This window comes from Clarias gariepinus, chromosome 3 (genome assembly GCF_024256425.1).
Source record: "Clarias gariepinus isolate MV-2021 ecotype Netherlands chromosome 3, CGAR_prim_01v2, whole genome shotgun sequence".
Classification (NCBI taxonomy): Eukaryota; Metazoa; Chordata; class Actinopteri; order Siluriformes; family Clariidae; genus Clarias; species Clarias gariepinus.
This window is the reverse complement of record NC_071102.1, coordinates 18,488,086-18,559,815: the sequence shown is the minus strand read 5'-3', so window position 1 is coordinate 18,559,815 and position 71,730 is coordinate 18,488,086. Positions and strand designations below refer to the sequence as shown.

At 38.5% G+C, this 71,730-nt stretch overlaps 4 protein-coding genes across 7 annotated transcripts in view; 2 read left to right on the top strand and 2 right to left on the bottom strand.

Moving 5' to 3' along the window:
* snx10a (sorting nexin 10a) overlaps positions 1–2,750 on the bottom strand; it is an 8,031-nt gene extending 5,281 nt beyond the window's left edge. Inside the window, exons 1-2 of the mRNA XM_053493151.1 lie at positions 2,661–2,750; positions 729–780 (exon numbers count right to left, since the gene is read on the bottom strand). Of these exons, the coding sequence (XP_053349126.1) occupies positions 729–780; positions 2,661–2,671 (63 nt within the window). The 5' untranslated portion in view covers positions 2,672–2,750. The remainder of the gene's footprint in view (positions 1–728; positions 781–2,660) is intronic.
* A 10,963-nt stretch (positions 2,751–13,713) lies between these two features.
* On the bottom strand, positions 13,714–40,431 carry LOC128518473 (uncharacterized). Of its 3 annotated transcripts, XM_053491600.1 has the most exons (58): positions 40,280–40,431; positions 40,005–40,096; positions 39,682–39,880; positions 39,490–39,603; positions 39,286–39,393; positions 37,264–37,352; positions 36,983–37,181; positions 36,748–36,861; positions 36,541–36,654; positions 36,357–36,445; positions 35,519–35,717; positions 35,282–35,395; positions 35,073–35,174; positions 34,905–34,993; positions 34,600–34,798; positions 34,407–34,520; positions 31,593–31,703; positions 31,387–31,475; positions 31,094–31,292; positions 30,890–31,003; positions 30,712–30,810; positions 30,537–30,625; positions 30,411–30,447; positions 30,227–30,328; positions 29,997–30,085; positions 29,861–29,897; positions 29,644–29,757; positions 27,423–27,511; positions 27,054–27,252; positions 26,852–26,965; positions 26,674–26,772; positions 26,396–26,484; positions 26,242–26,278; positions 26,020–26,133; positions 23,778–23,866; positions 23,410–23,608; positions 23,215–23,328; positions 23,037–23,135; positions 22,860–22,948; positions 22,712–22,748; positions 19,433–19,521; positions 19,288–19,324; positions 19,084–19,185; positions 18,799–18,887; positions 18,671–18,707; positions 18,417–18,530; positions 18,162–18,250; positions 17,778–17,976; positions 17,574–17,687; positions 17,334–17,423; positions 16,209–16,297; positions 15,934–16,117; positions 15,733–15,846; positions 15,496–15,609; positions 15,220–15,308; positions 14,884–15,082; positions 14,401–14,514; positions 13,714–14,251 (listed from the first exon to the last, which is right to left on the bottom strand). In XM_053491600.1, exons 1-58 carry the CDS (start codon positions 40,367–40,369, stop codon positions 14,138–14,140), a joined length of 6,450 nt encoding a protein of 2,149 aa, XP_053347575.1. In that variant the 5' UTR covers positions 40,370–40,431; the 3' UTR covers positions 13,714–14,137. The 3 variants fall into 3 exon arrangements, with proteins under 3 accessions (XP_053347575.1, XP_053347576.1, XP_053347577.1); XM_053491601.1 differs by lacking the exons at positions 26,242–26,278; positions 26,396–26,484; positions 26,674–26,772; ... (2 more) ...; positions 27,423–27,511; positions 29,644–29,757; XM_053491602.1 differs by lacking the exons at positions 26,674–26,772; positions 26,852–26,965; positions 27,054–27,252; ... (5 more) ...; positions 30,411–30,447; positions 30,537–30,625.
* An 11,910-nt stretch (positions 40,432–52,341) lies between these two features.
* On the top strand, positions 52,342–59,439 carry nfe2l3 (nfe2 like bZIP transcription factor 3). The gene is made up of 4 exons (XM_053492906.1): positions 52,342–53,069; positions 53,888–53,995; positions 54,127–54,213; positions 56,249–59,439. Exons 1-4 carry the CDS (start codon positions 52,677–52,679, stop codon positions 57,440–57,442), a joined length of 1,782 nt encoding a protein of 593 aa, XP_053348881.1. The 5' UTR covers positions 52,342–52,676; the 3' UTR covers positions 57,443–59,439.
* A 1,188-nt stretch (positions 59,440–60,627) lies between these two features.
* Positions 60,628–65,428, top strand: cbx3a (chromobox homolog 3a (HP1 gamma homolog, Drosophila)). 2 transcript variants are annotated; one of them, XM_053491377.1, is made up of 5 exons: positions 60,628–60,762; positions 62,093–62,232; positions 63,364–63,532; positions 63,608–63,702; positions 64,429–65,428. In XM_053491377.1, the coding sequence occupies exons 2-5, from the start codon at positions 62,099–62,101 to the stop codon at positions 64,553–64,555; spliced, it is 525 nt and encodes a 174-aa protein (XP_053347352.1). In that variant the 5' UTR covers positions 60,628–60,762; positions 62,093–62,098; the 3' UTR covers positions 64,556–65,428. The 2 variants fall into 2 exon arrangements, with proteins under 2 accessions (XP_053347352.1, XP_053347351.1); XM_053491376.1 differs by lacking the exon at positions 60,628–60,762 and adding an exon at positions 61,522–61,644.
* Positions 65,429–71,730: the final 6,302 nt, after the last annotated feature.

Below are 71,730 nucleotides of genomic sequence, written 5' to 3'. Positions count from 1 at the left end.
GGTGTCAGATTTCTCCCTTAGTATTTTGCAATCTCATCAAGCATTGATGGGATTACACTAATTAACTACTAAAACATTTTACTGAACTCCCTTTAACACTATCTTTACCAAATAATACATAGGCAGCAGATCATGCAAAGCATGAGTAATAGTACAGCAAATCAATGCAGTACAAACCTAATACTGTAATGCATAGCTTGTTTCTTAAGATGTTAATTATCAGGTATATATTGATTAAAAAAAACAATGGGTTGGATTTAAGGAAAAGAAAACTTTACTTACATAAATCACTTGGCCAAGATATACTGAGAAAAATCTTATGATTTAACATTATAAACTTATGGTTTTAAATATGCAATGCATACATTTTCTACGTCATACCACAATAAACAGACACTTTTACAAAATCTGTGAACCTTAAATTAAGTCATTTTAAATTCTTTCACCCGCGCACAGAACAAACAGACAATGCATAATGTGTGCCTTATCTCTGAAGAAGCAGTCATAACTAAAGCATTCATCAGCCTGCCTATGACTGTAAAACACCACCACATTATTACTGTATAACAAAAAGATATTTGTATGTGATTTTCTAACAGTTTCAGAACAGGAACATAAAAGAACATAATGAAATTTATAAAAATATCATACATTTATGTGTAACTTTTTTACTTAAAAAAAATGAAATAAAAAACATTCAAACTGCCTTTATAAGGATTTAAAAGTACCTTCTTTATGAGACTTCCCATGTCTCTCATGTCCTCCATTTCAGAGATGTCACTGCAAATGACAGAGAAATGCTATTTATTAGGAGAAAGTGTGTGATACAGCAGTAAGCTCTTAGCACAAAGTTTTAATGAGAATTGGGAACATATTAAAGAGGATTAGAATTAAGCTCCTAATACATTGGAGCAGACAGAAAATCTGCATGGTTTTTATTGGTGCTGCAAGGTTGGTTTGAGAAGGACCCTGAACCCATGCTTATCACCCAACTGGAACAATGCTTAAATAGATAATTTCTCAGCTTTAGTAAGTAAGTTAAGTAAGTACATTCATCCTTTATTCGTCACATATACATTACTGCACCGTTAAAAACCTTTATCTTTGCATATCCCAGCTTCTTGTTAGTAGGCTGGGGTGAGACTGCAGGCTCAGCCATTATACAGCACCCTGGAATGTAACAATACAGTATGTCTAAAGACAGTAAAGATATGGCTGTAGTGTAGATCTCCTTTTAAGGTGGATTTAGATCCAGAGTCTGCCTTTTGGTCAGGCAATAAGCTGTGAATTTCATACTGTTAGCATTATGCACACTGTTAAATGACAAGCTGTAGGAATAGTTTGCATTACTGAGATGCAACAGCATTTGGACAAACTGAAAAAACATATTATACTGTATATATTGCTAAGTGTTACTGTTATCTCACAGTGAGGAAATCACCCAATATTCCATGTGATGAAATAACTAAAACTAAATGCCCTACAGTTATTCCCGAACGTAAATCCAGCAAATTAAATCCACAGTCAGCACTTAGTTAACCTTGCACAGCCTTGAAACATTGAAATGAAAGTCTAAGCTTGTTCCTAGGGTCTTGCTTCCACTTTTTGCTGCTAAATTCTTCATGCCATATGAATGCTGCTTTGGCATCCCTTCATCATCATATGATTAATGGCCTGCCTCTCTTCTACTGCCAATCAAGTGTGCATGAATTTTCTTGAAATGCTGAGTCATATAGAGGCACTACTTGTTGGTTCCCACTGGTTGGGTTAATCGGTTTGATACAAATTTTCTGGAAAAAAAAAGTCAAATAGAAATGTCTAGAAAATATTATTGGCAATATTATTAAGACAAATGGTTTAAGCATTTTGAATGTTATGATTTATGCAATGAGCTAATGCATCAATGTTTTAGGGTGAGAATGTTCAAAACGAAACTAGTAGAATACACAATGATCAATACGACATGAACAACAGATAATAATAAGATTAGATAAAAGATAATGAGAGACAGTTGCACATCATCACATGCATGAACATGGTAAAGCATTCGCATTTTGCTCAAAAAATAAGACATTGCTGTTATGATGTGTAGAAACAAGGAAATTAGGTCAAGGTTGTGCAAGTTGTTTCGAGAATTTCAGTTTCTGAGAAACGTACCAAAGCGTAATACTCCACAGTCTTTGGCCAGTTCTGAGCATTCACTGTGTCCTTGCAAACATGTAACTTTATAATCTCATTCTTACAGTATATTCACTTTCAACAGTTATAAAAGATAACTTGTTTTATTCTACTATTCATTGTGATAGTCTTGTTTTCCATAGTTGGGCTATAATTTGCTATATTTCTTCAGGTGCTGGAGTTATATTCTCTGCATCACACTTTTTTATTATTATTAATCATTTCATTTTTTCCCCCCATGATAGTCTCCCAGTTGTTTGTTGGTCACAGTGATTGCAGCTGAACACATTCATTTTTTCATGATTCCTTATATATTTATGTGCATAGTTGTTCTTTGTACACTTTTATTACTTGCATTAAATAATTGTATTATACAGTATAATGCACCTATGTAAATTGATGTAAGAATAAAATGAAGAATGTAGAAAGACAACACTGATTTTTATCACGTCATAAAAAAAACTCTTGCATATGTATCTCACCTTTTCTCCATGTTTGTTTGCTTTCAGTTTTCAACAGGCAGGTCTACGGTGGAAACCAACTTGTGACCAATACAGTAAGAGAAGGCAAAGATTATCTTATATATAACCACCTATGGATACAAAAGTACACATAGGAGGTAGGAGAAAGTAGGAGGAGTTTGTGGCACAAAAGCAACATATCATACATACAGAATTTGAGAAAATGACAGTGATCTTGATTTCCTAACAGAGTAAAAGGGAAACACAAATATTAACTTGTCTGCTGAACTAAGAACACAAACAGTTTTGTTTAATGTAATGAACATATAATATGTATATATTCAGAAATCCACACTCGCTGGGTTGTTTTTTCTACCCAAGCGCTGGGTTGCCTCTGTTGGGTCATTTTTCTGGGTTATTTACAGAGAGTTGGGTAGTTTTTGTGTAACCCAGCTGCTGGGTTGAAGTTTGATTGGCTCCTCCCCCAAAGTTCACCGGTGGATTCAGCGGCTGTCAGTCAGAGCTTCGTGTCTCTCTTCAGCTCCCACACCGCTGATGACGGTTCATTTAAGGGAAAATAACGTTAAATACAAGGTCTGTATACACATGTTCACTCACCAAAGTCACATATGACTGAAATATTATTACTATATGTGAGATTTATTACTGTTACCGTGTTAAGGTTACACTTAAACTTTCAGGCTGGTCTGAGGTAAGATAATTTAGCTGACAGTAGCTGCTATAGTTAGCCAAAGAACCCCACCTGTGTGTGAAAGAAACGGATAAGATGTCTGAGCTTTTTATCTTTCTCTGTAGAATGTTTGCAGGGTGACGAAACTGTAACTGTAGTATTAGCATGACGCTAGCATTTAGTTAACATTAGAACTTTATTAATCTCACTGTTTGAGACAATAAAATGCTGGGGTGTTACAAAACACTGACCCTCTCACAAATATACACACCTGCTAACCCTCCCGTTTTTCACTAGCTAGTAATTTACTCCGCGGTCAAAAGTCGCCCGCGTTTCTCCCGAGTTATAACAATATCTTACACCTTTCCCCCTTTGGCAAGTAGTATGCAAATATGACTGCTGCATGTAAGCTAACCAGGTAGCCCTCTTTAACCAAAGTTGCTTGTGACTCAGGCTAAATTAAATATCAGTCAGCTGTACAGATAACTACTAGATGGAAGTATTAATATTGTGGTGATTGTAATGTGCCAGTATGACCCCAGCTATGACAATGCATCTCCTCGGTAATTAGCTTAAAATCAACACAGACCACAAGATCAACTAGTCTGACTAAAATATCAGCTTTATCCCAAAAGCCATGCTTATTTTATTTTTGGTAGTAGCTGTCTCCATGTTTTTGTTTCAGGTTACCTATACCAGCTTTGTCATTTTTTTTATTTAGTATAAATCCTATTACACATTAAATTGATAGTCTTATTCAGTTTAATCTTTGTTATTTAACCAATTTTTAACTTTTTTTCATTTCTTTCTAAGGTTGGCACCAATATGGTGGAATACCTCCAGCAGGCTGAAGTGTCAAGGCCGTACCCCTACTGTACATCCTGACGTTGGGAGATAATAACCAGCGCTGCTCTCAGGCATTCGTCATTCTGGTGGGACCGGCTCTGGAGCAATGCACACTACTTGGGGCGGTTGATGTGTGCTTCAAGGCATTTTATATTTTTGGCATTAACTATTTAAAGTAGTGTGCACCTGTATAGGACTTTTTGTAATGTTGCTATGAAATAGCAAGGCCTACTTGAAAAGTCATGGACAGTGTTTGTATGTTAAAACGGAACCAGGGCTGGATAGTTTTGTTCTGCAGAAAAGATATCTAATGTCACAGAGAGATCCTGCTCTGTAGAAGCTGCCTTAGCCTATTTGTGTTATTACTCCATTCTGTCGCTGTTGATTATCTGTTCTTGTGCTTTTGAAAAATAAACATTTTTTCTATGAACATTTAATAGGATGTTGTTTATTGCATATATGTATGGTTTGCAAAACTTTTAAGTTTTTTTTTTAATAAACCAGAATATCAAAGTAATTTAACTGTTTAATAGATGTGAGTAGTTTTTTTTTTTTTTTTTTTTTTACAGATTCACTGTAAAACATGAAAATAATAATAACCTATTTGTGAGGTAGAATTAACTCAACATTCCAGTTAAAATGAACCAACATCTGGGTAGAACATTTAACCAATTTATGTGGTAGAATTAACCCAGCATTATAGTTAAATACGACCCAGCATTTGGGTTGAATATTTAACCCATTTTGCTGGGTTAAAAAAATAACCCATTTTGCTGGGTTAAATTAACCCAGCATTTAGTTAGTCCAATAGTTACCCAGCATTTTTTAGGGTGCATAAAAAAAGCCTGTTTACTCTAGTAAAAGGTTATGCAGTAGAGGACCCTCCAGCACTAGTGTTTGTGCGTTTAAGTTGTACAGTGTGTAGGAGAAGAAAATGTGATTCCTGTCTGTGTTCTATAAATTCATCCTACCCATCAGTCTCACCTACCTGCATGAGCGTGTCAAAAATATGTCAAGTTTTGCTGGTTTGTGCCCCACCCATAAATCCATGCTACTACTACCAGCAGTTTTGTAGATTTGATTTGCGTTTTATTGTACATGTTAGTTGCATAAAATAAAGTTCATAAAAGGCATTTAAACATGTTAAGATTATGCAATATCTTGGACCAGTTTGGCAAACTGGAATCTCTTAACCCCATTATAATACCTAAAGCGTAATACCAAAATGTTTATAAGTTTCTGTATGTCCTGTGTTATTATTAGACTTCCAGTCTGGCTTGAACTTACACCCTCAGTCATTACTGGAAATTTTGTGGAACAAAAACAACATCAAGCACTTATTTTTGATTGATCCTTATAGGGAAATATTTGCTAAAAACATGACTGATCTAGAGTAGCGAGGTCCATCATGTGATAAGCCCTCTCTCTCTCTCTACATGGAGGCCAAAGAACAAAGTGACGTAACAAGATACAATGCTGTTCAATAATCAGTCAAGTAAAACACAGGAAAAATGATTGAGATAATCCTTGGAATTGTGTCAGAAATGTAAGGCATGTGATGGCACAGCAGGTAGCATTGTTGCATCCCAGCTCCAGGGTGCCAGGTTAAATCAAGAAACTCAGTATTCCATTTAGTTTTATTTATATAACCTTTTTACAATGGTCATTTAGGCAAAATGACTTTAACATACCATTTATTGAAATGTTCATGAAATGTGTGAGGAAATGTACTGTATAAATGATCAGATCGCAACAGATCTACTGCCATGGAAGGAACTGATATTTTAAAGCAATTCCCTATTAAAAGCAAGGAAACAAAGCAGCGCAAACCAAGTTATTTAAATACACAGATAGTCTTTGGGGGACAAAAGACATCACTGACTAAACTGTTTAATAGACAAAGACAGAAAAGACCTGGAGGTCCTAAAGACAGCTGTAAAATAAATTAAATGTTTTAGGTTTTTTCAGAAACAGAAGGCTCTTGTTACAGATTTAAGGGTGTCAGAAGATGTTGGATGTACTACCTACTTTACCCTTACTGTGTTTAAGCAATATCACAGATATGCAACTAGAGGTCATGCTGTTGTAGTAAATATCAGCATGGCTACGTTGATATTCAGTACGTTTTATGTACGGAAGTGTACGCAACTTCAACATGAAGAATATACGCCACTCTCCTGACAGTCACATGATAGCATCAACAATGGTGCAGCTACTGACATCTTTTAGAGGAAACATAATACTACACATTGCTGCTATAATTCAATATCAGTTTTAAAAAAGGGTATAAATAAAAACTGTTGAAGTGTGTATTAATTTTTTGGGCCCCTTTGTGTATATATTCATGTCTTAAAATACTTTTACTTTCCACTGTATATATACAGTATACACACACACACACACACACACACACACACACTCGCACACACATTACTCATGACATCTATAACCGGTAGTTTTATGATGTAAGGAATACATTGTCTTTACCACAAAAAAAGTGATGCCAGTAAAATTCCAGTGATTCCAGCCAGGAAATTCCTCCATTTGCATATCCGGAACAGAAATATAAGAAATCTTGCACTAAGAACTGAGCCAAGCCCTGACAGGTATTCCTAGCCTCAGTGTGTTTGTCCTCTGCAGAATGGATTTCACAGCTTTGTTTAACTTCTTTCAATGATGTAGTTTGTCTGACATGGCCTAGGGTTTTGACACTTACCCATGTTTACTTGTTATGCTAATACTTGTAGATTTGCTATCACTTTGTTACTCTTCCACTTTCCATGTCCTGAAAAATTGAACTTAGGACACATTTTCATAGTGGTATCTATTTTACATGCTCGAATAGCCAAAAATAATTTTGTAAACAGAAATCGCCACTCGCAAGGCGGATTCAACTGGATTAGCATTAGCATAGCCACCACAGTTTAAAATTTTAGTGGTGACATCAGTGGTGACAGTGGCAAGGAAAAGCTTCCTCAGATGACATACAAAAAAACTAATTTAAAAACCTTGAGAGGACTCTAAAGGGAATCCATTCTTATTTGGGTGATACCAGAGACTATAACCATAAATAAATCCCTTTTATGACGCTGTACTTTAAGTGCATAAGTGCATTTGTATGAGAGAAAATTCATATGAAAAATGGCCACTTGGTTGAAATACTTTTAAATCACGTACAGTTACAAACCATCACATTACATACACAACTGTATTAAATACAATCATTAAACAGACATCTTCAAGGCTTCTGAAATGAACCTCAGTTGTCTCATTTACCTTTAAGCAGACCATATGGGGGCCATGACCAGCAGCACTGAGAGGTCTCAATATGATAAGAACTCCAACCAGAAGTAGGGCATCATGATGGATCACCCAGGTGCGAAGGGCAGAAGAGATCCAGTGATCTCATCGTTGTTAGGGAAGCATGGGAAAGTTAACACAGTCTAGGAAAAATGTAAGAAAATACTAACAACCGCCAACAAACCTGAGTGCAGGTGGCTTTGCGGTCTAAATGTCTGTGATAGAGGGAAGATAGACCCTGGTCTGTCCTGACTATTTTCTTTGTGGCCATGGGTCTGAGACAGTAAAGTTCCTGACCCAGGCAGTGATAAAACTGCACAGGATGCTCTCTATAGTCCCTCTGTAGAATGTCATGATAATAGGAAGAGGAAGACAAGATTTTTTTAGCCTTAGCAGACATTAGAGACACTGCTGGGTCTTCCTAGATATAGAGCTGGTGTTAATGGACTATTAATGGTCCATTATCTCTGTCAAGTCAAGATCAATGAATTTAGTGCTCTTTATGATCTCCACAGAGGAGCTTTCGCTGTTCAGCATATCATATCTGTGTTTTTCTGCAGGAAACAACCATCTCTTTAGATGTGTCCACGTTTTGAGGCAGGTTATTGGTTCTGCATGAGATTGTTACCCCCTGCCCCTCCTTTCTGTGCTCTAATGCATTATTCTTGAGTGGTTGGAACGATGCACAAACTGCAGTGGGTCTGTTGATTGGGGCAGCAGGGTGATTATGTGCTAGAAGTACTTCCTAATATATTTTCATTAGCGTAAGGTAAATTTCACAGTGTTTGTTACATTTGTTTCAATGAACATTACATTGTTACATAATGTATTGTTGTAAAATATGTAAAATATAAAAACTACAGAATGTCAAAGATTTTATTGCTAAATCTTACAAACTTCTAGGATGCTTCTGACATAATTATACACAGCTTTTGCTGTTTTAGAGTTTCTATGTACTGTAACTGCTAAAATCAATGCAGCAGGTTTAATTAACTGATACAGTACATCACAATTAAGACTATTTTTGCACCCTCCTCCAGTTTCTGATTGGCTAATAGTGACCCTCCCGTAGTCTCTGGTAGGCTGTAATTGTGAAAAAATTAAAACACTGCCCTTAACTTGACCAAGTGCAGCTTTGCAGATTGAACAAGGGAAAAGTACAAGTTTTGTGATCGAGAATGTGTTTGAGTTTGTGAGAAAGGGGTTTAAGAATGCAAAAGAGAGATTTTTTTTTTACTCTTTTAATCAGGATTGACTGTTTTGTCACCTGCTCTGAAGCTGGACCCTCTGGTTCTCAGGAGTGTACGCACCTCTGCAGTCATAAGTCAGCATGTGGTGATGGAGACAGGAAAGTCGTTGATGCACCGGCTGATGTACAGTAGCCACTCACTGATATCATGCACTCATCCAACATAGCGGAGTCACCATTTGTTGCAGCCTCATCCCCTTCTGTCCTCTGTACCTGCTGACTCATCCTGGTGCCGAACTGGACTGGATTTCATGTTAGACATCTTCTGTTATGTTGAACTTCCAGCTGCCTAACACAGTATGAGTTTTAAGAGCACTGACTTGCATGGATTTTCATGGTTGAAAATTCTGCTGACAGTAAACAGTCTGTCTTTTTATTAGTGCTTTTAAATGCAATAAATAAAGCAAATTTGTGCTCTAGGAGAATGTGAGCTCATCAGTTCCTCACCTGAAGGTCAAGTGCACTTGGGTTATGGAGAGCAATGATCCGAAACACACCGGCAAGTCCACCTCTGAATGGAAAAAAAATTAAGGTTTTGGAGTGACCTAGTCAAATTCCAGGCTTAAATTCAACTGAGATCCTCAATCAGGCTATTCATGCTCAAAGCCCTTCCAATGTGGCTGAAAAAACCATGTGAAAGAATCATTGCCATTTATTGCAAATGCTTGATTGCAACTGTTGCAGCATAAGAAGTTACAGTATTAGTTTTTGGAGGCAATTACTTTTTCCATAGGGCCAGGTAGGTTTGGACAGCTTTTTTTCCCTTAGTAAATAAAATCAGCATTTTAAAAACTGCATTTTGTATTTACTCAGGTTATCTTTGTTTAATATTAAAACCTCTCTCTCTCTCTCTCCCTCTCTCTCTATATATATATATATATATATATATATATATATATATATATCTGAACCAGAGGATGGTTGCTGTTTGGGCTGAAGATAAGGAGCAAGAAGAGACGGTTGAAGCCTGGAATTTTTCCTTCATCATCGGCATGAGTTTCAGCACAGTCAGACTCTGGAAGTGTAAAGAGACAAAACACATATAAGTTCTACGCTCGAGACCAACTACTGACCATACTGATGTGCAGATGGCCTTTTATAGGCTGTCCATGACCCTGGTGCTGGAAGGTTTCCTTGCATGAACATGGTAAGAGACGCTGGCCTTTATGTATGGTGTATACAGTATTAAGCCAGACTAGGTAAAACAACCCTATCAATATATTGTAGCGTTTTTAAGCCGGAAAGAATGCTGGAGAGACGAGTGAGCTTATTTGCTGCCCAATGCAATGGCTGGGAGTACTTTATTTAGCACACAGCAGGTATGGCATGAGCAGCACCTTCACTCAGGAGCCTACATCCAATTCAGCGTCAGCTTGAACTGGAGCACATTCACACGTCACACCCGCCCTCACACACAACAGGGCCGAAGCCACTGACCAAAACACCTTTCCCCAACATGGTGAACACACCGACATCCCCGCAAGGCATGCTGGTCGTCAGCCGCCGCCCCGCCCACGCCACAATATAGTGTCAAAGAAATGGGAAACACACAAACAGCAAGCCACACACAGGTTAATTTCAGCCTCAGAATCAGAGACCACAAACTCATGCTGCCAATTACCAACACCTCGACTCATGAAGGAGCAGTGTTCTGTCCCATAGATCTAATGATATCTGAGCGAGCAACGCATTGTTATAACTGCAAGAAGTCAGAATTTGTGCCTCAAATGCATTCAATTTATGACTGGCACAAGAGGGGAAATTCACTTACATCAGACATCTCTATAACAGCACACTGTGTTTATGAAGTGAAAAATTATCCATGATCATTTGCTGAAATATAAAACTATGTGCCAACTGCAGAACAGTAGACATTTATACCATGTTTAAACATTACATTACCTAGGAGAAGCATATAGACAATAAAACATTAAGCCTAAAGCAGAAATATCTGACACTTTAGTATTCTAAAGACTAGAAACTAATAACGATCAGTCAAATAAGACCTAAGCCAGAAGAGGGCCTACATTTACATAATCTGTTGCATCAAACATTATGTTTCTTTCTAAGTATTAGGTTTTGAATATGTCAGTTACATCTCCTTTGTATTTAATGTTTTGCATACTATTTACCTCCTGATATTATTACACAACCATCCCTCTACACTATGTATGTTTCTTTTTAAAGGTTCACATGGTAATGTTGTGCATATTCATGCAATCCCATTATTTTAGTTTTTCATTTTAGATTTATTCAACATAAAATGAGATCAGGAATGTGACCTGCATTATGACTGAGCCCTATGACGTTGTGATTAATCTCGTCCTTATGAGTGCAAAAGCAACTGTTCTGCTTAGATAAAGCAACTCTAAAATAGAAATGACAGAATACTTCTATTTAGCTGACAGAAGTATAAGCATTGACCAACAGTAGAGGGGTAGCGCGAGGACTGCTGGCTTTCTACTCAAGAGTTTCAGGCTTCTTTCTTTTGGTCATACTGTCAAATCTAAAACAAGCTTATTTCTCAATTTCACCACAGACATATCTATATGATCAAACTCATGATCTACTGTACAGCCAGGTTCATAAGTATTTTTTAGTTTTGAACTTCACCACAATGTATTTGTAAAAGAATCAAAATGTGGTTAAAGTGTAGACTTTTAGCTTCACATCCCTTCTGCCCTAAAAAAACATGAGGACTGATAGCTCTAGCGCTACAAGATGAGGAAAGATATGTGTTTGCAGAGTGAAACAATTTGTTAATAAACATTTTTTATCTAAATAAATAAAAACATAATCTGTTAATAATAAATTGTGTAGTTGTGTTGTTTTGCTGAATATCAGCAACTGTGACATCTTCAGTAGGGCCTACTCGGGCTGCGCCGTCATGCCTGCGATGGCGTCACAGTTATATTCTAATATATGCTAATAGTCTCTACAACTACCCCGATTCCTACCTTGGGGTCTGTATGCATAAGTTTGCATGTTCTCCCCGTGCCACCACAGTAAAAGCATTAGAGTGACTTCATTAAACGTTTTAGCCAAGTCAGTAATATCCAAGTAAAGTTAACAATTAATGAGACTTTTTTAACCATTTTAGTACGTGCAATCTTTTGTCTATTGAAGTAAGACTGACCATCACCATCTTAAGCGTGTGGAACCAGTTGTAACATGCATAAGAATGAATACAATGGTCACCACTGGCCTCCATGGTCCCTAGATGGACTACAGAGGATCCCAGATGGATGGATGAAATGCATGTACTAGAGATCTTGAAAACAGTTTTAAAGTGTACACCTTTTTTAATTTAAACATAAATATGCATACTGTACACTCCTGCACTGTACTGTGCTCACTACATGATTGTTTACAGACGAGGTTTGCAAATCCCATTTTCTCATGAGACAGAATGTAAGTGCTTTTGATTATATAACTCAGCTTGAGGTAGAATCATTACTTTGCTATTCAAATATCATTGTGCACAGAGCTTTTCAGTGGAAGTCGACAGCCAGTGGCACAAAGCTCATGTGGATAAAGACGTACTGCACAGCAGGCTACCAATTTAAATCTCCTTTTTATCCAAATTGTATATATCTTGGATACTGTATATATATATATAAAGCACTAGTATTACATAAACATCAGCCATGCACTTTATGGGTGGTATAAAAACCATATGCAAGCAAATCCATCCAATTCATATCTCCCAAATTGCAGTAGTCCTATGAGTTTCTCATCAAACATTTCACACTTGTACATTATTATTTGTATCATGAATATTATAGTTGTGCAGGTAAGAATATGCCAAAAGAGATCACTCACAACCCTAGTGCGAAAGCCTATATTCACATTTTTAACAACAGTTTTCAAAATATAATTTATATGTGTAATGCAATTTCAAGACAGTAAATTTAAATTAAGTTAACTTTGTACAGTGGAACCTTGGATTACGAGCATAATTCGTTCTGGAAATGGGCTCGTATTTCAAAACACCAAATCAAAGCAAATTTTCCCATAAGAAATAATGGAAACTCAAATTATTCATTTCACAGCCCAAAAAAATCCATACATAAAAATAATTTATACAAAATATAAAGTAAAAAGAAAACAAATTAACCTTTTAAAAAAAGTAAAAAGAAATCCTGACAGATAAGTGTGTGTGTGTGTGTGTGTGTGTGTGTGTGTGTGTGTGTGTGGGTTAAGCTAAAGTAAGAGGAGAATAACCTCTCTAATGAGACTTTTTTTGCTTTACACACACGCATACAAACACAAAAGAAAATATATGTTTTACACACACATGTGGTCACAGTGTTATAGTAAACAGTACACGCGTGCACGGATGTAGATTATACCAGTGAGAGGCGCGCACTAAGACCCAGAAGGGGAGACGATTACTGAACACAATTCCGCAGCGCAAGGGAGAGAAAAACTGTTGGCTCAGTTGTGATCACGTGACGCTCGGCGTCAAAGCAAGAAGCCTATGCGTGATACATGATACTCTGTACTCGTAAACCAAGACTTGTTTGTTTTCTAAGTCAAATGTATTAAAAATCTTTGCTCGTCTTGCAAAACACTCGCAAACCGTGTTACACACAATCTTAGTGTATTAACATTCCTGAAACTGCCAGTCCATAAATTGTTAATGTCATAACCCCAAGTCACACTGAACGACGTTCTCACTACTGTACATCTGCAAAAAAATTGTGTGACGTCATAAGAACTTGTACAACTTGTAAGGAAGTAGTTTTGTCTGGCTTGATCTATGCTTTTTTGGACATGTTCGAATGCAAGACACTGGAAGAACTTAATGACTATAACAATATTTTATAAGAATAATAACCAAATAATTAACACTTGTATGAAGCAGTATTAATACTATCCATTATGATTTTATCTAAAATATTTTTGAAAATAGGATGTGAGGCTGAACAAAAAGTTCAGTTATTTTTATATAGTATGTGTAGAACATAACAATAATTCACCATATTGGTTAAATTAATTCTCAACATATGCTATGTAATTTAACTGTTGCTAATTTATGCAGACTTATTTTAGTCATCAGTAGGAGAAACACAAAGTAATGCAGGTACAGTAAATGTTCCCTTTATTACTTTAATAATATGGTTTACTAACACATGTTAATTTAATGTTAACACATTTATGGTTTGATAATGATAATGAGTGCAGTAAATAATGTTATATAAGGGAAATATAATGTAAAGTTTTACTTCTATTTCTAATATATAAATGAATTGTTTTATGAAAAAAAACAACTCGAATTCTAATACTAATAACAATTTAAAGGTGGAATAAAAAAAAAAGTAAACATGCTTGTCCATATAATGATCATGCAAAGGACTACTGCAAAATACAAACCAGAAAAACAAGAAAACGTCCATGACAATTTTTGAATTAAAAATCTTCAGATGATGGTATGATCATTTGATGGGATGAACATCTCTGGGATGAGCTCCGCATGCCTGTGAGTTCATTGTTTTCGATGATGAAGGAAAATGTGCTCCAAGTCTGATAAAAAAAAAGAATAATACATGACCACATAATATACTTTATGAACCAATATATTAAATTCCTAATTAATTAATTGTGATTTCTTTTTAAATAAACTTTCATAAACACATAATTTAACAAAAAATAAAAGAAAACCTGCAACTTGCCTCAATAAAACCAATGAAATTGATGGAAACATCTCCACAAATAGCAAGTGTAGAAATGTTTTCTATAGGAACGCGATGTTTGAATGTGCAAAGCTCCAAGCCGTTCACGTAGATCTGTACAGACACAGCAAATTAGTGTTGGACTTTTAAAGTTAGAAAAATGAAAGATGATATGATAAGATGATATTTCATTCAATCATATCATTTAGATTCATACACATTCACATTTCATACAAACTTAATTTTTTTGATTGTGTAAAGCTGCTTTGTGACAATGTAAATTGTTAAAGGCGCTATACAAATAAAATAAAAATATACTGTTGTGTAGTAAAACTAGCTCCTGACCCAATATGATATTTCAGGAAGTTAATGAAAGCATTTCTACTTCAATTTGATGGAACACAATGTTGTTTTTTTTGGTTTGTTTGGCAAAATGTGCTTTTCCACATTGCTTTAAATGTGAAATTCATTTAATGTACACACCTCAAAGCAGTCTGATTTAATGACAACGAACATGTTAAAGGACGCTCCCCTGGTAAAGGGTTTGACAGAGACAGATTCCTCACTCTCCCAACTTCCATTTCTGAAGCTGTTTAATGCCACATGATGGCCAAGCTGGGGGCGAATGTGAAAAGCTATGTCATCACCATCAGACTCGCCAGCTTTAAAATTTATTGTGAAACTGTTGAGTAAAAGATTAGGGAGGAAAAAAAAAAGGAACACTGAAAATTCCATCTTTTGTTCTTGATTTTAGATCAGACAATTTACACTGTATAGACGATTTATTCTAAATTTTATTGTAGTTAAATGATGGCATACTCATTGGCATCTGCAGGAAGAGCACCTTGGAACAAGACAGCCATGTCTGGGCTGGTCTTTCCTGGGATCGCTCCTACGTAAGGAAGGACCTACAGTAAAGTAAAGTGAAGAATCAGGTGGTGTTTTCGAGAAAGAAAATTATTATTATTATTATTATTACTACATGTTATTGTTATTGTTATGTGTTAATAGAATTATAATTACCTGGTATTTCAAATAAAAGTTAGTATACACATCTATGGCATTTATATCCAGTGTATGTGCTTTTTAACTCACAGGGTTGCTGACAGGGTGTGAAAGCTCGGATGGGACTGCTAATGGTCTCCAGCATGATCTTTCCATGCCTGTGATTTTAATATTTTCCATAACCGTGGAAGAGTTACTCCAGTTCTGATAATCAAATGATTAAAATGTTTTTGATCACTATAAAATAATGCCTTTATAATAATGCCTCAATAAAAATGAAACAGTAAATAAAAAAAAAAAGTAAATAATGGAATGTGTGTGGCTTACAGCAATAAAACCAATAAAATTGATGAACACGTCTCCACGTATGCCAAGTGAGGTAATGGTCTCTAAAGGAGCGTGGTGCTTGAATGTACAATATTGCAGGCCATTCACATAGACCTGAGGAAAGTTTTGAAGGCATTTTTTGTTACTTAATTATTTGGGTTTATTTATTTGATAGTTTGCATAATAATTTAGAAAACCCACCTCATACCCCTCTAATTTGATGACAATAACCATATTGAAGGCTGCTTCTTTGTCAGAAGCAAAATCTTTACTGTCCCAGCTGCCTTTTCTGAGGCTGCTCAGCACCAGGAAACGGACGATTTGGGGATTGATGCTAAAAGCGATATCATCAGAGGACTGGGGTGTTTGGAAATTGATTTCAAACCTGAGAAGGAAAAAAAACAGAACAATGAAATACTGACCAAAAAAAAATAAAAGTGCCACGTTCATAATTTCTTAGTTAGAGAACACCTTACTCATTAGAATCTGCAAAAATTGTTCCATAAAACAGTACAGCCATATCTGCTCTGATCCCACCCGGGATGGACCCCACGAATGGAAGCACCTGGGGAGAAAGTCATGTACTGTAATTTAAACTTTAGATAATTGATGAAATATATGCCTTGTTAGATACAATTTTTATGTTGATTATTTATCATTTGTTAATAAATTGTTTAGATTTATTATTTATTCCATTACTAGCTGCATCATTTAAAGGTTTCTTAAAGGTAACATAACATAGCTAACATCATAACATTTTTCATCCTTTTTGGATCTCCAGTGTATTTTTACACAGATATTATAAGAAAAAACACATACTTCTTTTTTTATTTGAAATATATGTAGAACATTGTCCTCAAAAGTGGTGCTCAGATTGTTCCTCGTTATGATGTCACAAGGGGGAGAAAGAGTAATTTACACATAGACCTGCAATTATGCTGTACTCACGACCAACCTTATTATGATAACTACTGTATATACTACAGTACAGCATTGCATATGGTTTTCAGTATCACCCAATCTATTGCAAGTGGTTATTAGAGTGTACATTCATTTGCACTCTAACATTCTCAATGTTTCCCTCTCACTCACTCACTTACTCACTCTCTAGTGCAAGGTATTTTACTAGTGTTTACTTGGGTAATTGGCTTAGCCCTTATATTATTCCTACTTCTGTAAATAAACCAGAGTGTAGATGGACAGAACTAGCAGGTCATTCATCAAATTTAAAATGTAACACCACACTAGCAAGATGGTTAGTATCATTATAACATAGTAAATTGGATCTACTGTATGTTTCATGTTGAAAGTAAAATGCAACATTGTGTTCAACAGGATGAACTACAACTACCCATCTACATTAGCAAGGTGCAGATTGCTAGCTCAGTAAACATCAGCTAAACATTAGCTAACTAGCATTGCAGCATGCATGATGCAAATAGTGTTTTCAGTTGAATGATAAAAAAGAAACATTTTAAGGAATGCTGAAATCCATGCTAACTACTGTAGTTAGTTAAAGTATAATGGAGTAAAGGAGTATAATGTGTGACATTTGAGAAAATAATTAAATTCAGGTCAAGAGCTGGTTTTGCTAAACTCACAAGTTCCTCTGATGTCACCAGCGTCAGTGAAGTGCTCGTCATTTCTTTAATTTCATTGTTTTCCAACGCCAAGGAAGATCTGCTCCAGTTCTGATAATAAAACAAAATTATTGAACATCATGTGTAAATGATTTAACTTTTAAATAAAGCCTCCCCAAATATTCTTAAAATCACAAGGACTCCTCCTCCTAAAAATAATAATAATAATAATAATAATAATAATACAAAAGTTTTACTCACTTCAACAAGTCCAAAGTAGTTGATGATAACATCTCCAAAAATACCAAGTGCAGAAACATTCACTAAAGGAATGCGGTGTTTAAATGTACAGAGTCGCGAGTCATTCACATAGACCTGTAGAAGCAGGGTACAATTTGGTGTTTGTCCATTATAAGACTTGTGTCCTTTTGTGTCCATGTCTGCTTACTGATTTAGGCAACACACCTCATATCCCTCTGAGTTGATGACAATGAACATACTCAAGGCTGCTTCCTTTGTAAAGGCCGTGACAGAGACTTGTTCCTCAGTCTCCCAACTCCCATTTCTAAAGCTGTTTAGGGCGACTATATCACCAATCCGGGGGCTGATGTGGAAAGCGATGTCATCACCTTCAGACTCACCCGTCAGGAGATTTATTGTAAACCTAAAAAGAAGAGAAAAACAAAACAAAACGTTGGATTCACTGTGAATGTTTTAAAAGTTCAGGGCAACACCAAAAAAATGTCATGTTCATGATCATAGATTTTTATTGCTTTTGTCTCTCTTAGATGTAAATTCCATAATTATTTTGTTTTAAGTTCAGCAACTGACAAAAACATGAAATCATACTCTTTGGCATCTGCCGGAAGAGCCCCGTGAAACACTACTGCCATATCTGTCTTTAATCCTCCTGGAATCTCACCTACATATGGAAGTTCCTGTGAGAAACAAAAAAATATATATTTTCTTCTTATTGCTTCCTTCTTATAAGAGTTACGTATTATACTTAATATATAGCAAATAATCTTTTATTTTTTAAAAACAAAGACTTTAGGTCTGAAAGGTTGTGGCAGTGATGTGTCCTGCATTTCCAGTGTAACTCACAGGGCTGCTGACTGAATGTGAAATCTCTAATGGGACGTCAATCAGGCTCCCAACAGTCAGTGACATGTCTTGGACTTCATTAATGTTTGTAACCATGAAGGATTCACTGCAGATCTGACAGATAAATAAAAACATAAAATGTTAAGTTGATAAGAGTGCAGAAATTCCTCTTCCATGTCCTATTAGTAAAAACTGTAAAAAAAAAAAATAATAATAATAATAATAATAATAAAAATAAAAAATGCGGCACTTACTTCACTTTCAGTGTGAACAGTTTTAAAGTTCAATGCCCTGCAAAACAAAGTGCCATGTTTGTGATAATGTAAATATTTTTTTGATCACATTGAATGTAACTTTCTTGCATAGTTTCAAGTTGTTATACTTGTTAGAATCTGCATGAAGGGCCATTTGAACGGTTACAGTCTCGTCTGTCTTTGGTCCTTCTACGATCGCATCTATATGCAAAAGTTCCTGTGAAGAGAAGAATCTGAGCATTAGCATCCTGCTTTTAGGTAAAGTGGCACTAATACAATTAGTGTGTATAAAATATGTATAAATTTAAAACAAATGTAAATAGTAAATGTTTGTGTACCTAATGCTTCATCAAAAAGAAAAAACTACAACAGTTTGTGTCAGTCATGTGTACAGCATTTCCAGTGTAACTCACAGGGCTGCTGTCTGGATGTGGAATCTCTGATGGGACGTCTGTCAGGTCTACAATATCTTGGATTTCATTCATTTTCATAACCAAGGAGAATTCACTGCAGATCTGACAGATAAATTAAAATATCAAATGTTTTTTTCCAGTTAAATTGATCAAATTGCCAAAGTTCAACTTCCTTCTCCCCATGTAAAAAAGTGCTTCACTTACTTCACTTTCAATGTGAATAGTTTTGAAGTTCACTGCCCTGCAAAACAAAGTGCCATCTTTGTGATAATACTGTTTTTGCTAATATAACACTACATGCGATATTAGTTCTTGAGTATTTTTTGGTTGTAGAAAAATGAAATCATACGTGTTAGTATCTGCATGAAGGGCCATTTGGACGTTTACAGTCTCGTCTGTCTTTGGTCCTTCTACAATTGCATCTACTTGAAAAAGTTCCTGTGAAAAGAAGAATATGAGCATTAGGTCTCCTGCTTTTAGATAAAGTGGCACTAAATCAATTGATGATGTATGAATTTAAAACAGATGTTTTTCTTCTCAGGTGGTAAATGTTTGTGTGTGCTCAAAGAAGAAAGAACTACAGTAGATTGCCAGTCATGTGTACAGCATTCCTAAGCTAACTCACAGAGCTGCTGACTGTATGTGACATCATCAAATCACATCAAAGTATTTATTTTATATTCATAAGGCTGTCTAGGAAATCATTATTCAATAGCTCACTTACTACAACAAGTCCAAACGTCAAGGTATACAACCGAGGTCAGAAGTTTACCTACGCTCATCTTAAAAATGGAGTTTGTGTTGTTGTTGTTTTTTATTTATGAGTTTTTATTGATTTCTCTCCACTGCTGTTTTTCTGGAGCAGAATAAATCTTTAGTAGAAAAAAAATCTTTTTGTTTTCTAATTTAAGTACAGAACACTTGTATAATCCTCAAGTCACTGAACCCAATGCCACGTCTACCCAGCCATTTGATCCCACTCAGGTCTTAAACCATGACTTACTCCTTCTGAACGCTGTGCTGGTAAACCTAGTGTTTGTTGAGATTTTCTAAGCCAGTGCGCTTTGAATATTTTGCTGGCTTTGGCATTTGCTTTAGACCTTACATCATCTCACTACTCACAGGCAGGGGCTTTGTGGCACAGCTAAGTGCTTCCTCTGGGCAAAGTAATTCTTAGTCATGATATTAGTTTCAATTGAATTCAACTTTATTTATATGGTGCTTTTTACCATGGTCATTGTCGGAAAGCAGCTTTACAGAATCAAAAATCAGTTTCCACTGTTACTGTATGTTGATGACACACAGTTATATGTCTCAGCAAAGCTTGTTTATAATGTGTGATGGACATGAGAGACTAGATGCTAATTAACTTCCTTCTGCTTAATCCTGACAAGACATCATGAATTCTGGTTCTAGGACCACAAGTAGTTAGAAGTAAGTAATTCTTACACTGTAACTCTGGATGGCCTTTCTGTTCTATAATGCACGACAGTAAAAGACCTTGGGGTGGTTATTGATTCCAGTCTTTAATTTGAAGCTCATGTAGATATTATTAGAAGAATAGCATTCTTTTTCTTAGAAATATCACCAAAAAAGGAATATGTTGTCACTACATGATGCAAAGAAATTTGCTTTTGTCACCTCTGGTTTGGCCTACAGTAATGCCTTACTGTTTAGATGTCAAAAGCATAAATAAGCTTCACAACGCAGCACCCATCTCTTTCTCTCTCTTTCTCTCTCTCTCTCTGTCAGTACCAGTGATCCTGACCACTTTTGCTGTCCAAGCCTGCCTGATTCATTCTAAATATTCTGCTGAGGAAATCCCGTGTGGTCTCCCTAAAGATGTGATAACTGAGAACAGTTCCACTTAATATTCAGGATGGTGGCTGTGCACTGGATGTGATGTCTTGTGCCTGCAATCATTTAAATAGTATAAGGACTGAAACTGCCATCAGCAGTTTTATACCGAGGTTACATCAGTAAACAGTTAGTAACCTCAACAAAATGGTCTTTATGTAAACTTAAATTTTCCAGTTCTCTTTACAAAATGAGTTTATAGAAAGGATTTATTTAGAGTTGCACGATTTGGTAAAACCTAAACAAGGATAAACAAGAACGGGTTGCCCGTTGAGTCTGGTTGCCCTGGAGGGTTCTTCCACATCCTGTCTCAGAATATTTTCATGCCACTGTCCCCTCCGGCACGCTTATGAAAGTCAAACTGATAAAGCTAAAAATCTATATTTTTTTCAGTTTATATCCAGAATGTTTATCTTTATAAAGCTGCTCTGTGACAATGTCCACTGTTAAAAGAACTACAGTTGTGGCCAAAAGTTTTATAATAGCAATATTGGAAATTGGAAAAGTTGCTGCTTAAGTTTTTATAATAGCAATTTGCATATACTCCAGAATGTTATGAAGAGTGATCAGATGAATTGCATAGTCCTTTCCACTGGAGCAAAACCTTTCCACTGCATTTCATTGCTGCCATTAAAGGACCTGCTGAGATCATTTCAGTAATCGTCTTGTTAACTCAGATGAGAATGTTGACGAGCACAAGGCTGGAGATCATTATGTCAGGCTGATTGGGTTAGAATGGCAGACTTGACATGTTAAAAAGAGGGTAAAGCTTGAAATCATTGTTCTTCCATTGTTAAACATGGTGACCTGCCAAGAAACGTGTGCAGCCATCATTGTGTTGCATAAAAATGGCTTCACAGGCAAGAATATTGTGGCTACTAAAATTGCACCTAAATCAACAATTTATAGGATCATCAAGAACTTCAAGGAAAGAGGTTAAATTATTGTTAAGAAGGCTTCAGGGCGTCCAAGAAAGTCCAGCAAGCGCCAGGATCGTCTCCTAAAGAGGATTCAGCTGCGGGATCGGAGTGCCACCAGTGCAGAGCTTGCTCAGGAATGGCAGCAGGCAGGTGTGAGCGCATCTGCATGCACAGTGAGGCGAAGACTTTTGGTCTGAATACTCTCCGTACCCACTGTAGTTGTAGTGAGGTCTTAAAAAAAGCTGGGCTGCTGGTAACAGGGAGCACTACCTGTGATTGTTCAGTCAACCTGGTGCCTCGTTACACTTCCCCTTAGGGCAGGTTTTACTTACTGTCAGATCCAGACAAAACAGGAAAGGGATAAATACATAAATGATTCTCTCGCAGCTGGGATTATTTGACCTCCATCTCTGATCAGCCGCTACATCCTCATATCAACTATTGGGGTCCAAACAACATCACAGTGAAGAACAGATAGGTCTTCCAATTATAACTTTAGCATTCAAACTCCTCCAATGGGAACTATATTCACCAAACTTGATCATCAAACTGCATATTGCCTGGATATGGAATGGATAAATTTCCTGATTGCTCCAAATAATTTTTTGTCAACGTGGACATTTATGACAGTAATGTTTTATCCATTCTATTGCAATGCTCCAGTCTGGTTAACCATCTGCTCTCAAATGCGCTTGTCTCCTGACAACTCCTCGAGCATGCTGCAGTTGTAGGAGTAACCCATGTGGAGATGGTCTTCAACTCATTACCAAATAATTCTGCAATTATTCTGCAAAAAGAAATTCATCTCCCATCTCCCCATTAGTAAAAACTATAAAAAGTGCTGCACTTACTTCACTTTCAGTATGAATAGTTTTGAAGTTCACTGCCCTGCAAAACAAAGTGCCATGTTTGTGATAGTACTGTTTTTGCTAATATCGCACTAAATGTTATGTTCTTGAGTATTTTTCAGTTGTAGTTTGTAGAAAATTGAAATCATACGAGTTAGTATCTGCATGAAGGGCCATTTGGACAGTTACAGTCTCGTCTGTCTTTTCTTCTTCTAGGATCGCATCTACATGCAAAAGTTCCTGTGAAGAGCAAAAGTGCTTTACTAGAAAAGAAAAGACTACAATAGTTTATGTCAGTCATGTGAACAGCATTTCCAGTGTAACTCACAGGGCTGCTGATTGGATGTGAAATCTCTGATGGGACGTCTGTCACCAACATGTCTTTAGTTTCATCCGTTTTTACAACCATGGAGGAATCACTCCAGTTCTGATAAACACATTAAAGAATTTCTATCATATTTATCAAACAAACTGTCTAGGAAATCATTATTCAATGGCTCACTTACTTCAACAAGTCCAAAGTAGTTGATGATAACATCTCCAAAAATACCAAGTGCAGAAACATTCACTAAAGGAATGCGGTGTTTAAATGTACAGAGTCGCGAGTCATTCACATAGACCTGTAGAAGCAGGGTACAATTTGGTGTTTGTCCATTATAAGACTTTGTGTCCATGTCTGCTTACTGATTTAGGAAACACACCTCATATCCCTCTGAGTTGATGACAATGAACATACTTAAGGCTGCTTCCTTTGTAAAGGCTGTGACAGGGACTTGTTCCTCAGTCTCCCAACTCCCATTTCTAAAGCTGTTTAGGGCGACTATATTACCAATCCGGGGGCTGATGTGGAAAGCGATGTCATCACCTTCAGACTCACCCGTCAGGAGATTTATTGTAAACCTGAGAAGAAAAATTTTTTTTTTTAAAGTTGGATTCAAACCAAAGTTTTAAAAGTTCAGGGCAACACCAAAAAATGTCATGTTCATGGTCACAACTTTTTCACCCTCTTAGATGTAATTTCCATTAACTTGTTTTAAGTTCAGCAACTGACAGAAACATGAAATCATACTCTTTGGCATCTGCTGGAAGAACAGCGTGAAACACTACTGCCATATCTGTCTTTAGTCCTCCTGGGATCTCACCTACATATGGAAGTTCCTGTAACATAAAAATACAAAATGGGTTCTGTTAGGTAAAGAGTTACCAACTGAAGACCAATATTTTAAATTGCTGTTAGAAATGGACATACACTGAATGTCGTACCAAAATTGGGCTTTTATTGAACTTGTGGTTCTCTAGGGCAGAATGATTGTATAAAATAAATCTTTAATTGAGGGAAACCAAGAATTTTGGATACATTTTTATATAAAAACATGGTCAAAGTTAAACGTGCACTAATTTAGATTATTAATATAAATATAAAAAAAATTAAAATATATTTTTAAAATGTAATATAGAAATGTGTGTGTGTGTCTGAGAGCGACGGAAAGACAGAGAAAGAAAGAGCACACTCGTTGTATTGACCAACACACAGTGGAAAAGTCCAAGGAGCTCTGTGCAGAACTGGGGAAGAGGATGGTAGATTTACACACATTAGGAACATCTCTCTTAGTCTCTTTTAAACTACTAAAAAACTACAAAATCAGCTCAAACTTTTTTGTATGTATGAAATAGTCATTTAAAGGTGGAGCCACTTTGCCAAGGTCTGGAGAAAGCCCAAACTGTCCACTTTAGCTGAGAGGAATTTGATTTGTATGGACGGCCATTTAACACAAAAAGACTGTTGTGCTGCCAAGTGAACTGATGCATTTCCAAAAAGTGGATGGAATCATAAAGCAGGAGAACCCCGAAACTCTTTAGCAGAGCCTCAACTCATCAAGATAAATTCTGTGTTACCACAGGACAATGACTCAATTTCATGTCAAGCTGGTTGTGAAATGGATAAACAGGCTAACTTTTACCTTTTAGAGCCTTAACCTAATCATAAATTTGTGGATCACACTTAAAAGTTGGGTCTGTGCGAGAGAACCAACAAATTTAATTGAACACTCAATTTTAATTCTAAATCAGAATTCTTCCAGAAGCCTGTAGATGGTTATCGAATGCAGCTGCACAGCAATCCATGAGAATTAAGAACTGCAGAGAAAAGGAGGAAAAAAAAAAATCACACCTTGATGCAGATCTTGTTTCTTACTGTGTTCTCCTGTCTAAATTCTAATGTGAAGTGACTTCTGCTAAAAGCTCTTAGTCTACAGGGAAAAGATAGAACCTTCTGCTCATGATCCTTGCAAGTTCCACAGCATATAGCAATAGCATCTTCTATTATTCTATCTAACACACTAGCTCCTCAAAGTGGCACATTCCACAGAAATTCTCATTCTGTCCATCACTGAGAAACTCCATGCTGCTAGATGGCCAAAATGTCATCTATCCTCATCCTACTGGACTTCACAGCAGTGTCTGACACGATAAACCACAAGACTATCTTATCTATGCATGATCTTTGGAATCTGTGGAACAGCATGGCAATGATTTGCCTCCTACCTAGAAGTTATTAGTAGAGAGGATCAAATAGAAATAGAGGGGATCAAAATCTGCTGCATGCACACTCTTCACTGGCATTGCACAAGGCTCAGTACTTGGTCCTCTTCTGTTCTCCCTCATATTCGATCTCTTGTAGAGGTCATATCCTTGCACAGCTTTTCTTACTGTTGTCATGCAGATGCCACTCAACTCTTACAGACCTGAAGAAAGCCATTGACGCTTTTATTAGTTTCAGGGTCACAATGTGTACCTGTGATGGGTGTGTAGCTAAATCTTTGTCACTCCTTTCTCACTCTGTAGACTCACTAAGTAGGTGGCCTCCCGCGGGTGCGCGAAGAAGCGGGCAGCAGGAATGAGCACAGCTGGTGACTTGTTATCATTAATGGATCTTGAGCTATTCCTGTGTTTTAATACCAAAGCAGGGAGTGTAGCTAGAGATCTTGGAGGTCTTCAGAGCAAACATGGAAGAGTGGCATGCAAGCGGGTTAATGTAATGTGCCCTAAGGACTTCAAAGGCTATAGAACTGAAAGCCGCTGTTTGAGCTCTATATGTTCCTGTATTCCCTCCACTGACTGACGGTACAGTTTTGGATTCAGTTTAAATCCCCCCCCCCCCCCCCCATCACCACCACCTACTCAAATAGTTTGTATTAGTATGTTTTATAGGAAATACATTTCTGTAAAAAAAAAAAAAAAAAAAAAAAAAACTTTAGGTCCAAAGGGCCTGTTGTGGCAGTGATGTGTCCTGCATTTCCAGTGTAACTCACAGGGCTGTTGACTGGATGTGAAATCTCTAATGGGACGTCAATCAGGCTCCCAACAGTCAGTGACATGTCTTGGACTTCATTAATGTTCGTAACCATGGAGGATTCACTGCAGACCTGACAGATAAATACAAATATTTGTTTTCTCCAGTAAAGTTAATCAGAGTGCAGAAGTTCATCTCCCATCTCCCCATTAGTAAAAACTATAAAAAGTGCTGCACTTACTTCACTTTCAATGTGAATAGTTTTGAAGTTCACTGCCCTGTAAAACAAAGTCCCATATTTGTGATAATACTGTTTTTGCTAATATCGCACTAAATGTTACTTTCCTGAGTTTTTTTAGGTTGTAGTTGTAGTTTGTAGAAAATTTAAATCGTACGTGTTAGTATCTGCATGAAGGGCCATTTGGACGGGTATAGTCTCGTTTGTCTTTGGGCCTTCTAAGATCGCATCTACATGCAAAAGTTCCTGTGAAAAGCAAAATGTAAGCATTCGGTTGCCTGCTTTCAGGTAAAGTGGCACCAATACAATTAAAGATGTATAAATTTAAATAAAGCTGTAAGTGGTAAATGTTTGTGTACAAAATGCTTTATCAAAAAAGAAAGAACTACAATAGTTTGTGTCAGTCATGTATAAAGAATTTCCAGTGTAACTCACAGGGCTGCTGATTCGATGTGAAATCTCTGATGGGACGTCTGTCACCAACATGTCTTGAGTTTCATCTATTTTCACAACCATGGAGGAATCACTCCAGTTCTGATAAACACATTAAAGAATTTCTATCATACTCAACAAACAAACTGTGGAGGAAATCATTATTCAATGGCTCACTTACTTCAACAAGTCCAAAGTAGTTGATGATAACATCTCCAAAAACACCAAGTGCAGAAACATTCATTAAAGGAATGCGGTGTTTAAATGTACAGAGTCGCGAGTTGTTCACATAGACCTGTAGAAGCAGGGTACAATTTGGTGTTTGTCCATTATAAGACTTTGGTATTTGTGTCCATGTTTGCTTACTGATTTAGGAAACAAACCTCATATCCCTCTAAGTTGATGACAATGAACATACTCAAGGCTGCTTCCTTAGTAAAGGCTGTGACAGAGACTTGTTCCTCAGTCTCCCAACTCCCATTTCTAAAGCTGTTTAGGGCGACTATATCACCAATCCGGGGGCTGATGTGGAAAGCAATGTCATCACCTTCAGAATCACCCGTCAGGAGATTTATTGTAAACCTAAGAAAAAAGAAATGTATTACAAGAAAAAAAAAATTCTGAAACGTATGTTCCATGGTGAACCAAAAATGTCATGTTCATGATAAAATTTTTATTGCCTATGTCCCTCTTAGATGTAATTCCCCTAGTTAACTTTAAATTCCACAACTGGCAGAAACATGAAATCATACTCTTTGGCATCCGCTGGAAGAGTTCCTTGAAAGACTACTGCCATATCTGTCCTTAATCCTCCTGGAATCTCGCCTGCATATGGAAGTTTCTGTGAGGAACAAAAAAAATGCACAACAGGTTGTCTTGCAGGTAAAGAGTTACTAACTAAAAATCAATGTAAAGAGTTACTGTATGTTCAGAAGATTACAAACACTCAACATCAATACAGTATGAATGTTACACCAACTTTAGACTTTTATTGAGTTCTTTGAACTTGTGGTTAGTGATTAAAAAAAACAATTATATTAAAGGGGTCATCCAGTCCCATTTTTCATTAAATGTTAATATGATTCTTTAGGGTCCTAATGAAAAGTTTGTAATATATTTAATAAAAAATTCTCAATGGTTGTGTAAAAAAAAAACACTACTTTTACCTGGTGGAAACTAGCTCTGTTCTCAGCAACCTATTTCAGTACATGCTCCTTTAAATGCTTATGATCTCTGCTGAGCCCGCCCCCCAGTTCTGTGGGGCGTGTCTTCACAACACATGTGGAGTATAGCCACGGGAGTGTAGTCCAGTGTGGGAAATGCTTTGTGGGTATTGCAGTCCAAAGTGCGAAAACGCGAAAATGTGAGATAAGCTGGAATATAGAGCCTGAGCCTGTTTTCTTAAGTAGTTTTTGGTTTGATTTAAGTACGGAACCCACCCGTAAGTTTGTAATATCGCCTGACAACGCAGAAATTAAAAGAATGGACATGCATCGACTCGTTTGTCTTTCTCATCAAATGCATGGGCATGAATTAATGGGCTGTTACGCTGCCGTGAGCAACGAAAAAAAAAAAGGAGAAGCTAACACAGGGTAAGTAGCGTACTGAGAGAGATACGAACGCGATGTGTTTACATGACTTCTTAATCATTAACAGACACCCTTATAAACCATCTAGCGTTACAAAGGTAAGCATAATATAGTTTTCCGACTATGTACACAGTTTGCAACTAGACAATCACCTCGCATTGTTTATTATAAACGTGCGATTAGGAATTATATAGAGACGGATGTACATAGAGAAGACGACATAACCATGTTCTATGAGAGTGTAAGTTAACTTACACAACGCATTCCTCGTGATTATTAGAAAAGGCGATCTGCAAAGATTTATAGAAAAAGAAATTACACTCATCGAGCCTGGTGAAGATGAAGCAGGAACACAAAGTTTTTGCTTCAAAAACAAAATTCAGCCACTGCGTCCTCAGCGGCTCAGATGTCGGTAGTGAATGACGACTGCTGTGTTCGCTATTACACCCAACAACTGTACACCACACTCGCTTGGGCGACATTTTGCTCCAGCGTCGAAAAACAATGGCCGACAGCTTCTTCTCACTCGGGGCGGGTCTTTGCTAAAACACCAGTGTCAATCAACTATAGTAGGAGCAGCCTCTGTCTCTCTGTGGCGTCACACCGACAGGCATTCAGAAGGGGCATCTTATTTTAATAAATGAAAAGAAAATCACTGGGTGGCTCTTTATTATTGTAGAGTGGTTGTGTACACACTCTCCTAACACACATTTCAGTCCAAACAGCTTAAAAAAGTGCATGTAGGACCGTATGACCCCTTTAAGTTAATTGTTTCATTTTACATTTACATTTAGGCATTTGACAGACGTTATCCAAAGCAATTTACAAAAGTGCTTTGAAGTTTTCTTCATTGGATAGATCCTTACACTGGGTTACTAGGTTGCTAACTAAGTATCATCAGTCACACACTGTTGGAAAGGTTTTTTTCCATGGGGGGTGGGTGTGAAATTAAACCAAATATCTAAGAAATAGATAGGGCTTTAGTTGTTGCTTAATGATTGCAAGTGACTCAGCTATATGGACATCTAGAGGAAGCCTTCATAAGTAAAGTTCTGATCAGACATATGTTTGGTAAAGGAGAGACATTCATCTCCAAGGACACTGTAACAGCCGTTCAGCATGGTGAAGGGAGCATTACACTCTGGCCCTGTGGAACTGATGCACTTCACACAGTGGATGGTATCATGCAGCAGGAGAACATCAGAACTTTTCAGGTAGATCTTAAATTCATGTAGAGCTTAAATCATTAGCTAGACAGACTGAATTTAATGAACAGTTAAAAAAATTTGCAAGCCCAACATTACCATGATATTTACATTCATGATGAGTTTATAAAGACTAAGGTTGTGGCAGTGATGTGTCCTGCATTTCCAGTGTAACTCACAGGGCTGCTGACTGGATGTGAAATCTCTGGTGGGACGTCTATCAGGCTTCCAACAGTCAGTGACATGTCTTGGACTTCATTAATGTGCGTAACCATGGAGGATTCACTGCAGATCTGACAGATAAATACAAATATTTGTTTTCTCCAGTTAAGTTAATCAGAGTGCAGAAATTCATTTCCCATCTCCCCATTAGTAAAAACTATAAAAAGTGCTTACTTCACTTTCAATATGAATAGTTTTGAAGTTCACTGCCCTGCAAAACAAGGTGCCATGTTTGTGATAGTACTGTTTTTGCTAATATCGCACTAAATGTTTTTTTTCAGTTGTAGTTTGTAGAAAAATGAAATCATACGAGTTAGTATCCGCATGAAGGGCCATTTGTACGGTTACAGTCTCGTCTGTCTTTGATCCTTCTGTGATCGCATCTACTTGCAAAAGTTTCTGTGAAGAGAAGAATGTAAGCATTAGCATCCTGTTTTTATGTAAAAAGATGCATGAATTTAAAACAGATGTAAGCAGAAAAAAGAAAAAACTACAATAGTTTGTGTTAGTCATGTGTACAGCATTTCCAGTGTAACTCACAGTGCTGCTGTCTGGATGTGAAATCTCTAATGGGACGTCTGTCAGGTCTACAATGTCTTGGATTTCATTCATTTTCGTAACCAAGGAGGATTCACTGCAATTCTGACAGATAATTTAAAACAGTTAAGTACCTCAGAGTCTCCCATGTCCCTTTAGTAAAAACTGTAAAAAGTGCTGCACTTACTTCACTTTGATTGTGAATAGTTTTAAAGTTCACTGTCCTGAAAAACAATTATTATACTAAAATTATATTAAATGTTACTTTCATAAGTATTTTTAGGTTGTAGTTTGTAGGAAATTGAAATCATACGTGTTAGTATCTGCATGAAGGGCCATTTGGACTGTTACAGTCTCGTCTGTCTTTTCTCCTTCTAGGATCGCATCTACATGCAAAAGTTCCTGTGAAGAGCAAAAATGCTTAACTAGAAAGAAAAAACTACAAATTTTGTGTCAGTCATGTGTACAGCATTTCCAGTGTAACTCACAGGGCTGCTGATTGGATGTGAAATCTCTGATGGGACATCTGTCACCAACATGTCTTTAGTTTCATCCGTTTTTACAACCATGGAGGAATCACTCCAGTTCTGATAAACACATTAAAGAATTTCCATCATACTCAACAAACAAACTGTGGAGGAAATCATTATTCAATGGCTCACTTACTTCAACAAGTCCAAAGTAGTTGATGATAACATCTCCAAAAATACCAAGTGCAGAAACATTCACTAAAGGAATGCGGTGTTTAAATGTACAGAGTCGCGAGTCGTTCACATAGACCTGTAGAAGCAGGGTACAATTTGTTGTTTGCCCATTATAAGACTTGTGTCCATTTGTGTCCATGTCTGCTTACTGATTTAGGAAACACACCTCATATCCCTCTGAGTTGATGACAATGAACATACTTAAGGCTGCTTCCTTTGTAAAGGCTGTGACAGGGACTTGTTCCTCAGTCTCCCAACTCCCATTTCTAAAGCTGTTTAGGGCGACTATATCACCAATCCGGGGGCTGATGTGGAAAGCAATGTCATCACCTTCAGACTCACCCGTCAGGAGATTTATTGTAAACCTAAGAAAAAGTATAATGTGTAAAACACATGATCAGTGGAGCACAGGTTTGAGTTTAATGTTCATATCCTCTTTATTATATTATGCATAAGTACTTGTTGGCATCTGCAGGAAGAACCCCTTGAAGAAACACAGCCGTATCTGTCCTTAAACCTTCTTGGAATGCACCCACATATGGAAGTTCCTGTGTAAAGCAAAACAGTGCATGATATGAACATTTCTTTTACAAAAATAGATAATAATTAGACAAGAAGATGTACAATCTTTACCAAATCTATCAGTGCTACATAACCACACTCACAGGGTTGATGACTGGATGAGAGATCTCTGATGGGATGTGTGTCAGGCCAGAAATGCTTGACTGAGCTGCAGTTTCATTAATTTTCCTAGCCACGGAGGATGAGCTCCAACTCTAATGGGGAAAATTTCACTATTAAACTTTAGTGAGGCAATCTGTTATAGCCTACAACTATCCTTATTTTCAACAACTTCAACTAGTCCAACCAAATATCACATGGAAATATTTAAAACCAAACCATACAAGGAATGTGCCCAGAATGTGGTGTACATCTTAAGCCGTTGTAAATTTACCGAAGTGTATTTGGCTTTTTTGAGGAAAAAACATACAGTTAAACCTTGGAACATAATTCATTCCGGCAGCGTGCTTGTACAGTATATGAAAGCACTCATATATCAAAGTGAATTTCCCCCTTAAGAAATAATGGAAACTCTAATGATTCGTTTCACAGCACAAAAATATTCATATAAAAATAATAAATACAAAATGTTAAGTAAATATAAAACAAATTAACCTGCACTTTACCTTTGAATAGAACTGTGGCTGAAGAAAGATGGGAGAGGAGAGGATGAGGGAAGGGGCTACTGTGTAGGATAACTTTGACACACACACGTGCACACAAACACACACACTAACAACACTGCTGTTTCGGGAAACGTCTTTAACAGGAACCTCTATAATGTCACTCACTTTTGCCTCCTTTTGAGAATTTCGCGGAAATGTGACGCTCTTTTGTCGTTAACCAAATTGATCTCCCGCCTTTTTGATCTTTTTCTTTACGAAAGCCGTTGTTGCAGTACAGTTAGTAAAGAACAGTCAATACACTTTAAAAAAATGCTTTGTGTACACACACACACAGACACATGCACACACATGGTCACAATGTTAAAATAAACAGTACACTCACACATGGATGTTGACTATACTAGCACTAACACAATCACACATCGCGACAGAGAGAAGAACCATTGGCTCAGTTGTGATCATGTGACGCTCTGCAGATAAAGCATATATGTACTACAGTAATCGTATATCAAGACCTCGCTCGTTTATTTAGTTAAAATTTATTTTCAAAATTTTGATCGTCTTGCAAAACACTTGCAGACTGAGTTACCCACAATCCAAAGCTCCACTGTAGAAAATAAATCATAGTTGCTGTAAAAAGAGACTGCAAATGACTTACTGAAAATCACACTGCCCAAGATTGCTATTTATTTATTAAACTTACTGACAATTATTTAACCCACTGTAAATGAGGCAGTAATTCCTGCTTGGTGCACAAATGTTAAGACTTCTTATCTCCATCTATTCATACAAGACCAATTATCTCCTTCAATAAGCAATAGACTAAGACTTAAATTCAGAGCTGAACAGCCCTTCATGCTTTATTGTGCGCAGGATTCTAGAGATGGTGAAAGGTTCCGTCTTCTCATGTTCTCAAAGCAAGTGTCACAATAAGAGAATCAAATGGAACTGTGTGTATGAGGAGGTAAAGAGTAAGAGTAATTTGCAGGGATCATGTGATCTTGTCTTTTCCACTTTCTAAGGTTTATGTCATTAAATAACAGAAAGGTTAAGTTGATGTGCTTGTTTGCAGTGCACTCTTATGTTCTGCACTCTGTGGAGACGAGTCCAGACACATAAGAGTGTAATGGCACACATAGGGGCAAAATGACACTGATTATCTGGTCTCTCTAGAATACATGACAAATTTACATACATACATGGTTTAAATACAGCAATAAATTTACACTGACAATTCATTAAACATTACATTTAAAATGTTGATTACACAGACATGCTTAGCAGTATGGATGCACATCTCTCTCAGTAAGTAATGACCATCAGGAATTCCGCCAAGCCATCGTATACATAGCATTTTCACCTGATACTGATATAATTATTAATACTATTGTTACCTATAATTGTAAATTGTAAATGTATAGGACAATGGAATTACTGGGGTGTCTGGTGTGACTGTGTGTCAATTGTAAATGGTAAACATGGGTGACGAATCAGGTACAGTGACCCCTTTTGCCCGATTTTGCCAAGGGCTGCAGGAAGGTCAGGACCAGCTGTGCTTATATTAGAAATCAAGTCTATATTTTTATTCTCTATAGCACTTATTCTCTACATGGTCGTCGGAGGCCTCTTTTTTTTCGTAAAAGCAAAATGATGGCACAGTGAAAAAAAAGTTATATATTGTTGTTTATCTAAAGTTGTAATGTCCTAATACTAAGATCAGATAATTTATATTATTTTCATAATGTTTGTAAACAACTCTAAAGTTAGGCGTATGTTAAAATCCCAGGAAATTACCTATTCTCAAACTATTTAAATCAGCACATCTGGCACCAACACCCATGCCACGATTAAATTTAGACAGATCAGACCAGCTGCCTGACATAACCCACATTCACAACCAGTCACAGAAGCACTTTCAGTAAGAACACACATCTGATAACGTTATGGCGTCTTAAACAACATGCCGTCTCTGCACTAATCACTTCTAAGTCGTTCTGAACCGTATAATAATGCAATTTAGAACCCTGCTAATATAGCCATGCTTTTATTTAGCACAACAGCACCACCTTGAGTGTGACATTGCTTAATTATTAATTATAGACAAGTTACTATACACAGTAAGTACACAACATTACATTATTATGTGTAATGACTGGAGGAATTATATAATTGTAAATTACTGGGCAGAGAAAGATGGCTGTCAGCTTTTCCACCCTTTTTAATATATGCAGTGTAGAATGATTAAACTACTCAGAATCCCTTTTAGGGAGCATAGAAAACAGTTTTACTTACTTCAACAAAACCAAAGTAGTTTATGGTAATATCTCCACGAATGCTCAGTGCAGAAACCTTCTCCAAAGGAATTCGGTGTTTGAATGTACAGAGCTGCACGCTGTTCACACAGACCTGGAGAAGCAGGATAGTTGTCATGTATGACTGAAGATTGTAAGTCTTTCATTTTCTGCTTTGAATGAAAGAAACATACCTGATAGCCCTCTGACTGAATAACCAAGAACAGATGAAAGGGCGCGCCCTTGGTGAAGGGATTGCTCGATGCATATTCCTCGGTCTCCCAGCTGCCGTTTATGAAGCTGTTCAGGGTCACAGATTTACCAGTTTGAGGACTGATGTGAAAAGCAACGTCATCGGAATCAGAGTCACCTGTTAGAAGATTTATCTCAAAGCTGTGAATAAAATCAAAGATTAAAAATAAAAACATCAGATGGGCTCAAATCACAACACTTGAATTGAGTTTTACATGGCTGTTGCAGCTGGAAATCAGGTCCTTACCTTTTGCCATGATCAGACACTGCACCATGGAACAGCAGAGCCATATCCGGTCTTATCTCATTTTTAATGCTACCTATATAGGGTAGTGCCTGGGGGGAGCAATGTTACAGTCAATTTTTTGCAGATGGTGTTTTTATTTTAGAAAAACGTTTTTGCACATTTACTCACAGGCTGGATGACTGGATGCGAGACCTCTGACAGGACAGATAACTGTTTTAAGAATGAGCTTGTACATCGTGTGACATTGGATCGATCCATTTTGCTCCAGTTCTGATGGCAATTAGCATGGGAAACATAATATTTTATTATATATAGACAGTTTGGATAGAAACATTTTCACTGAACAAAATAAAACAATATGATTACAAAACTCTTACATCGATGAAACCATAGAAAAAGATTGAAATATCTCCACAGATGGCAAGTCCAGAAATGTTCTCTAAAGCCATGCGGTGCTTAAATGTACAGAGTTGCAAGCCATTCACATGAACCTGCAGAAACATGACAATTTTTTTCTTCATCAGTGTGTATGATTAGGTTTTTTATTTTTATTTTTATTATTATTACTATTATTATTATTATTATTATTATACAAATTAGTTAAAAAAATGTACCTCATAGTCAGTGGAATTGATGATGACTAACATATTGAAAGCAGCTCCTTTGGTAAAGGGTTTATCTGGTGCTGTTTCCTCCGTCTCCCACTGTCCATTTCTGAAGCTGTTCAGATAGACATGCTGCCCGATGCGGGGGTTAAAGTGGAACGCGATGTCATCAGTGTCAGACTGGCCCGTTTGGAAATTAATTACAAACCTACAACGGGGAAAATGTTATTTAATTCATTCAATTGTTCATTGGTTTATAAGTTTAGTTTGAGACTTGAATCAATATTTACATTTATGGAATTTAAGAACAATGGTTCATTAGGTGACTAACTAGAAGTGCCATCAGTCACACACTGCTGTAAAGGGTTTTAGTTTTGGCAAGGGGTTAAACCCAAATAACTATGAAACAGATTTTTTAAGGTTTTTAGATGTCGTTTAAATATTGCCAGTGACTCGACTGTACAAACATCACCACTACCTAGGTGCCAGGACAAAAAACTAGAGTCTAGACTAAAGATGATCGGACCAATATCAGGATTGACATGAGTAAACATAATTTCCATTAAAAATAATGAACGATTGGTATGTTTTGGCCCTCATAGTTATTATATTATATTTTTAATATATTTTAATAATAATAATAATAATAATATGGCAAGATTCGGCTCTGAATGTATTTCTGAATATATTAATGTAAGGCTATATTATACGCATTTAGGCTTGTAAAGTGTACTGCAAATAGTGCATGAAAGAAATCTGGATTTGGATTCCTAAACTTAAATTTTTTGTTATGGTACTTAATAATGACATTTGCTATATTAAATGTAAAAATAATGGTAAAGTTTACTTTTTAGCATGTGCAGGAAGAGTGCCCTGAAAGAATACAGCCATATCTGGTCGTATCCCTCCTCTGATTGTACCCACATACGGAAGCGCCTGTGGAGCAGAACAACGTGCCTAATTAGTTTTTCAGTCATTTCGGTAAAAACAAGAAAGCCAGCATGGAGACTGGCACATGCCATTTCACTCACAGGACAGATGACTGGATGTAAAACCTCTGCCAGGATGGGGAACACACTTGAGAATGGGCTTCCCATGCCCGTGATTCTTAAAAGGTCCTTAAAGTTGAAGGATTTGCTCCAGTTCTGCAAGGAAAAGAGAAAAGAAAAAGATATTTAACGAGCAAAGTGCTTTTATCAGATTAAAGATGTTAACAAAAAAATAATGACATTAATTACATCAATGAAACCGTAGATGGGTATGGCAACGTCTCCGTAAATGCTAACTGCTGAAACATTCTCCAGAGGAACGCGGTGGTTAAACATACAGAGCTGCAAGCCATTCACATAAACCTGCACAGGCATGATACAAGCATTTAAATAATGGTAATGATTTTATGTTTCCTTAAGTTTTATTAATTTTTATATGATTATAATATTGTGTGAAAATTAAGGAAAATACAAACTAGCAAACCTCATATCCCACTGAAGTGATGACAACAAACATATAGAAGGCCGCTCCCTTGGTGAAGAGTTCATCAGAGACACACTCCTCTGTCTCCCACTGTCCATTTCTAAAGCTGTTCAGAGAGACGTGTCTCCCAATGCAAGGGTTGAAGTGGAAAGCAATGTCTTCGTTATCAGACTGCCCCGTTTGGAGATTTATCTCAAACCTATGTTTAAAAAAACAATACAAAAACATTATAATTTCATATTTTTAAGTTTCATTTCTCTAACAGTAAATCAATCACATACTCTTTGGGGTGTGCCGGGAGAGCTCCTTGGAAAAATAAAGCCATCTCTGGTTTTAACCTCTCCTTGATTTCACCCACATGTGGAAGTACCTAGGGAAAGCACAACAATATGGACATAATGACACAACAGTGTTTCACAAACACTGTAACATCTGTGCCGCATAGACACTAGTGATCTAAAGTTTGTACACCACTCCTAACTTAATGGCCGTTCCTGATTTTTATTTATTTCTACACTGTAAAACAATACTGAAGGCGTTTATCCAAAATATACACTAATCTCCTTTGAACAGTTGTATTGAGATGTATATCTGCTATTTCTGCTCTGTAAAGCTTCATAACGGCTCTAATCTGAGGTGCTGGTTGTTAATTGGTGATTTCTGAGGCTGGTGACTCTAAATGAACTTCTCCTCTGCAGTAGAGCTCAGTTTTGCTCTTGCTTTTCTGGGAGGCTCTTCATGAGGGACAGTTTCATCATGGAGCTTGATGGGTTTTACAAACGCACTTGACACAATACTGTTCTTGTAAGATCTACAGCTGAGCTTCACGTCTTAAAATAACACTTGTCTGTTGTTGCAGTTGCTGTTGTTGTTTCCTAATTACCAAATGATATGTGTTATTAAATAGTTTAGAAAAATCCAGTATTGTTCCAGAAGGTAGAAAATAAATCCAAACTGGTGTCTGGTACCGTACTGTACTTCTTGTTATTAGAGGACCTAAAGACCTATGACTTGTAAATTATTAATCATTCCTTTATCTTCAGTAACTGCTTTACCCAGGTGACTGTTACAATATATTTAGCATACATAGTGCATTCCACAGTCCTGCTGTATTCTTTACTGCAAATGTCTCACAGCCGGTTTAAATAGTTTAAAGTTTATGGAGGAATAAAAGAGGCGTCGGGAAATGACTTACTCGCTCACTCTCTTTTTCTCACTCTTAAGCAGTAAGTTGAAGAGTGAGCTTAAATAGTTCACAGTGGGGTGTCTACAGGTGTGAAATCATATTTAATAGACACAGTGGAGGTGTTTGGATTAAGGATAAAGCAATCAGTTCTGCTATAGTACAGTTGAATCTGACTTACGTGTGCTACAGATTAACATTCCAAAAACTATTTGAGATAGGTTTTTAAAGCCCCACATCAGACCCTCTTAAGACGCCTTAAAACATCTTAGTCCAAAAAAGTTAAAAATCTCACTGAAATCCACATCCACAAATCATTAATTAATGACTACAAAATTCAACAGCATGCAAACCTGCCTATGTTCCGCTATAAGCGCAACAAACCAGAATTAACACACACATAAAACTTGGAAGATATAATTATTTAAATGTATAATTATTAATTAATAATTTCAATTTGGTCACTTTGTAAAGACAGAAAGAGAGAGTTGGAAAGTTATAGGAAATTATTAGGAAGAAGGTGGAGCAAGAGAAATGTTTTTAGCCCCAATTTCTTTCATTTCAAAAAGCTGTTGTAAAGGCGGTAGGCTCACCCAAGCCTGCAAGGACTAAAGTCCAACCCATCTGGTCCCAAAAATAAAAAATAAAAAGCCAATGCAGCACAAATCAGCTGAATTTTTTTTAATGCTGGTCATGATAGAAAGGCACCAGAACACCCAGTGCACCACAGTTCGCTGCAAACGAGCCCAAGGTCCCTGACTCCACCTCCCAACCTCACAGATCCCCCCAGCCCCATGGGATTCACCAGACAAGCAAATCCAACCCACAGAGACCCCGCCCCACCCCACAGCACCCCAAAGATTCGCTGCCAACATCCTGGTGCCAGACACCACTGCACACCCTACAGAGCGGTGCTAGGGGAACGTACACAATACTGAGCTTAATGTTTTTTCTGTGGCTGATCTGTGTATGTGTGAAATTAAAGAAAACAAAAGAAAACTCTTTTAATGCCTAACTTTTGCATTAAAATATTGTAACTAGGGGCATTATGGGCAAATTATTCATGCGACAAGTTATTTGATACAACACCCATGTCTATTATGTGCTGTTTTTTACTCACAGGCTGAATGACTCGATGTAACACTCCTGCAGGGGTCGGTAACATGTTAGCGAATGAGCTCACAGTGCTTGTGATTGCTTGTTCCGTAACACATGGTCTTCTCCAGTTCTAACGGTAAAATGAAAATATCAAAACTCCTTAGTAAATCAGCATGACCTTAAACGTCCACCCACATGCATTAAAGTAACAAAACTGTTTACTTACTTCACACAATCCAAAGAAATCAATATTAACGTCTCCACAGATGCCAAGTGTAGTAACTTTCTCTAAAGGAATCCGGTGCTGGAACATGTAGCATCTCAAGTCATTCACATAAACCTGGAAAAGAAAACTGTATGAGTCTGTGTTTTGTTTACAAGATAAAAATGATCAGTTAATTAAATCATAAAAACGCACCTCATAACCATCTGCCTTGATGACAATGAACATATTGAAGGCTGCTCCGCTGGTGAAGGACTCGTCAGGAACACATTCCTTCACCTCCCAGTTTCCATTTTGGAAGCTGTTTAAATATATAAATTGACCAATCCAGGGGTTGAAGTGAAAAGCGATGTCATCGTATTTGTTCTGACCTGTTTGGAAATTTATTGAAAACCTGCAAAGAGTGCAAGAGTGAGCTGTGCAAGAAAAACACTCAAAACTAATAAAGGTTAAATAGACTAACATGGATTAAACATAGAGAGTATTAGTGGAACTTAAAAGAGAAATAAAATTCATACTGGTTGGCATTATCAGGAACCGTCCCTTGGACATAAAGAGCCGTTCCTGGTTTTAATCCACCAGTTATTATGGGCCCAACATAGGGAATTATCTGTAGCACAAACAACAAGGTATTACTCTACAATGAAATTCAACAAATTTATTTTATATAGAAGAGACTAGCAGTAAAAGCAAAGTGCTTAAGCACACTGTTTATAGTAAGATGGAACGAAAGACTATTAAAACAGTGATCGCATACGACATCAGGATTCAGTCACACATCGTATAAACTTACAGGGTTGGAGATTTGCTGGTGTCCAGAGTGGAAGCAGGTGTTCGAGCAGAACCAGCTGCTTTCAGCAACAACTGATCTCACAAAACTCATGTTTGTCCAAAAACAATCGAGTATGCAGAATCCAAAGTGCTCCTGTGTGTAGACTGGGATAAGGTTGGTGTAGAGTTTGTAATATAATACGCTATAGAATGGAGAATCATCAGTTTTATAGTGACGGGGTGGGACTGCTTTTGTCTCCAGGGAGTTTTAATTTAACAACTGTTCCAGAGTACTTTAAACTTATTCGTCCTCGGGCAATTAACTGTCTAAACTGAAATAAGACATTTGCAAATGTTTCACCTATAACACAAATAACATGTTATGCAATATGTTTGATGTTATAGGGTACTGTATTTCAAAAGGAACAGACATGCTCTTAATAGATGTCCACTGAATCCAAAGTTAAACATAAATTCAGACTGAAAAACAACCAGGAAGCTTAAATTATGTAAACAATTCCATGTGTAAAAGATTTTAATATTTTATTTAATAATGAATGCCTATATCAATGCAATTACTATCACTACTATTAATACTTATAGAGCATTCAGCTATTTTTGAGCTGAAACTGGTGCGGAAATCTCTGGTAAGTGAATTTAAAAAGCGATTGACATGTACAGAAGACTTCAGTCACAGTACGGTGATGAGACTCTTAGTTGGGGTAAAACATCTGAATGCTGCAAACACTTTAAAGAAGGCCACACATCTGTGAATGACACGATCCCGGCCGAGGTGGCTCAGAGCTCGACGAATATTGATATTGTCAACCTGCAGAAGAGACACATCTGTCTGTGTGAACTGTACGCACACTCATTCAGGTATAGTCACATCCCCCGTACAGTCCTGACCTCGCGCCAAGCTGTTGAAGGAGTTCCTGGGAGGCCGGCGTTTTAGACGTGAATCAGACAGTCTGATAAAATGTACTGAATAAACTTTCTACCTTGTTGGTGTCCAAGCACTGATGAAACACTGGAATAAGTGCATTAGCGTATCAGGGGATTATATAGAGAAATAAAGGGAGTTTTTACTCTCAGAACAAATTCCCACTTAGACTTAAACGTAATATCGTAATTATTCTGGTAACGGTTTAAAGTTACAATTAATTTCCTGGCTGTGTGGATTTTAACAGCTATAAGATCATGTAAAACCCCCACAAGGCATGAGATAAACTATAGGGTAGACGCCTGAGGAACTGGGTGTGTCTGCAACAACCAACGCAAACTTCAGTCTAAATCTATGGGAAAAATCGAGATCTATACGAAGCCCGAACAAAAGTATAATTTTAAATTTCAGTAACGAAGTCGTCATTAATTGTTTTGGTTACTTCAATAACACCAAAGCATGTGTTAATGTGGACCTGATGTGTTCCATTAGTGGAAGGCAAAACTTGCACTTACTTCTTCATTAGGTCACATGATCAGAGTATGTGTGTAAAGTATACATGCGTAGGTACTCGATATCTTAGCTAAAATCCCCGAAATGCTACACTTCTACAAGTCCACTGACTAACAAGTGAAGTTTTAAGGTGCGATTTTTATTTGAAGCACAGTATTTATTTGAGCAAAGCTCAGTTTTTTTTTTTTTTTTATAATAGAAGGTTTTATTTAGATGCAAATTTAATGGTACCACATCTATAACAATAGTAATACAATTACCTGTAGATTGTTGGTTTAAACGGCAGAATCATTTGATTAATCAGTGGGTTAAAATGGAGAAGATTGCTTGACTTGCTTGCAAATGGCTTGCTGGGATCAAAAGAGAGAGGGAGGAAGAAACCTTCAAAGAAATCTAATTATATTTAAATTTTAACCTCTAGGCAAAAAGCAACTGATTTTATCATGGAAATTTACATTTACATTTACATCTGTAAACTCCATCTATGAATTCCATCCTTGAGAAAACTGTCTTGCTCATGTTTAATCTTTAATGGGAGCTGATGTCGGAAGGTTCTAAGGGACCGTAATGACTATTAAACACTTCTCAGGTTTGTAAAGTTTAGCTTTGATTATGCCAGATATATAATAATATGCTCATAATAAGCAGTGAATAAAATAAAAAGCTCATGCACTTGAAAGGAGAAAAGGTAACGTGTGTCAAAATGGCTTCGCTTTCTTTACTGGTCATTCCATCTCCACTTTCTCTCACTTCATGCCCAGTTCTGTGATGTTATTTTTGTGCCACAATCCTCCCATTTTTGTGCACTGTTACGTCACTATCTGGGTCGAAAAAGAATGAAAAGGGTGTGAGACAAGTAGTGCGTTTGCTTGGTGTTTATTTCCAATGGTGACTAAGCAAAACCTCAAAAGGTGGCTAAGAGCTTCTGAAGCCGACAAGGACAAAATAATAAACAAAATTCCCTCTAGCTAGTCCTGAAGTGAAATACCTAATGATGCACCAAACAAAAAGAAACAGAAATCCAACACACTACCCTTACTCCCTGACAAACCACAACTAGGCGAACAAGTATAAATTAAATGACGTCGACTCTCGTCGAGTATATACAAAATTTATGTATGAAACAAAACAACCAGAAGCCAAAGAAGAGTAAACCCAAAACGCAGTCAAAACAAGCAATTGCTCATACACGGAAAAGGTCTAACAAATATCAAGCAACATCAAGGGGGAAAATCACAGCATAGCCAGAAAACTTCACAAGGGGTCACACATAGTGTCTCTCTCACATCAATCACAGTATAAACCACGTATAAACCATCAGCAAGAGCTCGGTCTGAAGCACTGGAGTCTAAAGAGGCTTTAGTACACCTCTTGGTCTCCTGGGTAGCCAATCGTCAGGCAGGAGGCGGGATCAACACAGGTAGAGCAACCAACTGATTGCAGGAAGCAACTGATTGCAGTGGGCGGGTCCTGAAACACTAAGAGACACACCCATTTTCACCACCAACAAATACACAAACAAAGCACAAATACATATAAGCTTAATATTGTAATATTCACTTAAATTTTATTTTATTTTAATCTGTTTAAACTCCTTTCTTATGCACACAACTTGCACTCTTCTCTCTCTCTCTCTCTCTCTCTCTCTCGCTCGTTCAGGTAGTGGCACGGTTATCATTGTACCACACAACTATCCAATTAGAGATTGCAGGTGGGAAAAATTAAGCAATTAAAATTTTTTATCAAAGTTATTAGTAACCTTAAAACCAAAGCAAATTAGTTACCTTATTACCTGTTTCAAAAAAGTTACAAAGATCACTGAATATGTAATTAATCAGCAGAACAAAAGTTATCAGTTGCTACGTTACTCTTTTATCTGTGTCACAAAGCATCAGGTAATCCTAAAGGTCATCAGGTGATCTAGATCCTTACAAACAAATTTGCCTTTTTTTTTTTTTTTGCATAATTAGCTCAGGATTTCTACCATTTTTCATTGTAATTATGTTAAGTATACATTTATAAACTAAACATTATTTATTTTCCAGCTTAATCCCTAGCTATTTGAGTGTGTTAATAGTGTGTACACGGCCAATTGTGCTTATTAATGATAGAATTGCTGCTATAAGATTATAATATGTTTATGTGAAAAGCTTTTGGTGTTGCTGGTGTTGCTTCGCCTTTAGTCTGCCCTTGCCGCTGAGAAGCCGGTGTCTGAAATTTTGTTTCTATTTGTCTGTATTGTTTTACTTGATTTTTGTTTGAGTGCCTTTTTCTTGCGTGTGATGGCTATTACAGATCCAGCATTACATGCTACGGAATGTTTTAATTTGTTTTATTGTGAATCATAATAAAGTTTTATATATTTGTATCCCCGTCTCTCGTTTATTCAGCCTAACGAACCTCTGTTCCTTATTGGCGTTATTTCCCCAGTTAACCTCGGGGTGGCGTAATCGGGTCTGACAAACTTTATATTTATTTGCCCTACCATGGCACTGCCACATACAGTTTAGTACATGATAAAACGATACAACATTCCTCCAGGACCAAGGTGCTACATACTGTACGACATACATTTACAACATAAATTAACAAACAACTAACTAGCTAACTAACTAAGAAATCTAATTAGCTGGCTAGCTGAGACAAACCAGATGAACATTATAAATTAACAGAAACTATCTAAGGCCTACACAGAAAAGACAACAAAGTGCACGTGCAAATGTGCAAACAACACAACAATACTCTGTGGTAATGAGTTAAGGTAGTGGGATGAGAAACAGTAAACATTTACATTTACCTGTAGATAGCAGCAGAGATAGAAAAGAGCTTTTTTGTAAGAAATAACAAATATTGTGGCAAAAGAGCAATTTCAGGTTGGTATGTACAATTGTTAGATGGTTGTTGGTCAGTGTGTGTGTGCATGTGTGTTTATCAGTTCAGTCCCAATGTTATTAAGGTGTGTGTATGTGTGTGTGTGTGTGTGTGTGTGTCTTTTTAGTCCAGTCCCTTTGTGTTAAGGAGACGGCTTGTTGGATGGCTTGTGGGTAAAAACTGTTACATAGTCTGGATGTGAGGCCCGAATGCTTCGGTATCTTTCTCCAGATGGCAGGAGAGTGAAGAGTGTGTGTGAGGGGTGTGTCTCATCAGCCACAACGCTGGCGGCTTTGCGGATGCAGCGTGTGGTCTTCGACAGAGGGGAGAGAGACCCTGATGATCTTCTCAGCTGTCCTTACTATCCTCTGCAGGGTCTTGCGGTCTGACATGGCACAATTCCCAAACCAGACAGTGATGCAACCAGGAAATGCTGAGAAGAGTTTTACGGTTCTGCAAGGAACAAACTAAAGAAACAAGAGAGGTGAGGGAACAAAGAAATGCTGTGGGGGAGGATATTTAAATTAAACATAAATTGGAGAGAGAGAGAAGCAGGGACTACACTAGCACCCTGCATATCACCACATCAATGTATGGATAAAGACTGACACATTTGCTGTGCACAAAGATATTGAAGCTTTAAGTAAAGTTGCCTTTCCTATTTCAATTCAATGCAATTCAATTTTATTTGTATAGTGCTTTTAACAAGTGTCATTGTCGCAAAGCAGCTTTACACAACCAAAAAATTATTGAAGTTTGTATGAAATGTGAATGTGCTTAAATCAAAATGATAAGTTTGTCCCTGATAAACAAGCTGAGGAGCTAGAGGAACCAGGCATCCCATTCTCATCTGGGTATTAACGAATAGCAGGGATTGATTTGCATCATACTGTGTTTTAGTAGACTGGACGTTCAGTATAACAGGAGATGTGTTTAAGTTAATATGGAGTCCAGTTCATTATTGTAGGCTCAGGTAGTTTATGTAGGAAACTCCAGTCCTGAACTATCGAGCGACTGCAGTCACGAGTCTTCAGAGAACAGCTGTCTGCATCAGCCGAGGACAGGACTGTGGAGAAGTGGAAAAGTAGATTAAATCCTAATTGATTCGAACCAAGTCAGAGTACCATGCTTGAGATCAGAAGTAAGATTCATGCCTAGGCACATTACAGTGCATTTACATTACACAAACATATCAGACATCAGGGGTAAATGTATTCTTATCTGTCCCTAAGTCCCAAGTGTGAATGTACTCCCAGTGCTCCAGTGCACAGCCTTCAACTTTTCAATTCAATTCAATTCAATTTTATTTGTATAGCACTTTTAACAATTGTCATTGTCGCAAAGCACATTGTGTTTGTGATTGTGTTTACACAATCAAAATAATTATTTAAGTCTGTATAGAATGTGAGTGTGCATGAATAAAAACTGTCAGGTAGTCCCTGGTGAGCAAGCTGAGGGCAACAGTGGCAAGGAAAAACTCTGTGAGATGGTAATAGGAAAAAACCTTGAGAGGAACTAGACTCCACAGGAAACCCATCCTCATTTGGGTAAAACTTTTCAGATCACCAGACTGACCTACCATAACTGAGGCAGGTAAACAATTCTGGATTATTAAGTTTGAAGCACAAACAGCCAGGCAGTTACAGTCCCGCATCTTAAGGCCTTTGTGGACCTTTGTGGATCTCTGTGGATCTTTTGCATGTAACATAAAATCTCCGCATCCATAAATATCCTCTTTGGTCTTCCTCTAGATCTCCTGCCTGGCAATTCAAACCTCAGCATCCTTCTACCAATATATTCACTATCTCTCTTTATGTCAAACCACCTCAATCTGGCCTCTCTGATAATAATAATAATAATATAGAATTTATATACTATAGAATCTACATAAAATAGAATCTAGAATACGTATAATCTATTAGAGGTATTAAAGCATCCCCCCTATAGTCCCGATCTCACTCCATTGGACTTTTACCTGTTTGTTCCCCTGAAAGCAGATTCTGCAGCCAAAGAGCGGATCATTTTTGATATTTTGTGCATAATTCATTTTAGCCTTAGTCCTAGGCCCACTTATTTGGAATTTTTTTTTACCATTTGGTAAACAGTGTAATTAGCTGCATGAATAAAAAAAAGTGGCCATCAAACATACACTCTGTTTTATGTATCACCCACAATCTGTAGGGCTGGTGGAAAGAGCAAATGAAACAATTAAATCCAAATTGGCAAAAACACATCAGGACACGAGGTTAACTGGCTGGCTGCATTGCCGTTTGTCATGAGATGGTCATAGAACATATATGACTCCACATGAAGTGCTTACTGGGTGACCAATGTCAATGTCTTAGGCACAATCAACTTCTTCAGGCCCAGGAGCAAAAAGAACTGGAGAGTGAGCTGTCATGGTAACCACTCTATTACAATGTTTGCTGACTCCAGGTGGGTAAATAAAATATTTAGCACAAAGCAGGCAAGACAGGAATGCTTCTCCACCTTCATTTTGGATCTATGATGGTGTTTTTTTTTTTTTTTTTTACCCATCTCTGGGGAATGAGTGGATATGACATTGTAGACACTCTTATCTAATCCTCTGGTTACAGAAAATGTTGATACAAGTCATCCCTTTAGTATTGTTTGATTACTACTGATCAGGGAATTTGCTGTAATTGATGTATGGTGGAATATAATCAGAAAATTATACCTGGGGCCTATTCATGCAAGGGGAGACTGAACATGGAGAAAAAAGAGTTGATTGTTACAAAATGTACTTAATTCCTAGGACTTTTGAGCAGTGCGGGCACATCAGTATCAGGAGAAGAAGCAAAAAACAAACATATTCCACTCCCTAGGTAGTATACTCCATAAAGTACACTCAACAAAAATATAAACGCAACACCTTTGTTTCTGCTCTAATTTTTCATGAGATGGACGTAAAGATCTTAAATTCATTCCAGATACACAATATTACCATTTCTCTCAAACATTGTTCACAAATCAGTCTAAATGTGTGATAGTGAGCACTTCTGCTTTGCTGAGATAATCCATCCCACCTCACAGGTGTGCCACATCAAGATGCTGATCTGACATCATGAGTAGTGCACAGGTATACCTTATACTGCCCACAATAAAAGGCCACCCTGGAATGTGCAGTTTTGTCTCACAGCAAAATGCCACAGATGCCACAAGCATTGAGGAAGTGGCAATTGGCATGCTGACAGCAGGAATGTCAACCAGATCTGTTGCTCGTGCATTGAATGTTCATTTCTCCACCATAAGCCGTCTCCAAAGGCGTTTCAGAGAATATGGCAGTACATCCAACCGGCCTCACAACCGCAGACCACGTGTAACCACACCAGTCCAGGACCTCCACATCCAGCAGGTTCACCTCCAAAATCGTCTGAGACCAGCCACTCAGACAGCTGCTAAAACAATTGGTTTGCATAACCAAACAATTTCTGCACAAACTGTCAGAAACCGTCTCAGGGAAGCTCAACTGCATGCTCGTCGTCCTCATCGGGGTCTTGACCTGACTCTAGCTCGTCGCCGTAACAGACTTGGCACGTTGGAGAGGTGTTCTCTTCACAGATGAATCTCGGTTTACATTGTTCAGGGCAGATGGCAGACAGCGTGTGTGGTGTCGTGTGGGTGAGCGCTTTGCTGATGTCAATGTTGTGGATCGAGTGGCCCATGGTGGTGGTGGGGTTATGGTATGGGCAGGCATCTGTTATGGATGAAGAACACAGGTACATTTTATTGATGGCATTTTGAATGCACAGAGATACCGTGATGAGATCCTGAGGCCCATTGTTGTGCCATACATCCATGAACATCACCTCATGTTTCAGCAAGATAATGCACAGCCCCATGTTGCAAGGATCTGTACACAGTTCTTGGAAGCTGAAAATGTCCCAGTTCTTGCATGGCCAGCATACTCACCGGACATGTCACCCGTTGAGCATGTTTGGGATGTGCTTGACCGGCGTATACGACAGCGTGTACCAGTTCCCACTAATACCTTCGCACAGCCATTGAAGAGGAGTGGACCAACATTCCACAGGCCACAATTGACAATCTGATAAACTCTATGCGTAGAAGATGTGTTGCACTGCATGAGGCAAATGGTGGTCACACCAGATACTGACTGGTTCTGAGTCCCCAGACCCCCAATAAAGCAAAAAACTGCACATTCCAGGGTGGCCTTTTATTGTGGGCAGTATAAGGTACACCTGTGCACTACTCATGATGTCAGATCAGCATCTTGATGTGGCACACCTGTGAGGTGGGATGGATTATCTCAGCAAAGCAGAAGTGCTCACTATCACCCATTTAGACTGATTTGTGAACAATGTTTGAGAGAAATGGTAATATTGTGTATCTGGAATGAATTTTAGATCTTTAATTGCATGTCCTAAAAAATCGGAGCAGAAACAAAGGTGTTGCGTTTATATTTTTGTTGAGTGTATATATATAGAAAAGCACTAATGAAAGTACTGTAGTAAAGGAGTAAAAACCTTGATAGATTAACAGGCAAAACTCACAAAACACAGTCAGGAAATTTACTGCACTAAATATCAATAAGGAGAGAAGTTGAGACGTCTCCTAGGTCAGCCTGATTTGTTGGTGTTTTCAGTGCCCTTGTTTGCTTTAGATAACATAAGAGACAAATGTCTGATATAAAGGGAGGGTGTCACATTCCCTGATGGCTCAGTTGATGACAAAAGACTGTTGGAGAGACAGTCACAGTCAGAAGTTTACATACACTTATAATCGCAGTATTGGGCTTTCAATGATTTCACTTAAGTGGTCTTTGTCTATGGTCAAAACCATTTGAAATGGTTCTCTATGATTGTACAACACAATTTTTTAATAAAAGAAAAAAACCCAGAGTGTGGAAAATAATATGGAACAAACTGGATAACAACAAAAGGGAGACCAGGGTCAAAAATCATACAGATATTTAGATTCATTCAGGAAAATTCTGAAATGTCTTTTAATTTGCAGAGCACAAGGAGTCTTCTAACTTCCTATTTAGTGTTGTAGATAGACATGATAGATAGATAGATAGATAGATAGATAGATAGATAGATAGATAGATAGATAGATAGATAGATAGATAGCTGGTGTGTGTGACAGCAGTCAGTGGACTGACCAACACACAGTACAGTGGAATAGGCCAATAAGCTCAGTGAAAATCTGAAATAAAGGGTAAAAAAAAAAGGGTATTACTTTCAGCAAAATCTTTTAGACCCATTTCTAAATTTCTAGATCTGGGAAGTAGGATAGTACATTTACACGAGCCAGGAATGTCTCTCAGAGCCATTTTTCATGTGTACATTATTGGCCGGTGGAGCCAGTATGCCAAGGTCTGGAAGAAGATCCAAACAGTGCCCCCTTAGGTCAAAACAGTTTTACATCATTATGTACTGAAAAGCTGCTGTCCAAGAGTCCAAGAAAGAAGCCCTTGCTCCGAAATCCACACCTTCAAGTTTGACTAAAATTTGGACAAAGACAAAACCTTCTGGAGAAAAGTTTTGACCAGATACGTGTTTGAAGAATTAAAGGTGAAGCCTTTAAATGGAAGAACACTGTAGCAGCTGCATGGGGGTCCTAAGTGATGGCTCTGAGGCCTTATGTATATGGGATATTTCAGTCTTACAGTATATAAATAGGGGTGGTGTTTGCACAGGCAGTCCCGTCACAGGCTTGTCATAAGTGTTCCACAATAATTGTAACAATAGGCAGCACCATCATTAATTGTCATACTGTGTTGGGCCAATTCGCATGAGTCATCAACTTTAAGTCATACTGTAAGCATGTCACAACCGTTTCCCATCAAGGTAACAGTCGTCATCAGTGATCAAGAGAAAAATGCCACCTACAAAAACAATACTGTGAGCGTGTCACAGACATTCGTCACTGGATGTAACAGTTAGCAGAATTAAGACACTTGAGCAGCGTGAGGAGCGGCAGCAAGTTGACTGCACACTCCATTTGTAGGTAATGGTAGCACACAGTTGTCGCGTACGTCAGAGCGAGCCCTTCGTTCAAGCATTTTATAGGGTAGTATAGAGTAACAATCATGAAATGGTGAAAACTACATAACAGAGGCAAAACGCATGTCAGGCCGAGCCCATAGCCACTGAAACCCTGGATCAGACGGCAGAGCGTCGACAGCGACGCCACATACGACAAGCAAATGAAACCCCGGGCCAGACTGCGACGTCTCTACAGCAATGGTGTATTCAACAGGCAGAAATAGGGGCTGTCAAAACCTTGGAGCAGCATAAGGAGCAGCAGCGCACACTCTGTCAGCAGGTAATAGTAGCACACATGTATTCAGGATCTGCATGCCGGAGCTGCGGGTAACCTCTAGTGACAAAGCAGGTGTTTGGATTGTTTTGTTAAATATATTAAAAATAAACGATGGAATATCCCATTTACACAAGGAGTCAGAGCCATCGCTTAGTACTTGTTTCAAACAAGTTTTCAAACTCCTTTGGAAGTAATGACAGCCTCAAGTCTGCTTGTGAAGCTTGGCACACCTTCCAGTTAAATTTGTTGGGTTCCTGGCACAGACCTGACTTTTAAGCACAGTTCACAAACATTTCATTATTTTAGAAGTTGTTATAAAATAATTGGTTAAATAAGCTCTAAGCCTGATTAAAAAAATTCTAAGTGAGGAGCCCTGAGTTGCAAAGTGCTACTGTAATATTTATTTAACCTTTTATTAAATTTAATTCACTATTGACAGTGGGTTATCATAACCTTACAAGATTTAGCTGATGTATGCTGGTATTACACGTATGTATGTGATGCCGTCGTTTGCATCAACGAAAAGCCAAGCAAAGTGAGTTTGCATACTTTTTGTTGGGATTTCTTTTTTGCAATTTTTGTAAGATTTAGTGAAGACATAACACCATGTTATCAAGGATGGTAGCAAGAGGAAAGGGGAGCCACTTTCGGTTTGGTTTTTAAAGCAGCCGGTGCCAAGAGGAATCATAAATTAAGGTTAAGTGAGGTTAAATATCTATTTATTTCATATTATACTTCATTTACCTGTCTTTTCTAAATGTTTTAACTGTTTTTATATGTAAAATATGATTATATATTAAATTGTTAATTTTTAGGTGTCCAGAACAGATTATCTGTTTACATTTTTTCATACGGGAAAATACATTTCACAATATTAAATTTCACAGTAAGAAGTCGCCTTGAGGTACCACACTGTACAGTGTTTGATTTTATAAAAGTATCTTTTTAAGACACCACCATATACTGTAGAATCCAAATGGCGTGTCTTTCAGTCCGATGTTAAAAATGGCAGTCCGAAACTGATGCATCATTTCTTTACACTTTGGTCCGAAATGCAAGTGTGAACCATGTATGTACCACACAACATACGGAGGAGATACAAGTCCCCAATACAAGTGAACCGGGTTAGTGGGTCAAACTGCTGAGGGAGTGCCCGGAAGTGGCGTCAGGGTTGTTAATTTTAAGAATATGTTTATATTATTATTATTATTATTATTATTATTTCTTCAGGTCAAGACTAATTACCATGGGATTTTAAATACTGTGTCGAATTTTCAGTATTAAATGTACGTGACGCTCACACATCTCCGGAGTCTTTCTTTAACTTCTGGAAAATTCTCTTCAGTTCACGTTCGCTACAAAATTAACGCATGTGATTGGCTGTAAAAAATTACAGATGAGACAAGTCAGCCAATCGGAGCGTGTTGCTATGGAGAGTGTGCGTGAGCTCACGGTCACGGTCATACAAATAAACAGTTGTCTCCTCGTTTTTGTCAGGAAGTTTAAGCCACGTTCCTGTCAGCATGTCGTGAAAACGAGTTTTGCACTCTCGTATCTCACCGGTAAGATGAGATGAGATGGGATGGGATGGGATGAGGACAAGAGGAGCGCAGTGAGGAAAATAGACGGTGCGGTGTGTGTGTGAGCTAGCGGCTAGCCGTCAGTTGGAGAACAGTTTCGCCTGGGCCGGTCCCTTTGTCTCCTCACAGAGAGAGAGGCAGCGTGTGCTCTTTTGTTCGAACAGTGTGTGTGTGTTAGTCGAAGCTTTGTTAAACGAGTCACCATGCAGGACACAAAGAAGTGTCTGATGGACGGGCTGATCCACCTCACGATCCTGCTGGGTTTGATCCGGGTCCGGGTGGAGATCGGGTCCGACCCGGACACACGGTTAATAGAGATCGACGGAGGGCCGAGCTCGGCGTTTGTACAGACCCCATTTCATCGTTACCGAGACGTCGCGGCGGGTCATCACGTGCATCCGAAATGTCCCGAGCTCGAGGAGTACCTCACAAGCCGCAGGCTGCTAAACGAAGTGCGCGCGCTTGGCTCGCCGGTTCGGTTCCCCCCCACGCAGCTCAGCGCGTGGCTCGTGCACCGGGTGTCTGACGGCGCGGAACCGGCGGAACCTCAAGAGGAGCACGGCGAGCACGGAGTCTCCACTGACGGAACCCGTGCGGTAAGTTAATCCGTCCGTCTATCTGTCTCGGGTCAGACGGTGAGCTCCTTAAAACCCCTCTTCAGAGGTCACCTGATGCTCGTAAGACGTTAAACTTCATGCTGGACGTGTAGGAACAAGTGCACGCTTTGGTTAGATTGAGGCCTGGTTCATCTCGGTCACGTGGCTTTCAGGAGTTTATTGTTTGATTATTGGAGACAAACATGTCCTTCTGAGCATTACTGTGGAGATCTCGGGCTCAGTTTAAACTGCTGAGTGAAGAGTTTCACACCTGTTGGACCTGTTAGATTTTAGATGTTAGATCTAGGTGTGATTACACAATATTTTTATGAACCTATGGACTACCAGGCCCTCATGAACTAATGTTCCTGATCTCTCATAATTTATTAAAGCTGCTTTCTGTTCATACACACACACACCAAAGGCATACTATCCAGTGTCTAATCTCCTTAACAAAAAGTTGAAATCACAATTTAATGAGCTGTAAAGTGATTGTTTTATTGTAGTTGTTTTGTTCTTCATCGTGCCATAGAAAGAAAGTGAAACTTATTTGCCATTGAGATTTGTCCTTAACCCAAATCTCTCCTTTATTCCTTTACACTGCATGTGACTGACATGAAAAGAGCAATGACCATTTGGTATAAAATGTTTGGGGAGACAACTTAAACCTTATGCATGGCCTCTGTCCTACAGCTGTGTTGCTGCGCACGCTGCTACTCATTTTCTAAGCAGAAACGTGTGTTAGTAGCTTGAACATGAACATTAACGCTCTGATTTATTTATTTTTTTGTTCTTCCTCTGTTTTTGCCCGTTTCCAGGAGGCGGTTTTGGCACAAGAAGAAGAGGAAATTGCGAAAGACAACGAGGAAGGAATTAATCTTGATTCGTCAGCCCAACTCGCCCAAAGCTCAGTGCTGGAACAAGAGGTAGGCTGTTATTATTATTAATATTATTATTACATTTGTTTTTGTTGTTGTCCTGTTGTATTAGTTTTATCATTACTGTGTGCTCAGCCTGTGAACTGTTATAGTAAATGGTATAATATTTTGGTCAAAAGGATCTGTTAAGCGGCAGCGTCCTACCTCAATCTGAGTCTGGTGTTGAAGTCCACTCTCAGCTGCCAGACTTCCTATCAGACTTCAGTGTGAGTATTATTTTTTTTTGCCCTGGTTAATGGAATTTATAATCTGAGTAATCCATCAAAAGGTAGTCTTATTAATACAATAGGTAAATCTGTACAATCCTACAGATACAGCACACAGTTTAGTAGTTTACTATGCAGCACCTGGAGTACTGTGCTATTAATCATTTATTAAATATGTAATTAGCCAATCATACGGCAGCAACTCACTGCACTAAGGCATGTAGACCTGGTTAAAGTGATCTGCTGAAGGTCACACAGAGCATCAGAATGTAGAAGAAAGCTGACTTTGGTTCGGTTAGGTGGTGTGAGGTTGTTGGTGCCAGTTGTCCACAACTTCTGATCTACTGGCGTTTTTTGCACGCACGCACATATACACACTTCTCTACGAGAAAATTCTCAGTGAGAGCAGTTTTCTGGGTGAAAATGCCTTGTTGTCAGAGGAGAATGGAGAGACTGATAAAAAGGCCATAGGAACTCAACATCTTGTTACTTCTGAGGTCTAAACACACAGCATGTCAAACCTTAAAGCAGATGGGCTACAGGAGCAAATGACGATTGATGACGGGAAACTGAGGTTAAAGTTCACATGGGCTCACCAACATTGGACAATAGATAAAAATGTTGCCTAGTCCGATGAGTCTCAATTTCTGCTACAACATTTGGATTGAGTGTGGTTTAAATGCCAGAGCGTCCCTAAGTATGGTTGCTGAGCGTGTCCATCTCTTTATGAGCACATCTCACCATGTCACAAATCAACACGCCGTGTCACAAAGCTAAAATCATCTCACACTGATTCCTTGGACATGATGATGAGGTCACTGTACTCACACGGCCTCCACAATCACCTGGTCTCACTCCAGTAGAGCGGCTCTGGGACGTGCAGTTGACAAATCTGCAGCGACTGAGTGATGTCAATATGGAAAAAAAAAATGTAAAGATTGTTTCCAGCACCTTGTTAAATCTGTGCCTTAGGGAATTAAGGCAGATTGAAAGACTAAAGGGGTCCAGCACAGCACTAGCATGGTGTACCTAATGAAGTGGCCGGTGAGTGTATTTACTTAATTGTAGTGTGTCCACTGAGCTCATGCCAACATCCGGTTAAATTTAAAAGTACATGTAGTTGTACAGTATAACTTTGAAACCAAACCGAAACAAATCTGCAGATGAGCTCTACATGAATCAAAAGTTTAACACACCACCATTTATGTCAGTATGTTTCTGAAAGACTTGAAAATTCCACAGCTCAAATTTTGAAGCATTGTGGCTCAGATGATGTTCAGACAAATCTACATGCATTATCAGAATTTTTCAACATTCAAAACTGTTCTCTAGTGATGTAACAGACTCAGTATGTCAGGAAGTCATGCCTAGACATTAGATGATTCATTATAAGATTTGATAGTTGCAATATATTCAGAAGTCTGGTCTTCTTTTAAAATTTTTATTTTGAAAATGCTGCACAGATTTTCTGAAGATGTCTGACCTAAAGTTTCAACCAAATGGATTCAAACTGTCATTTGTTTATACCACAGAGTGTTGAGTGAACACGCTACCATTGGTTTTAAATTGAATTGCAAGTGTTGAATCCATACCGAGGCCTTTATCATGCAGATATATTATTATTTAATAATGATTTCTGAGCCTGCACGCCAGTCGTTTCTGATTCCTGATCTGCATTACCGTAGTCTCCCTAACGGTTTGAACTGTAGACGTGAGCTATTTGAGCATGGGCTATGTTAGCACGCGCAAAGAATTAGCATTCCTTGTACAGATTTATTTCCCAAAAGAAAAAATAACTTTTTTACATTAACAATAAACTAGCCTTACTACAGACATGACCATGTAAAACTAATCGCGATTAATATGCAGAAACCAAGCAGCAAGGTCCAAAATTCATTAACCTGCATTTTTACACCTAAAGGGATCATGTACCTTCAGGTAAAGCTCTGTATTTTGCATTTGGTTTGTCTGCAGTTGCAGTTTATCATGCTGGTTATTACGCTGATCTTTTTTTTTTAACCCCTCCTTTTCACAGGAGTTTGAGACTTTGATTGCGCAGCACGTTCCTGACCTGGACCCCATCAGCTACAATGCCAGCCTTCAGGATGCCATGGTTAGCAGCGGCGGCGACTACAGACCAGACCCACCCAGAGGTGGCGCACACACCATACCACGCCAAACACCTTCTCTCTTCAACCTAGAATCTATGAACTCTTCCAACAGTGATGCATCTAGGACAGGATTTGGTGCTCCTTTCTCTTCATTTGTGAACGGTGCTCATGGACCCCCCCTGTCCCGGGTGGGCGGTTATCTGGATGAGGCCGTGTTTGAGCAGATAGGTTTGTTGGGTCTGGAGGGCCTGGCTAGTGTGGAGGGACAGGTACTTAACGGAATAGAGCCATGGCTGGAGGACCTGGACTCTGACTCAGGCCTGTCGCTGGACACCAATTCCAAAAGCCTCGACTCGGCCTCTACGTCATCTTCGGAGTCGTCTTGCGAGGCAGGAGCGGAGGGCTACAGCAGTGATGTGGAGTCACTTTTAAGTAACGGAGGAGCTTGTGCATCGTCGTGCTACAACTGGCCGCGAGTAAGTCTGAACAGGAACATCTGGCATGATCACAATTACTCCTCCTGGTCACCTGACGACCACGACCCAGAAATCTACAACCGACCTCCTAGAACTATAAAGCAGGAAGTGATGAGCGAGGATGAATCTCCTGAAATGGAGGAGCCGAGCCGGGATGAACGGCGCCTGCGAGCTCTCTGTCTTCCATTTTCCGCCACTGAAGTAGTTAACATGCCGGTGGAAGACTTCCTGGAGTTGCTGGAAGGGCGGAGCCTATCCACGCCAGAAATCGCACTCCTGCGGGACGTGCGCAGACGAGGCAAAAACAAATTGGCTGCGCAGAACTGCAGAAAAAGGAAGCTGCACGCTATTATGGGGCTGCAGACTGAGGTGGAGGAGCTTGTCGCGCAGCGTGACGCCCTCCTGCGCGAGAGGATGTGCACCGCCAAGGCTATGTCAGCTACAGCCGAGTGTTTCAAGACGCTCTCTCAAGCGGTGCTTAGGCAGCTGAGGGACGAACACGGACGATCCCTCAGTCCAGAGCAGTACACGCTTCACTGCGGCGCAAATGGACGCATCTCAGTCAGACCTCGAACAAATGTCCTGAGAACAACCGCAACTCGGGCCAAAACAACAAAGAGGAAGAAGGATAAAAAACCTTGAGATTGTTTTGATTTCCTTTGTGTTTATACTGTGTGTGTTTGTTTCCTAAAGGGCTACTGAACTTTCCCTTATTTTTAAATATTTAAATCACAATATAATGAACTACAGATTCTTTGATAAAAGGTGTGTAGCAAAAGCACTGGATGTGTGTGTGGAAGTAAAGCGGTACCTCGGCATACGAACGCCCCACCTTAATTTTCTCCTTAACAACTGAAATTTTGCAAGAAGTTTGCCTCGGCGTACGAGAAAAACGGAACCAACCGTTGGCTAAGTTGTTCAAAACTTGTTTACACAGTGGAAAGCCATGCGAAGCGTGTATACGTTGTTTGTATTTCTTTGCATTTTGTACAAGATTGAGTGAAGACATAGCACCATGGGTCCCAAGAATGTTATCAAGAATGGAAGAAAGAAGAAAAGGGAGACACGTTTTAAAGCAGCCGGTGCCCAGAGGAATTGTAACTTATGACTAAGTGAGGTTTAATGTCTGTTTCATATTTTACTTCATTTTCATGTCTTTTCGAAATCTTTTGGTTGTTTTTAGATCCATAAATATGATTATAGTGTTGGAAATTTGTAATATTAGTAATATTTTTGGGTAGCTGGAACTGATTATTTGCATTTTCATTATTTCCTATGAGACAGTGTGCGTCACAATACAAAATTCCACCCTAAGAACTCGCCTCTGGAACCGATTGAACTCGGATGTCGAGGTACCGCTGTACTTTAAAAGAAAAGACCGCACACAGCAGGGTCCTTCCAGTCCTGGAAAGTCTGGCACAGTTGATGATCATTAAAACTAAAAATAAAGGAGACACTTTGTTATTAAACAGACATGACACTACTGGGCGTATGAGGGTGTTAAAGCTGAGTGTATGGGTGTTAGTGTTTAATTATTATGTGGCTCAGACTCAGGAGCTGGTTGTGCAATTGCTTTGAACACGTGACTTTTTCCACTATGGCCTTGTTTAGTCAAACTTCGTCCTCTATACATTTGGTATTGACCTCCTTTGACTTTTTACAGGATTGTCGTGCGTTTTAGTTTTTGGTCATTTTATGTATACAGACAAGTATATAAACACAGTGTTTACCCTGCTAAGAAACTCCTTATTTCAGTAGGGTTGAACGATTGGCCTGCGTTAAGCAAAGAAAATATTTTTTAAATGCACAAGAGTCCGTTATTAAAACCTGGAAGGATGGTTCTGATCTCGTGAATAATCGTGATGTGAGATCACGTAAACACTTAAAGTCACAGGATAAAAAAAAATGAACAGTGAAAACCAGAGCTATGTTTAATAGTGAAAGTAAGAGCATTTCCACACACACACACAATGTGATGAGGATTGGGACTAAACTATTACAGAGTGATGGGCTTGTCAGAAGGGAAGCTCATGAAGCGATGCAACCATCATGCATAGTGTCCACTGTACAAGCCTCTGGAGACAGTGTTATGATCTGGGGTTAATCAGTCACTCATGTCTAGACTCTGCAATGTTATGGGGCAAAAAAATGAAGTCAGCTGACCATCTGAATGTACTGAATCACCAGGTTATCACATATATGGAAGTTTAATTCCCTGATGGCACATAACATATTCTAGGACTCCAAGAGTGTAAGAGAACGGCTCTGTGAGCACAAGGAACCATTACGCACATGAACTGAACACCACACTGCTCGCTATGATTAGAACTAAAGGCTTGAACAGAATAGTTTGATTTGGGTCCAGGTAGTGTATTATCTGAAGTTTTGAAATAAAACTATAACTGAAGACTATAAAGATTACATAAAGATTACATAGCTTCATAAAGTTCGCACAATAATCGATTTATTATTTTGTGTGTGTGTACGGTTTATTTTGATCTATTAGCCACTATTTCTTGGTTTTCAAATTAAAGCTGTTATAAATAATATACACCCCTAATGCATATTTAAAAAAAGGATCAAACAAAGGTATTATTGAATATATATATATATATATATATACATATATATATATACATATATGTGTATATATATATATACATATATGTATGTTCATTCACACTCAGCGCAAATGATTTATTTGCTATAAGCAGTCTGTTTCTCTGGGGTATAAATGTCAGGTTGCGAGTACTTTGTCAAATGTACTGTAAAGTTCAGCTGATAAGAACTTTTCCATGAAATATAAAAGTGGTGGTAATAAAGAGATTGAAACTGAAACAGTTGGAATTTTGTCGTTTTCTCCCCGTCTGTCTCAGCACACAGCAAGTGAAGGAGGGGAAAAAAGACGTTAAATCATAATGAGGCACTTCCATAAGCTAAAACACACCGCCTAAATGTCACACAGCATCTTTACAGCATCATTAGTGGTAAGATGAATAAATCTCATCATGCACTTCATCAGGCTCCTCCTGCCTGTTAGACATTATGAGTAGAAATACTTTTATTTTGTAGAGAACAGAGGCAGAGACACTCCGAGATCAGTGTACATCAAACGGTAACTAAAGGTAAAGCTTGGCACTGACACAACCAGAGATTACATTTTGTTTTAAAACTCTTGGCTCTTTACTTTAGCTCCCTCTGTCTTCTCACAGGTTTGTGTAATGTGATTTTGTATTTTATGAGGTGTTCTTTGTGCAGAATAACAGAACGCAGTCCTAAGAGTGCTTGAATACCATCAAGGTAGAAAGTTTTTAATAACTCCCAGCCGAGTTCCTGTAATGTGCAAGTGGTGTTGGTGAATGAGTGTGTGTTAATGTAATCAGTGATATTATTATTGTTTCAGGTTGAAGCCCACGTACATGTCTGTCCGTAACAAAGATAAACCTCTTAATTATTTCTCAAAATTCTCTTTGCTGTGACATCATTGGCTTCCACTGGACTGCTATTTATCTCATTATAATCACTGGGAAAGAGAGGATATAGAAGAGTTTGTGTTTACGCCTTGTTTACACTAAGTTGTCCTCAACACACAAACACACTCCCTGTTCGGTCATCAGAGAGACAGTTTGTGTGATGTTGTGACAGAATGTGGCTGGACAGACAGACAATATTTTGTCGAGAAAATAATGTGACCGCGAGACCCATGTACAGACAAAACCTTACTTTGAGTTATATAGATGATGATTTAGGACATGGCCGAACACCCTCTGTAGTGCACTTCACAGTGAGCTGCAGCCGCGATTTTTGTTGAAACCCATTAACCTTGCGTAATGACGCAGGGGGCGTGGCCATGTACGGCGCGCACGTTTCTAAGCGCGATCACATCGCCGAGCCGTGCTGTGTGCTGAGAGCCGCTGAGGAGCTCCGAGCTGTGCTGTTTCTGTGGATTTTAATAAGCCAAAGTAAGTTTGGTTTTTGTGTGCATTAGATTAATCGCGCGTTTTCTAAATAGTTTTTTCCTATCAGATTTTGTTGTTTGTTTCATATGTCTATTTTGTCTTGATCCTCCGCTTTTGTTCGCTTGTTTTCGCGCCCATGCGGCACGGCGTTGTGCGCTATCTCTCTCCCTCCTTCTCCAGAGTGTTTTTTAAATTACTTTACTTCTCATAACTAGCTGTGTTTACAGAACTTTTTAGATGTTTATGCATTATGTTGCTGCATTTGCTAAACGCATGTAATGCTAGTTTGTGTGTGTGTGTGTGTGTGTGTGTGTGTGAGAGAGAGAGAGAGAGAGTGAGAGAGAGAGTGAGAGTCTGCACCATGGCCTTTGTTGGATGAGGCTAAATGTTTTGCTACCCGCCGCCTCAGGAGCCGCTAAGTAACGTTATCTCTTAGCATAGTGACTGACTAAAGTGTTAATTATCTTTATGCTTCACATGGATCATTTTAAACATTTTTAGTATTCGGTAGTATTTTATATCTCGTTAGTCATGACGTAAGTATTGGGTGTTAACGCTGAGTTTTCTTGTGCATCCCAATGACGGTAACCCTGTTAGCAGAGTTAGCTTAGCTGGTTAGCTTTAGCGCTTACGAGCGGCTGCAGCTCAATGAGATTAATCCCTGACTGAGTGACTAATGTTAAACTTTTCTATCTATGTCACGATGCTTATTTAAACATCCTACAGTTGGACTGGTGCTCGTGTATTTCTCTCTCTAACCCGTTTAGCTTTAGTGAACCAGCAGCGGGTTTATTTTCACTAAAACGCCTCAGTTGGTGTCTCAGGGCCGGGGAGCACAGCGACCTCCCGGTACGAAATCACCACCGAACCGCTGTTGGTACTGCGGTACTGTTAATATTACAAACTCATAAATATCTCGGATTATATCGGGCGTTAATTCCCTCCTAATACACTGAATGATGCCCTCCTCTGAAGTGTGATTAGTTTATAGCACCACCTGTAGGATTACAGGGGAAATGCGGCATTTTATCATCTTCAATACGAACACGGATCATTTAACTGTATATAACAATTGGTTTGGAGTCAGTGTGGAAAGCAATAATTGCCGCACTAAAAATCATGATGCGTCATTTCATTGTATTTTGAGAGAGAGAAGCATGTAAAAGGAAAACTCATGTGGTGTTGAGCTCTTGGTATTTTAATAATCAAATTAATTAAAGATGCCTGATAATTAGGACGACACATGTATGCTGTATTAGCCTAGGACCACAGATCTAAACTGTTTACAAGAAGTTTTTTCTAATGTCTGATTTGGTATTGATGGGCCCTCTAGGTCGTTATGGGTAAGAAACAGACCAGCAAATCCAAAAAGGAGGTGGAAGAACCAGAAGAATTTGTGGTGGAGAAGGTGATTGACCAGAGGGTTGTGAACGGAAAAGTCGAGTTTTTCCTCAAGTGGAAAGGCTTCCCCGAGTAAGTATGACTACTGAGCAGAAGTATGATCAAGAATACAGTTAAACTACAGCTCAGATATTCCTCCCTCTTTGTAACTGTGCTATGTGGTCTGATCTTCTGTTCTGATTAGATTTTAACTCAATCACACACGCGTCTGTTTGTAACCAGATAATGCTTTTTCAGTTCCCTTCCATCGCTTATACAATATCTCAAATTGTTTTTATAAAGAGGGGCATTACTTTCCCTCCAAGATCTTGTATTGCTGATGCCAGAGTCGGATTGCTGCGTAAAGGTTTCACCAACACACTTCCCAAACATTCAGTGGGATTAAGTTTTGGACTCGACGGTGTCCAATCCATGAATGAGAAATGTTTCGTGCTCCCTAAACTACTCTTCCAATTTGAGTGCGGCATCGTCATCTTGGAACATGGTCATGCCGTCAGGGAAGAAAACCTTCATAGATGTGATAACCTGGTGATTCAGTACGCTCAGGTGGTCAGCTGACTTCATTTTATTGGCACATACCTTTGAGTCTAGACCCAAGCAACTGAAGCAACCCCAGATGAAAACACTGTCTCCAGAGGCTTGTACAGAGGAGACTATGCATGACCATGATGCCTGACTTACCCTAACGCCCATCTCTCTGGAATAGGCTCAATCTGAACTCATCAGGTCATATGACCTTTTTTCATCTCCCCAAAGTCCAGTTTTTATGCTCCCTCAGTACACCAGATTGACAGGGAATGACGGATGTTTGAACAGGCTGGTGTGAGGTCGTGTCAGTAAACAAACAAAAAAAAAAAACAGTGCTGTACGTGTTTCATTTCTGTTGTTTTATCTGTGCCTTTCACTTGCTTTATCAAAGTCAGTACAGCCCTCTGGGGGAAGAAAGTCACCCCCACCTCACTATAGAGCTCGTGCAAGTGCGTAATTATGTCACTTTGGTGAAGGCACAAACGTAACTGTGTCATCAAGGCTTTAACCTGCACATGCTACAGGTTTGCTGTGTGGTGAATTGCAGATTGTGATAATCCAGACACACTGATGTGTAAATGTGTCAGCTAAGTAGAAAGGCTGTATGCACCTACTGTTTTAGCTCTGTGTGTTGTGGCCTGTGCCTCTCATCACATGTTTCACTGTTTTCTTCAGTACTGACAACACTTGGGAGCCAGAAGAAAACCTTGATTGCCCTGAGTTAATCGCTGCCTTCCTGGAGTCACAGAAAGGTGTGGTTGAGAAGCCTGACTCCAACAAGAGGAAGTCCTCAACAGACGAGCCGGAGACGGAGGAAAGCAGGGCGAAGAGGAAGAAGGAGATGGTGCGTGTGAGGCTGATTCGATTTTGTTTTGTTAAAAAGACTTTCATTAAACGACTCTGCTGTATTATTTCTTAGAGTGAAAAACCGAGGGGGTTTGCCAGGAACTTGGAACCCGAGCGGATCATAGGAGCAACAGATAGCAGCGGAGAACTGATGTTTCTGATGAAATGGTGAGATACCCGATTCTTTTGGATTTTGTCAAAAAATGAAATCAATTTTGTGTGTGTTCTTTCGCATGATGCTGAAGCAGGATCTGCAGTTCTTGTGTTTTGGAAATTGTCCTATTTGCTTTTGAGATGATAATTTAATACTATTATAATTAAAGTAGACTTTTTAAAGTAGAAAGAAACGGAAATAAACAGCGGGTTTCTGTTAAAAATGTTGTGGCCGAGCAAGCTGTGATGTATCGGAGGCCCATCTCTTACAAATTTAACAATGTGCTTTGTTTAATATTAGCCTTCGAAAGATCACACACAACCATAACCAAGTATTGCAGTGTTTAAAGTGGACTGTAAGTTTCATGGCTGTGACTGACATAAAATAAATGAGACCCGTGTCCACTTTGACATTTTGTCCCTGAGTCGCTGTAGGTTTAAAATAAGGGCTTGTTTTTGCCATAATGTTCTCTGACTTCATTACCCATGTCCTAGCACTGAAGGGAGAGTCATGGCGACATATGATTGGCAAAAAAGACAGCTTCTACCAGGTTTTCTTGTTGCACTAAACAGCTTTAAACCCAGTTCCAGTATAAAAAAAAATTAATAAATATGGTCACTATCCTGTGTACTAGAAGTGTTCAGGAATGGTGATACTCGGGATGGGTTTATAATCCTATGATGTTACTGGGTTGAACAGAAATGAAAATGTCCCTTTACCTTTGTACTTTCCCTCTGTAGGAAGGATTCAGATGAGGCAGACCTGGTGCCAGCACGAGAGGCCAACACCCGCTGTCCGCAGGTGGTTATTGCTTTCTATGAGGAGAGGCTAACCTGGCACTCGTGCCCAGAGGATGAACAGCACTAGTCTTCTACACGGCATCTAAGTCCTGTGCCAACCCTGATGCTCTCGGGCTACACCACCGGTTACAGCTTGTGGCCAAAATACATTTCCATGTTTTGGACAGCATGACCGCCTTTTACCGTCTGACAGGTTGAGGGGACGGGGGTGTGATTTTAAGACAAAAATAAAAAACGATTTGTTCTGTTAGGCTGCTGTGCAACTGTTTTTGTTTAATGCGTTTTTGTCTAAAGACGTCCGTTTGCCATGTGTCACTATCCACTGGCCATTTATGGTTTTATCACATTGGGTTGATGCTTGGCCTGATTTTGAATAGTTCTGCTGTATATTTTCTGTAAATATTTTTTCAAAAAAAACCAGAAAAGGTCTGATTAAAGTTATGTGCCTTTTTTTTTAAACTGCTGTTGTCCCAGTGTGCTTTTTATCTGTGATTGAATCACTCGAAATCAATCGGTTGTTGCATCAATAGGTACAGTGTATGGTTTTAAGTAAATAACCCCCACCCCCTCTCTTCCATTCTGACCGTGTTTATTCTGTAGGGTTGCTGCTTAAGCGTTGTCCCTTCAGGTTTGAACGATGTACTGAACAGTTTTTAACCCAGTTTCCATACAGAAATTATGATCATTATATCCTGCGTATTAGAATTGTCCCAATGCTTCAGATGTAGGCTGGACATGGTGTCCTATATTTGGATGAGCATATGGATAAGAGGAGACGTCAAACATCAGTTAATGATGATGCACAATCAGCTTTCAGTGTAACGATTCCACACACTTCCTACAAATGCAACATGTCCCTGTCAATGCTGTTGGTTTCCACTCCTATGTTTGTGTTATATTTATGTTTAAAATTATTACATTAAAAGCTTAGTATGTATTATGTGGACTGTAAGATGACCAGTGTTTATCTTTAGAGTCTCTTAAGAGTGTTAACACTAAGGGTTGTTAAAGACCAACTGGTAATGTTAATCCTACAGATAAGATTTTTATGCTTTTTAAATTTTATGAAGTGTAAATTCTTTTCCTAAACACTGATGAGACCAAGTACTTTTACTTGTTCAGTCCTGTGTGTGCACACACTTCATTATCCTTTTGGCTAAAAACCCTTTATATATGAGAGATAATAGAAAACACCATCACACACATTTGTGTTTTGGTAGTGATTGTGGCTGATTTCATGTTTGTAACATTGTGGCTAGTCCACCGCTAAGAAATTCAACTCATTTGCTCAAATGTATCTGGATTTAAAGCGGCTCATTCACAGAGACTGCTCTTCTTTCTGTCACCAAACTGTGTACCTGTACCGCGGACCTTTCAACAACATTGATTGTCCCTGGTGTCCCACAAGGGTCAGTACTTTGTTCTCTTCTGTTTTCTCTTTATACTTAATCTCTTCAATATACCGTACTTAGTTCCTCCTCTCTAGGTCTTTTAGAGAGTGGAGTCATTTATAGAAAATGTCTGGGGAAATCGCAAGGTGATGGGAACGTTGGTGTACAGATGTGACAGCTGTGGGAGATTTTTTTTGTCTTCCACTGTTAATTGCAATTACACTTCAGTGCTAAAACATGAGCTGCAACTCAAATTATAATGGTATCAGCAGTCAGTTGGTCTGGATGAAGTAAGCTGGCTTTCAATCATTTCAATAAAAGCCCAAGTGAGCCAGCCCAATGCAAATTCAGGCATACATACAAAACAACAGGCATAGAGCAGACTGAAAAGCACTTCAAAAGCTTCTTATGCACTGTTAACCAAAGAATGATGTTATTCAAAATTAAAAATTGCACTCGCCCTGAATCCCAGATATCTTTATCAGCAATTACTTCATTAGCAGGTGTGTGTTCCCACAGTGAGAAGCCCAAGGGCTTTGTCTTGTCTTCCTTTCACACTGGTAGCACAAGGTCAAGCTGATCTGCTTTACTCCCTTTCCTCTCACTAACAACACAAGCTCAAGTACTATTAGACAGAGCATGGGTGAGCATCTCTTCTCTGCTATTCATTTATTTTCACTGTTTATATCTTATTCATTTTCCTTATTATCCATATTCCTCTCACAGAATTGTGGTCATTGCTTAGAGGTGACAGGCCTCTTCATCTTTACTGAGATTATTTCTGATTCCTATCCAAGTTCTGTCCTATATGTCCTCCTTATTTTCCTTTTTATGTTATCATATTATATCCTTATTTTATATTAGTCAACGTTATATTCTGTTGTTTTCTAATGATTATGTTTTCTTTTCAGAATCCTGTAGCAGATTAAACTGTACTTTTGCACATGCCATGCGTTTGTTATGGTTTCTTCCAACTTCTACCTGATAAGAGATAATGAGTGCTCTGCAAAGTCACAACACTTAATCGGCACACAAAAACCTACTGATACCTTGTACTTTTCTCTTTACATAATGTTTCAGTGGAGCTTCTTTTCTCCAGAAGGAGTGCCTTTATATGAAAGTATATATATACTCAGCAAAAAAAGAAACGTCACTTTTTCAGGACTGTGTATTTCAACAATAATGTTGTAAAAATCCAAATAACTTTACAGATCTTCATTGTAAAGGGTTTAAACAATGTTTTCCATGCATGTTCAATTAACCATAATCAATTAATTAACATGCACCTGTGGAATGGTTGTTAAGACCTTAACAGCTTACAGAAAGTAGACATTTAAGGTCACAGTTCTAAAAACGCAGGACACTAAAGAGATTTGTCTACCGACTGTGAAAAACACCCAAAGAAAGATGCCCAGGGTCCCTGCTTATCTGCGTGAACGTGCATTAGGCATGCTGCAGGGAGGCATGAGGACTGCTGATGTGGCTAGGGCAATAAATTGCCATGTCCGCACTGTGAGACACCTAAGACAGCGCTACAGGGAGACAGGAAGGACAGCTGATCATCCTCGCAGTGGAAGACCACGTGTAACAACACTTGCACAGGATCAGTACATCCAAATATCACACCTGCGTGACAGGTACAGGATGGCCACAACAACTGCCCGAGTCACACCAGGCACACACAATCCCTCCATCAGTGCTCAGACTGTCCGCAATAGGCAGTCCATGAGGAGGAGATGCACTGCAGTACTTCAAGCAGCTGGTGGCCACACCAGATACTGACTGGTACTTTTGATTTTGAGCCTCCCTTCATTCAGGGACACATTGTGAAACATTTTAAGTTTGTCTTATAGTGTTGACTCTTTTAGTGTTCATACAAATATTTACACATTAAGTTTACTGAAAGTAAAAACAGTTGAAAGTCAGAGGACGTTTTTTTTTTTTGCAGTGTATGTATATATATACAGTGGTGTGAAAAACTATTTGCCCCCTTCCTGATTTCTTATTCTTTTGCATGTTTGTCACACAAAATGTTTCTGATCATCAAACACATTTAACTATTAGTCAAAGATAACATAATTGAACACAAAATGCAGTTTTTAAATGATGTTTTTTATTATTTAGGGAGAAAAAAAATCCAAACCTACATGGCCCTGTGTGAAAAAGTAATTGCCCCCTGAACCTAATAACTGGTTGGGCCACCCTTAGCAGCAATAACTGCAATCAAGTGTTTGCGATAACTTGCAACTAGTCTTTTACAGCGCTCTGGAGGAATTTTGGCCCACTCATCTTTGCAGAATTGTTATAATTCAGCTTTATTTGAGGGTTTTCTAGCATGAACCGCCTTTTTAAGGTCATGCCACAACATCTCAATAGGATTCAGGTCAGGACTTTGACTAGGCCACTCCAAAGTCTTCATTTTGTTTTTCTTCAGCCATTCAGAGGTGGATTTGCTGGTGTGTTTTGGGTCATTGTCCTGCTGCAGCACCCAAGATCGCTTCAGCTTGAGTTGACGAACAGATGGCTGGACATTCTCCTTCAGGATTTTTTGGTAGACAGTAGAATTCATGGTTCCATCTATCATAGCAAGCCTTCCAGGTCCTGAAGCAGCAAAACAACCCCAGACCATCACACTACCACCCCCATATTTTACTGTTGGTATGATGTTCTTTTTCTGAAATGCTGTGTTACTTTTACGCCAGATGTAACGGGACACGCACCTTCCAAAAAGTTTAACTTTTGTCTCGTCGGTCCACAAGGTATTTTCCCAAAAGTCTTGGCAATCATTGAGATGTTTTTTAGCAAAATTGAGACGAGCCTTAATGTTCTTTTTGCTTAAGTTGTTTGCGCTCTGGAAATCTGCCATGCAGGCCGTTTTTGCCCAGTCTCTTTCTTATGGTGGAGTCGTGAACACTGACCTTAATTGAGGCAAGTGAGGCCTGCAGTTCTTTAGATGTTGTCCTGGGGTCTTTTGTGGCCTCTCGGATGAGTTGTCTCTGCGCTCTTGGGGTAATTTTGGTCGGTCGGCCACTCCTGGGAAGGTTCACCACTGTTCCATGTTTTTGCCATTTGTGGATAATGGCTCTCACTGTGGTTCGCTGGAGTCCCAAAGCTTTAGAAATGGCTTTATAACCTTTACCAGACTGATCGATCTCAATTATTTTTGTTCTCATTTGTTCCTGAATTTCTTTGGATTTTGGCATGATGTCTAGCTTTTGAGGTGCTTTTGGTCCACTTCTCTGTGTCAGGTAGCTCCTATTTAAGTGATTTCTTGATTGAAACAGTTGTGGCAGTAAACAGGCCTGGGGGTGATAACAGAAATTGAACTCAGACGTGATAAACCACAGTTAAGTTATTTTTTAACAAGGGGGGCAATTACTTTTTCACACAGGGCCATGTAGATTTGGAGTTTTTTTTCTCCCTTAATAATGTAAACCTTCATTTAAAAACTGCATTTTGTGTTCAATTATGTTATCTTTGACTGATAGTTGATGGTTTTTGATGAGCAGAAACATTTAAGTGTGACAAACATGCAAAAGAATAAGAAATCAGGAAGGGGGCAAATAGTTTTTCACACCACTGTATATATATATATATATATATATATATATATATATATATATATACATACACTGCAAAAAAAGAAACGTATATATAAGAATATATATATATATATATATAGGGGTCAGGTTGAACTCTATTTTTACCCTGCAGATGTTGAGCTCACATGATCTTGTGGGAGAAAGTCTCGCTTTTCCTGGGCCCTTGGTGTCTTTTAATTCATCCCATATAAATTTTAATACCAAACATTAGTATATATATATATATATATTTATATATATATACACTACGATTTAAAAGTTTTAGAACACTTTCTAACTCCATGATGGTTCCTGATTTTTATTTCTGTCTACATTGTAAAGGAATGCTGAAGGCGTGCAAAAAATGCATTAATCTCCTTTGAACAGTTAATGGTGAGATGTTTCTGCTACTTCTGCTCTGTAAAGACTTTATAACGCCTCTAATCTGAGGTGCTGTTAATTGGTAATTTTCAGGCTGATAACTCTAAATGAACTTCTTGCCTGCGGCAGAGGTGGGTTTTGGTCTCGCCCTCCTGGGATGGCCTTCATGATTTTGCAAATGCACTTGACAATACTGTTCTTGCAAAAACTATTACAGAAAGACTGACCTCTGTGTCTTAAAATAACAACTAACTGCTGTTTTTGTTGTTGTTGTTACGTAATTACCTAATTCCATATGTGTTATTTTATAGTTTTGAAATCCCCAGTATTGTTGTAGAATGTAGAAAATAAATCACTAAACATAAACAAAGAAATTTTCAAGTGTTCTAAAACTTTTGAACGGTAGTGTATATTTCATACTTAAATAACGTGATTATGTTTAATACATACTGTATGTGAGTAAGTGAATCTCCCTAAAAACATGCTTACACAGCGATGAAGCAGACATGCTGTCTTAATCTGGAAGTATTCTTTATCAGCTGTAACCCTTTCTATTTGCCGCTGGAGTTTACTTCGTTCATTCTAGTGAGTGTATACATTCCTCCACAAGCGCTGCAAAAGCTGGCTGATCAGATCACAGACACGAAGCAACAACACCCAGATTCTGTTATAATTATTCTTGGTGATTTTAACAAAGCAAACTTCACATGTAAACTGTCTAAATTCAATTCAATTTTATTTGTATAGGACTTTATATTTTTGAAAGGAATTGTCATTGTCGCAACGGTTCGACAGCAACATGTACTGTATAGCTTGACAGAGAGACAGGTAGAGGGAAAGAGAGAGTGGAGTAGAGAGAGAGGAGGAGAGAGCAGAAGAGATGAAGTGATAACAGTTAGGTATGGTCACAGTCACATAATGTATAATGTGAATATATATTTAGTGCAGAGTGCAAGCAGAGATTCCAGCAGGACTAACTATGACATCATAACTAAAAGCGAGGAGTCAGAAGGAAACACGGACATGAGGGCTCTCTGAGATGTAAAGCAAACAATCACTTCACCATCAACAAACCTGAGTGATCAATGAGAGTGGGGAGGACGGCATCTAAACATACCAGTTCACTATAATACCAAATCATCCATGAGTCCCCCAGATCTGCTCCTTTACCTAAGGCTAATCTATTTATAAAAATGCTTGTTTAAATAAATAGGTTTTTAGCCTAGACTTAAACACTGAGACTGTGTCTGAATCTCAAAGCCAGGAGTTATTTAACATACAGCAACAACAAACCATGGTTCACAGCAAAACCCAACCAGCTTTGTCAGGCCAAAGAAAATTACTGCAGAAGTGTGGACAGGATCTTGTACAACCAGGGCAGGAACACACTAGCAAGTGAGATCAGAGTGGTTAAGTGGAGCTACTCTGAAAAGCTAAAAAAAAAAAACATTGTGCAAACAATTCTGTTTCTGTGTGGAGAGGTATGAAAACCATTACTAACTATGAGACGCCACCCCCACCTCTGCAGGTAATCAACAACTGGTTGACAACCTGAATGAGTTGAACTGAAGATTTGAAACTCCTGGTCCCCCACATACCCACACACCTGACCTGACTATCTATCTACACACCCATTATCACCTCTGGCAACACACTCTGTGTGTGTGTGTGTGTGTGTGTGTGTGTGTGTGTGTGTGTGTGTGTGTGTGTGTGTGTGTGTGTGTGTGTGTGTGTGTGTGTGTGTGTGTGTGTGTGTGTGTGCGTGTGCATGTTTGTTTTTGGTTAAGTATAAAGAGGTTTTTCCCTGAATAAACATGCTGCTCTTTCTGTCACCTTCTCATGTTGAATTTGAAGGAGCAGCACATAATGGAGTTACAGTATAACCATGA

Bases quoted from the DNA above. Each gene is read 5' to 3' on its own strand.
- LOC128518473 (XM_053491600.1), bottom strand. From the start codon at position 40,369: ATGAGTTTTGTGAGATCAGTTGTTGCTGAAAGCAGCTGGTTCTGCTCG. The intron at 36,655-36,747 runs GTAATTAATGTC...TTTTCCTTGCAG, and splicing joins CCATCTACGGTTTCATTGAT to AACTGGAGCAAATCCTTCAA. The intron at 30,329-30,410 runs GTAAGTGCAGCA...ATTATCTGTCAG, and splicing joins CTATTCACAATCAAAGTGAA to AATTGCAGTGAATCCTCCTT.
- nfe2l3 (XM_053492906.1), top strand. From the start codon at position 52,677: ATGCAGGACACAAAGAAGTGTCTGATGGACGGGCTGATCCACCTCACG. The intron at 53,996-54,126 runs GTAGGCTGTTAT...TTTGGTCAAAAG, and splicing joins GCTCAGTGCTGGAACAAGAG to GATCTGTTAAGCGGCAGCGT. The intron at 54,214-56,248 runs GTGAGTATTATT...TCCTTTTCACAG, and splicing joins ACTTCCTATCAGACTTCAGT to GAGTTTGAGACTTTGATTGC.
- cbx3a (XM_053491377.1), top strand. From the start codon at position 62,099: ATGGGTAAGAAACAGACCAGCAAATCCAAAAAGGAGGTGGAAGAACCA. The intron at 62,233-63,363 runs GTAAGTATGACT...TGTTTTCTTCAG, and splicing joins AAGTGGAAAGGCTTCCCCGA to TACTGACAACACTTGGGAGC. The intron at 63,703-64,428 runs GTGAGATACCCG...TTCCCTCTGTAG, and splicing joins CTGATGTTTCTGATGAAATG to GAAGGATTCAGATGAGGCAG.